The following is a 60,948-nucleotide window of genomic DNA, read 5'->3' as shown; positions in this document are numbered from 1 at the left end:
CCTGTCCTCCTGATGCACTGCAGCACCCAGCTGCCCATGTCATGGCTCTGCAGATGCCTCTGGTTCCCAGCATAAAGAGCTGCCTGCCATCTCCTGCCATCTCCTGCCATCCCCTGCCATCCCCTGCCCGTGGTGCTTTGGCACTGAGGGCAAGCCTGCATCCCAGCAGAGGGCTGCTCCGGAGGGCAGCGTGGTCTAGAGAGCAGAGTGCTGGCCTAAATCCAATCTTATAAACAAAGAAGAGAAAGCAGAAGTGTTTTGATCTCCTCTCCTGCATCACACAGCAGAGATTCGTTGAAGACATCTTGTCTGTAGTTTCTGGATGAGCCAGGATGCATCTTTCGGAAAGGCTCTTGGCTCTGATTTAACTATGTCAAGCGATGGAGAGGGCACCACGCCTTCAGCTGAGTTATTTCACAGTCTGATTATCTTTCCCTGAGGAAAAAAAACCAGGTCCTACTTCTCGTCCAAAATGTGGACTCTTGCTTTGACTCTTTTATCAGATTAAACAGCCTTCACATACAGAAGCCTTCCCCCCTGACATCCTCCTCTCAGCCCTCCCATTTTCTGGTGAAAAAGCTGGACCCTCTTTAGTCGCGCTCCATGGGCGGGTTCTCCAGACCTCGAGCCCTTTCCAAATTTCTGGGGGTATTTTTCGATGTCTGGGTAAGACACTGTGGGAATCAAAAGATCTGCATTGTGTTCCCTAGTTCCTCTGCAGTGTCACACTAGGAAATTTTTCCTTTTATTTCTCTTGGTTTCTGTGATTTACATCCTGGGAGCGGAGCTCCATGGGACAGGGCTCTTTCCTGGAGGAAGGACCGTGCAGGGCCTCACACTGGAGCCTGGAGCTCAAGATCAATAACAAGGTTCTTGATATTAATTAAGAAAGACTTCAAATGAAGAAGAAATTTAAACAAACTTCAGAGCTGATGCTTTTTTTGTTTACACAGGTGCAAGCCGTGACTCTCACCATGAAGGTCAATGAAGCTAGATGTGTATAACAGCAAAGGAAGGGGAGAAAAGAGATTTCCCTTGGGGACACACTGTTGCTGACTTAGAAAAGGTGCCATTTCAGAGCCTTATCTGGTACCACCGTGGAAAACAAGGGGAGGTTCTTCAGTTCTGAGGTCTAAGACACCCAAACCGAAGTCACCCTTGGTGGTCCCAGCAGCTTAAGGTGAAGTTGATCTTATCATTTAAAAGTTGTGTGTGGAAGAAACTCTCATTGCTTGTCTTCTGCTCCTCTCAAATCTATCTTAAGCCCTGCGAGCTCCAGCTGCACCTGGGACCTCACATGGTGCCTCCTGAGCTGCACTAACAACGTGCTGCCTTGTGTCACAGGGTTAATAGGCAGCTGCTCAGCTGGTTTTTGAAGGCACTTTGAACAGTGCACCCAGCAGAGAAATACAGCCACGTGTAACTCGAGTCGTCCTTCCCTCCCTTGAGTTTTGGTGAGAACCGATTCACAGGCAGGGCGCCCTGCTGCCATCCCTGCCAGGGGGAAGGTGATGCCCCTGGTAAGAAAAAAAGAAAGCCAGGGAGGATGTGTTCAAACCCTGTTGTACCACTGATGCTTTTGGCCTTATTGCACTGCTTTTGATAAAGTCAAGGAGAGCTTAATGCTTTTTAAAGGTCCTCAGCTTTTATGGGCTATAAAGCATTGACCTTAAAGGGAGGTGCTGAGGGAAGTATATTAAAGATAGGTGTGTGTGGGAGAGTCAGACATGCCAGCTTTCTCACAGCTGCTCTCTGGACTGCCTTTTTCTAAGCTCGCTTTAAACTCCTGTGTTGATTACCTTCCCAGAGAAGAGCTGCCTGAAGCTGCAGGGTACTGCTGAAGCCCCCTCTTAGGAGGCCCAGGGCAACCTTCCCGTGGATGTTTGCTGATGGCAACACACAGAAGCCTTTTTACAGTTTGTTCTCAGCTGTTTGTCCCCATTGAGCCCCAGCCTGGGGTCAGCACGCTGGAAACGTCCTGGTTTCTGCTGGATGCTGTGCTCTGTGATCCCGGGACTTGGAAAAGGCCCCGTGTCAGCTCATCGCCACAGAAAGCCCATCTCCTGCTCCAGTAATAACCAGTACCAGAGGACTCCAGAAGAAACCCTTTGCAATGAGTAATCAAGGGGGAAAATCCTCTTGTGGGGCCTCTGATAATTGCAGGCCTGTGGTAAGTGATTTCTATCCAAACATTCAACAATTATTAGGAGAAGAAGAGCTGCATTATGCTTCTCACCTCTGGAAAAGGGGGATGATGCCCTTCACCTGCATTGCCAGATACTAAGAGACTTAATAATATTTATGAGGTCCTGGGAAGACCGTGGTTTGGAGAGCATTCAAGGCGTGTGTGTGTGAGAGAAATGAGGAGTAACATGGACCTTGGGGAGGGGAAGGGCAGAGCAGCGTGGGGTGGGCACTGCCTGCAGCCCGCCCCGGCCAAGCCCCTGGTGCACCAGCGGGACCCTGGCAGGGTGCTGGGAGCAGATGCAAGGCAGGATGCCCTGCAGAGCAAGAGGATTGTCACCTTCCTCCTACTGCTTTAAATCAATTTGGATTCAAGCCCTACAGTGGATGTTGCTCCGAGCCCTCCTGGAGGGCTTGGGCTGGGGGGGCATCTTTGCCTGAGGGCTGGTGCTCGGGGGAGGGATGAGATCCCCCTGCACCCCCCAGGCACCCCTGGAAAGCGGAGGCAGCTGAGCAGCTCCTTGAGCTGGCGGGTGGCAGGCGGGAGGGGGTTAACCCCCCCCAAGCCCCCAGCCCTGCTCCCCGCCGTGCCGCCGCAGCATCTCCCCCCCGCCCCAGCCCCGCACCGCCGCTCCCGGGGCTGCTTTTCCCCTTCTCCCTTTGCCGTGTTTAGTTAAATTTCCCCCGCCTTAGTTGATGTCACATCCTGTTCCACAGCCATCCCCTGCTATAGCCAGCCCTACCGATTCCTCCTTTTTTTTTTTTTTTTTTAATCCCTGTCCTCTCCCCATCACCCCCCCCCTTTTCAAGGCAAACTTTTGGCAATAGCAGAGATAATCATTTCGTGCTCCGTTGAATTTCTCCTCGCAAATGTCTTTCGATCAAGGGAGCCATTAAAAAAAAAAAAAAAAAAAAAATTGCCAGAGAGCCAGCACCGAGAGCAGAGGAGAGAAACTGGGATCCCAATAAATATGCAAAGTGAAGGCTCTGCTAAGCAGATTTCTTGCATTGCTTCCTGGGGGTGCTGAGAGCCGCCCGGAGAACCATTCTGATTTTTTTTTTTTAATTGCATTTTGTTGTCTTTTTTTTTTTCTCCTTTTTTTTTTTTTTAATTAAAATAATACTAACACTAAAGGACCGAGGAGGCAGCGAGGCGCTCGGTGATCGGCACAGGGAGGCTCGCCCGGGAGGTGATCTGTATGCAAGGTGCCTAGAACTGGGTGCGAGACATGCAACCGGCAAGCAAGCTCCTGACCCTCTGCTTTCTCATCCTGATGGGCACAGAACTCACTCAAGTAGGTTTCTCTCTTGCTTTTCCCGGCCCCCCCCACCCCCCCCTTCTCTCCCTTTCTCCCCAACGCCATTTTCTACTAAACCTCGAGAGCACAAAAGAAAACTGGAGTAGGAAGCTGCCCCCCCCCCCAACACCCCCTCCCCGGGCACCCCGCTTTTGCTCAGCCCGCCGTGCAGGTGGACACCCCCCCGCCGGGCTGGGGAAGGGGGGGGGAGCAGGTTGGGGGGCTCAGGAGACCGGACCCCGGAGCCGGGGAAAGAAGGGGGCTGCCCTGGCGTGTCCCCACCCCACCCCGTGGGGGGCCCCACCTGCCTGCCCCACTTGCGGGGAAAGTTGCCGTGTGGGGCTGGGGGGTGGGGGGGGGTCGGGGGGGGGACAGGGGTCAGCGGGACCCCCACCACCGGGCTCGGGCTCTGCGAAGTTCGGGGCTGCCTGTCCCAGGTCCCCGCAGGGACCCGACGTGAGTGCGAGGTGGCGGTCCCTCCTTGTCACCCCCCCAAGCTACTCATGTGGGGGTAGCTTTGCTGATTTTAAGTGACATTTAAATATCCCTTGATGTTTCCATCTGTGACAGGCTTGTGGGAGAGAAGAGCATCTTATTTATCTCCCTCTCCCCCTCCGCCTTTTTTTTTTTACTGTATTTTAATGCTTGCCCTTCCTGTCCCGGCCCCTGGACTGAGTGAGTAGTGGGGCTGGGGGGAGGAAAGGAGGCACACGAAAGCCATCTCCTGCAAGTGGAAATAAAACTCCATTGGACTTCTTTAAGATAACTGGGGAGAGGCAGGCAGGGAAGGTTGTCTTTGGGGTTTTTTGTGGTTTTTTTTTCCTTTTTTTTCCCCAGTCACTGGGGAAAGGAAGAAAAGTAATTGCAAGAGGATGCTCTAGATTGCGGGGTTAATTGTGATGCTGCCTGGAAGCAAAAAAGAAAGAAAAAGAAGCTATAAATAGGAGGGGAATGGAGGCTTCTTAGTGTAGGAGCAATTAGCAGCTGGGCTCTCATCCTGGATGCTTTATGTAGATTACTTTTTCCCTTTCTCCTGCTGACAATGCTCTCTCCTGTCACTGCTCTATTGCTGAAGTTTCAGTAGCTGAAGCCTTTTGGCTTTGCACCCTCAGAGTATTTCTGCTGCCCCCAGGAAGAAATGGCTAAATTAAGAGCTGCCTTAATTGCATGGAGCTCTCCAGAGAAGGGATGAAAAGGTAGTAATTTGGCGGGGGGGGGGGGGGGGGGGGGGCGAAGCAAAGAAATCCAAGAGCTGTGTGGATGGGGAGGGGTGGGAAGGAACCAGAGCTGCAAGTGAGTGCCCAGGAGAAGCCCATTGTGTGTGAGGATGCTCGGGGAGTGCGCATGCGCCGCGCTGGACAAAGCAGCCAGCGACCGCCAGCATTGCTCGAGAATCAGCAAAAAGGGGCTCCTTGCCACGCACCCAGCCCGGCCAAGGGCACGGCCAGCCCGGGGCCACGGCAGCATCGCGGTGAAGCAGGGTGCTGGGGCTGCCGCTTGCCCCGCTGCCCCCCCAGCCTCCCCTCCTGCCCAGCCCCAGGGAGTGCGCTACGGCCTGGGGACCTGGGTGGTACCCCCCTCCCCGGGGATGTCACCATCCCTTCTCGGCCTTGTCAGCCCCCATCGCTCTGCATAGGTGGGTTTTCTCAAGGACACCGAGTTATCACCTCTTTGTGCCAAGGATGCCGCTGTGCTTGGCTACTTTTCCCTTTTCTTGTTTTCTGTTTTTTTTTTTTTGGTGAATGCAACACTCCAACTTTTCACCCAACTTTAAATCAAGGTGGGGATGGGGGATCAAACCTGCTCTGAACTGTGGGGCTGAGCGGTGCTGGCTGACTTGGGCAGAGTTACCTCCCAGCCCACCTCTGCCCGCTGGCGGGAGGTTGGAAGCCCCTGCTAAAGCCCTGGTTTTGCTGAGCTGCCTTTCCTGGGGCTGGTTTGTGGTTTGCAGTGTCTACCTGGGCTTTGCTGCCTGCAGGTAGCCGAGTCCTGCCAGGCCCCGCGCACCGGCCATGCAGAGCTCTCCCGCCAGCGTGCCTGCTGACTCGCTTGGCACTGCAGAGCCCTTTCAGAGTTTTAGCATCTCATTTCTGTAGCACAGCTGCTAGATGCAATCCCCAAATATGCCTTTCAGCCCAGGCACCGCCCAGCTCAGTGTCTTCCACGTTTAATTCAGTGCTGGATTTACATCCCCATCACATGTGCGGAGTCTCTCCCATCCCCTACAGAGATCCCATGCTGGGGGAGGAAGGATTGAGGCTCAGGGGAGAAAGGTTGCTGATTTAGGCAGCTTTCCCTGATGATGCAGAAGCTACTGCCGTCCCCTCCTCTCCCTCCCTGCAGTGACACTGGCAGGCCAGCGCACAAGAAAAGAAGAAATCTGGAGAGGGACGGCGGTAAAATGGGGCTGGAGGGGGTGAGCACATGGCTGTCCTTCCAGCTGGGTGCTGGGAAAGCTCTTCTCGTGGAGGTGTTGGTACTGCAGCATCCTCTGATGGTCCCCCCTGGGGTGGGAGGAAGGGTACCCGCGCCTGGCTGGGAGCACGCGGGTGATGCACAGGCTGCGGGCTGCACCCCCAGGTTTGCTAGGGGCTTTAAGATCTGCCGAAGGTGGATGGTAGTCTTACCTGTGTGAAACAAGGAGAGAGCTGCCCCTACATGCTCCCTGACATCCCAGTCCTTTGCAGAAGTCCGTGCCTGCCCCTCCGTCCCCCATGTGCCCCCGGGGGGGGCCGCAGGAGCTCTGGCCCCAGAGTCAGACCTGGATGAGGCTCCGGGATTTCTTTTAGCTGTCAAAGGTCTCCTAATTTGTTTTGCGCCTTGCCTTGACTCTCCAGAGGTCAGCAGTCAAAACCTGAAATGGCAAATATTTCGTCTAAGTCGAACAGGCTGGCTTCAGGGTGCGGTGGCCGGGTGCGGGTGCTGGGTGGCGGGGGCAGAGCTGCTGCTCTGGGCACCCTGGGGTGCAGCACCCTCGCTCTGGCTATGCACGCAGCTGTGGGCAGAGGGCTTCCCGGGCAAAGCCGCGGGGCTTTCTCTACTTGTCGTCTTCTCAGTGAGACCCAGGGCGGCTGTCCTGGTGGCCATGGAGGAGCAGAGCCAGCTTACGCTCTCTAAGGATCCGCTTGTCATGTGCGGAAAGATAGAGCTGCCAAAAGGGCAGAGGATTTGGGCTGCTGTAGCAAATCCAGGCAGAGGGGGTTCAGGATGCCATCTGCTCGTCTGTCTGTCTGTCCAACCCATCCCTTTGTCATGCCTCGTGCTTGCTGGCGAGCTGCTGGGATATTACCAGTGAAAACCTCTTTGCATTCCTCAAAGTTTCGCAGGCGCAGAGCCGGGCAGCCGGCGCGCTGACATCCGCTTACCCGGTAATCAGTGAAACCACGCAGGAAAAAATACCTTCCTGGAGCAGGCAGTTATTAAACATTTAGGGCTTCTGCAAGAAAACAAACAACCAAACAAACAATTTTGCCATTGATTTACCTAAAAGCACATCAGGTCCCTCTTGGGGCTATTTTCAGGGGAAAGGGGAGAGCTGCCAGGGACACACACTGCCCCCCCCAAGAGCTGCCCGTGCCCCTCTGCCCCAGCAGCACCCAGCCCACCCATGCTGGCTCCCCTCCACCCATGGGGGACTTCCCAGTGCCCAGTTTGGTGGCCGGGCTCTTCCCCCCCCTAGTCAGGGAGACACATGGAAACTAGTAGGATTAAGCTGCAAATCTGCAGCCTGTAACAGGCGGCAGCTGCCTCATCTCATAAACCAATTTGTGTCTCATTTCACTAACTTCAGCTTTAACAAATAAAAAAGAAAGGTAATTTTCAACCCTGGTTGCATTTATTATTCAAGTTATCGGTCCTTGTGATCAGTATTAGCATCACTGCTTAAAGTAATACAAAACTAATTACTATCTGAGTGAATTAGATAGATGAAGGCTGTAGACTGCATTGGCAGTGGAAGAAGCTAATTCTCGAGTTATGAGTGATAAGTGTTGGCTTTGCTCTCTGTGACGAAGCTACAAACAAAAGGGAACAAGGCAGGGACAGGGACACGCAAGGAGTGTCTCTCTGAGGTTTGTTGCCTGTGGGTGCCTTGGCCGGGCTCTTTGGGAGACCTGGGTGGGCACGGGGGATACCCGAGAGGTTCAGTCAGTCAAGCAGTCCCCCAGAAAGAGGAAGATGCACTTGGGGAAACTGAGGCACAGAGCCTGAGATGTGTCTTAGCACCAGCAAACCCTACTTGCCTCAAAATCCTGATTTTCCTTCTTTTGTAGACTATAGCCATTCCCTCCCGGAGCTGGGCCCTGCTCCCAGCCCCTGGGCCAGCTTTGTCCTGGCTTTCGGTTTTGGAAGCTTTCTCCCCATTCAGGACCCAGGTCCTGGCTCCCAGACTCTTATCCCACCCCAGCTGGGAGGCAGCATTCAAACCCAGCCAAAATGCAAAAGATCTCCTGGAAAGATAACAGCAGGGCAACAGCAAGAGTCCGCCCTCGGTCCAGGAGGGCGCAGCAGTGAGCGACCCTGGAGCAATGCTGTGTTTTCTAGCAAGCAACGTGCAGAACAAGTTTTCAGTGTAAAGGTGCTTTCTGACTGGAGGCGTGTGACTGACCCAGGGAAATATGCCCCCCCCAAAAAAATCATCATCCCTCCTAACCAAAACATCCGAGTAACAGGAACCCACTGACGTGCCCGTGAAATCTGTGCCGACTTTAATGGGCTCTGATCTAGCCCGGAGGCTCTGACATGTATTGGCACTCGCTGTTGGAGCATGAGTTTAATGTCAAGAGCAGCTTTAGCTAAACACAGATTTAGTGAAATGAAGACCTGAAAAGGGGATTATTTTGTTCCAGTGTAACATAAGAAGCATGTTCTTTCTGCTGCAGAGGGTTTTTACTCACCGTGCAGATAACAAAAGGAAAGGTTGCAGAGCGTTTTGTGTGCGGAAGGAGCAGACCCAGGGTCCGTAGCCGGCAGTTAATTTTCCAGAGCACGTTGGGCTGCCTGATCCTGAAACGTGGCCACGCCTGGAGCCGAGCTCAGCACCAGGCACAGGCAGTTTCACACAAAGTCCCACCAGGAGCTGGCAGTGATCTGCAGCACCCTGGTCACTGTTTCCAAAGTACTTCAGGGTCTTTAATTGCCATTTTCTTTCCTTCTTTCGCTCTCCTCGTCTGTCCATCCATACCCTCCTGTGACAGGAGGGGAAGAATTTGCTCTGCATTGGTACGGTGTCGAGACGATGGGGTCCAGCTCCAGGACTGAGGCTTGTGTGTGATGGTAGCACAGATAGTAGCAAAAAAACAGGTAGAAAAGCAAGGACGTTTGGAAGTTGGACCCAAAAAATCAGGGAAATCTGGTACCTTTTATTGCTGTGGCAGTTGTGGCATGCCGAGGGACAGATACCCCATGGCAAAAGCAACAGGAGATTGTCCCACGCTCCAAAGGTGATAGGGGTACAAAGTGTATGTTCCTTAGCAAGGATGAACTTGCCCGTGCTGCCTCGCGGGGTAGGTGGGGGAGCCTCTTCTGCCTGGCACCATCCACGGCCCTCCCGCTGCCCACAGGCTGGTGCGGAGGGATTTCGGATACCTCCTGCCACAAGCTCAGGCAATGGGGAGTGCGAGGAAGAGGGTGAAGGTTTACTGAGTTGAGAGAGGGATGAGAAACTTCGTCATTGACTCAGGAGCAGAGTCCCCTGTAGTCCCGTGGTGCCAGGCAGAAAGCAGAGAGGCACAGTGATGGCCCAGTACAGTGCTGGGGTGGGCTTGGAGCCCTGGCCTGAGCCTGCTGGGCTCTGCTGGTAGCTCCTCACCCTCAGCCTTAAACCCCACTCACTGCAGGGACCCCCACGCAGAGCTGCTCAGCATCCCAACAGCCTTCCGCTGCCAGGCATGCTGTGCTGTGCAGTGCCAGGGAGTGCAGCACCTCGCACTGGTTCTCGGGGTGCTCTCCCACCCAGGTGTGATGGAGCTGGTCTTTTCCACCGTGCAGCTTGCCCGGCTCCGTGCAGTCCGCGCTCCTTTGCCAGCACAGCGGCACCTGGCAGTGGGGGAGCAATAGGGACCCTGGCAGCCCGGCATCAGTCAGGACTCCAGGAGGGATGCCAGGAGTCAGTGGAAGCAGAGAGTCCTCCAAGAGGGTGATTCAGAGCCCCTCCATCAACTACAGGAGGGAGCTTTGGAGAAAAGTCACTTAGTCCAAATATCTAAGGAGGATCCTGAATTTACACAGGAAGATCCTTCCAGAAAGGACAAGCGCTTTCCTGCAGCCCTTGGCACGTCTCGTGGGTCTCCAGTGCAGAGAGGGGTCACAAAGAGCTGGAGCATGGGCTGTCCCACACACCACAGAGCAATCCCAGCGCAGGCCTGGGTGCCCTCCCAAATTACTGAGCCCTGCGCTCCTGAGCTGCCAGCCCTGAGAAGGTGCCCGGGGCACTGCCCTCTATTGAGCAACCAGCTCAGCTGGACATACCCTCCTCGCTGGAGATGTCAGGGGTTAGCTGAGATGCCTCCCACGTTTACTGAGCCAGCTTGGAGCACCAGCAAGATCTGAGGCTGTTAGAATATGGGTGTATGTATTTTAAAGCAGATCCCATCCTCTCACCATGCATTAAATAGGAGATCTCTGACTGTGGTCTGCAGACACCATCTCCACATGAGCTTGGGAGCAACAGAAACTTCAGCACCTCTTCTCTGAACCAGCCAGGAGAGGGAGACAATGACCGCCGTGTCCTGCACACACATGCATTGGCCTTTTTGCAGACCTTGACCCTTGTAGGGCTCTGTTAGGCAGGCAGTTGCGGTTTGCATTCCCACTTTCCCAGCAGTGGAATTTTCCACTAAGTAGCTATTTTGGAAGACCCTGTTCTTTGCTTTTGTCTGTCATTCCTCCTCTTTCTCTGCTCAGAATATACGAATGCAAATAGGATCTTTTGTTCCCTAACTGGTCATCTTTTCCTGCCGTTTACTCTCTGCTTACAGCAGGAGAGGCACCAAGAGGGCAGCGCTGCACCGCCTGCTCTTGTGGGGAGGGTGGGTGTAGCAAGCGCATCAGGACAAGAAAACTCGGTGACATCATGAGGGTTTTTTTTTCCACGGCAATGCCCTCTGCAGAAAAACCCAAAGTGATCACGAGAAACTCAACCAGTTCAGCAAAACTGGTGCTGAACAGATTTCTGCAGATGTTACAGTGGAAAGTTGCTCTTTTAAGGGCAGATCCTGCTTTGCTCCGGGAAGGCCCCTCAGCGAATGCTGTCAGGTCAACAAGAGTCGTCTGCGTCTCCTCCTCCTCGAGTTCACTAGCATTTCTTCTGGTTTGCGCTAGCACGAGCAAAGGCAACGTCAGGTCTCCCACACCAAGTTCATGTCCCCGCTGGTTTTTTGCTGTGTTTCATTTTGCTGCCATGCTGGGCTTCTAAAAGCAGGGAAATCATTAGGGTAGGGAAGATTTTTCCATGTTTGCTCATCACCTACTTCAGGCGCTGAGATGACAGAGGTCATTTTCCCGCTTGATGCCCACGACCTAGCACAGCACGAGGTGACCGGCGGCATCTCATTGCACAGCAGCGACCACCACCTCTTCCCTCTGAATAATCCTTCACTCCTAAGAAAGGGAAACCATGGCATTTCTGGAAGCCTCTTTTTTTAATCAGGTCTCTGCTTTGGACCAGCTGCTGTGGGCTCAGCTTGCGTGGCCGTGCCACGGGCAGCCTGATGGTGTTGGGGAAGGGCCGTGGCGCTCTGCCAGCACAGGTTATACCCTGTGGGCTCTGGGCCATCCTGCTCCCGGCGTAGGTCATTAATGCATTAAGTCACTGAACTTTCTGAAAATATGTGGAAGAACGGCCAATGTCTTGATGTCCCTACCTTAACTCCCTTTATCGTACCAGCAAAGACTGGCTGACTGCCCCAAAACCCACTGCTTTTGGCTATTTCATAAACACTGGAAGCAAGAGAAAGAGAGAAAATCATCTGGATTTCTCTTCCCCCGTTTATATTTCTGTTTCCCCCGTTAATACACACACATCCCCTCTTTCGGCTGACATGAAGGGTTTTGCTCCGGGGAAGCGGAGCAGCTCTGCTGGCCGCCGCTGCCAGAGCACAGCCTGCACAAGCCCTCTGTGCCAGCCGCTGGGAGAAGACGCCTGGTAACGGGCCCCCGCCTTCGCAGGGACTTGTGGCTGCTGCTCCTCGCTCTGTGCCTCACCGTCCCCGTTTGCAGAAGCTTTAATCGTTGCGGAACACTTGAAGGGCATATGAATGAAAACACCTGCGTGCACTGGTAGGAAACGAGTCTTTCTTTAGTCCAGGTGGAATCCAGAGCCAGGCAATGGAGCTCTTGTTATCCCACTGAATAGCACTTTAAATATAATAAAATATCTGTAGGTCTAATTCCCTTTGTATGTGTTTGGGGCAGACAAATACGAGGGATCAACTTTACTTATAAACTCAGTTTCAAAATGAACATTAAGATGATTTAAATGTAGCACTCAAGTGTTTTAAATGGTATGAAATCAGATAAGCAACCAGGGTCTCAGCTGCTACAGTGCTGACCACAGCATAAGCACCTGCCAGAGCAGAACAGGCTGAACTGGAACAGAGTGGGGAGCTGTGATTTATTCTAAAAGATGGACGCCATTGAGGCTTTTGCCTAATGAACCTGCTCCTGCAACCACAGCCTGAAACACCTCCTTGGTGCTGACCTCCTCAGGTACAACGCTGCACGACCTGACGGCACTTTTGCCAGGGAAAGGATGCCTGGGCTGGGTGAAGCCGATTTCAAGGCGTGGAAGTAATGTAGCTACTTTGGGACCCCTAAGCAGAACAGGGATTGAGAGGGCAGGAGTGTTTTCTTATCGATTTCAGCACCAGGTTGACCTGTTAGGCAGCTGACTTACCTGGCTCAGAGCTCGTCTGGCCTGAGCAGGGGGAGAGGGCAGGGGTGACATGGTCTGAGGGTGCTGGGAAGCGAGGGAAGGGAATGGCATTTCAGCTGCTGCAGCCTGTGACACACACTAGCTGCTGCCTCCCAGCCGCCAGCATCTGATTCTGCTGCCGAGTTGTTGGAGACCAGGATCCAACCTGGCGTCAGCGCTCGTACTCTAACTCATCTCTTTTCCTCCACCTGGTGGACTTGTGAAGTGTGCTTTCATTTCAGTGCTTTACAGAAACTCCCCAGTGCTCTCTGCTCTCCCAAGAGCTCCACTTGGCTGTCGCTGGTCCCCACTCCCATTGCCCAGACCAGCAGTGCTGGGGTGCACTGGGATGATCCCACGCCAAGGGCCACGGCCCCAGTTAGGAGCAAGGCCCTGTTAAGGTGGGACAGGCCAGCTTGGCAGCGACTGCATTTCAGGGCACAGCTCCCTGCTCCCCCCGCTGGGACCTGCTCCACACACCGGCCTGGATGCTGTAGGGCAAGGAAGTACTGGTGGGTCAGGGCCTTGGGGCACCCCTCAGCACCCTCTTAGCTGTAGCCCAGCCAGCTCCTGGGGAGGGGGCGGTGACCCCCACATCCCACGCAGCTCCGGAGGTGGCAGGTTTGGGGCTGGGGTGGTCAGACTCCAGTGGGAATGTGGTGGCTCTCGTGGGCTGGCCAGGCTGGGGGTGGTGGGGCCATGGGATGGTGCAGGGTCTCTTAAAGCAGGGCCATGGTGGCTGCTCCAACACGCTGAGGCTGGTGCTATACCAGAGGAGCGAGGGGCGTCACTTCTCTCCTCTGGAGAGGGCCAGAGGATTCATTTCATAATTTGCTTTGCACGGAGTGTTTAAACATTCACTTAGAGAAGGATGTGCAAGGAACTGCAAATCTCGGTTGGTCGGAGGCTTTGGTTCTGAAGTCACCAGGACAGTTCTGCAAACGCCTTCACGAAACCGGAGCTGTGAACAAGCTCCATCTCGCTGCGGACTGTTCGCCGGGCCCGTGCAGCCGGGCTGCACCGCTGTTCGCAGCGTTACAGCCCCCGGGCTTCCTCGGCAGGGTTGGCCTCAGAGCCACACCAGCTACAGAAAGCCAAGAATTTATTTCGAACTCGGGGGTGGGATGTTCTGGCAGTGTCGGACTCTGTCCCGGCTCTCCTGTCCGTGCAGCCCTGCCTGCTGGGAACGGGGCAAGAGCCGCGCTGGGGCCGGAACGGGGCAAAAGCAGGGCTGCTGGGGCGGTTTGGTTTAGCTCAAAGCGTATCGGATCCTTCGTGCCGATGGAGAGCTGCGGTTGCAGAGTGTGGTGGGGGGGAGCAAGCGGGGATGTGGGGGATGCTCTCTGATGGCTCACAGCCCGGGAAGACCACGGGCCTGGAGAGCACCAGGTGCCCCGCCTGGACCCCGCACCCGCTGCACGCACCGCAGCAGGGACCGCCGCTCCCCACTGCCCTCGCTGCCACCAGCAGCCCCCATTTTAGTCCCTCCGGCACGGCCCTTCTCCGCCGCGCCCGCTGCGGCTGTGCGCCCATCGCCCCCCCCCGCAACCCCCCGCAACCCCCCGCAGCGCCCCGCACCGCGCCCGGCGGCCGCCAGGGGGCACCGCGCCGCCGCGCCGCAGCGGGGGACCCCCGCCCCCCCACCCCCGCCCTCCCCTCCCTCCCCAAACCTTCCCCGCCTCCTCCCCAATTCTTTCCCGCTCTCCCCAAATCTCTCCCCGCCATCACTGATTTTTTCCCTCTCCCCAGATCTTTTTCCCTTTCCCCATTTTTCCCCCTTTCCCAAATCTTTTCCCCTCTCCCCAAACCTTCCTCTCCCTTCCCAAGCCTTTCCGCTTCTCCCCAAGTCTTTTCCCCCCTCCCCAATTCTTTCCCCCGAGCCCCAATTCTTTCCCCCCTCCCCAAATCTTTTCTCCCCTCCACTCCCCCTTCCCCAAACCCTCCCCACCCCCCAAAAAAAAAAATTTTCTTTCCCTCCCCCAAATCTCTCCTCCCCTCCGCTCCCCCTTCCCTTCTCCCCTCCCCAAACCCCTTCTCCCCTCCCCAAGCCCCTTCTCCCCTCCCCAAATCCCTTCTCCCCTCCCCAAACCCCTTCTCCCCTCCTTCTCCCTCTCTCCCCCCTGCCTCCCCCCCGCCCTCCGCAGTCGCTCCGGCTTGGCTGGGCGCTGCCGCCCCCCCGCCCCTCCCCTCCCTCCCGCCCCGGTCCCGTCCCCGTCCCGCCTCCTGCAGCCGCTCCGCTCCGGCGGGCGCAGGGAGGCAGCCCCGCTCCGGCTCCGGTACGGGCTCCGGCTCCGGCTGCGGCTCCGGTCACCGGCAGCACCGTCGCCAGCGCCGGGCAGGGCCGCGGCGGGGCGGCGGCGGATGATGGGCCGGCGGCGAGCGGCGGCGGCGGCCGGGCGGCTGGCGCAGCCCGTCCCCAGCGGCATGGAGCCCGGCGCCGGTGCAGAATGAAGGGTGCCTGGCGCCCCCCCCCGCAGACATGTCTGTGCCTTTACTCAAGATTGGAGTCGTCCTCAGCACCATGGCCATGATCACCAACTGGATGTCGCAGACGCTGCCCTCCCTCGTGGGGCTCAACACCACCAAACTCACGGCGGCCACGGGCGGCACCTTGGACCGCAGCACGGGAGTAAGTGCGGGGTGGGGGGGGACCGGCCGCCCGGAGCATCCCTGCCTCCCGTGCAGCCGCCCCGTCCCGCCTCACCCCGGGCTGCCTAAATCCCTCCTTGCCTGGTCACCCCCCCCGCCCCCTTCCCAATCCGTACCCCCGGGACCCGCCTGGCTCCCTCCCTGCCTCCCTCCCTCCCGCCGGCAGGCCCTGCGGGAGCCCCCCCCGGCTGCAGAGAGCAGCCCCCCCCCCTCGGGGAGAAGCAAGGCCGCCGCCCCTCGAGGTGGTTTTTTGAGGTGGGGGGGCATCGCTTGCAAAGTGCCCCCCGGGGCCGTGCAGGAGCGGGGTCGGTGCGGGGCCGAGGCGGGGGGGGGGGCTGGCGGGAGACGGGGGACCGGGACGGCGGTGCGGGGAGCGCCTTTCCATTCCTCCTCCTCCTACTGTCGGGTTTAGCCCTGGGCTGGGGGTGACCGAGTGGTCCGTGTCCCCCCCCATGCCTTCAACCAAAGGGTTGCAAAGTTTCCCTGGTCTCCGCTTTGCTGTCGCTGGGTGAAGCAGCGCGGGAGAGTCCCGCAAGATGCCGTTCGCTCCCCTGCCTTTAATCAGTTGTTACTGGGATGGAAAAGGCACTGGAGAAGTTGCGGTATATTGTGGTCGTGCCGTATGTTTCCTGTCCCCGTTTCGCTGGAGGGCTGGTACGGTGCCTGGTCTTGCCACTTCGGCAATGGTTGAGAAAAATCCTTCTGTCTGTCTCCCCTTAGCAGGGGAAAAATGGGCACCGTTCGCCTCCAGGCTGCACGCTTGTGCCTTCTGAAAGAGCTAACGTATTACAGCTCTGCTGTTTCAAGATGACTATTTCATGTGGTGGTTCTGCTGATTGTGAATGAAGCTGGGATTTTTTTTTTCCGTGTTACCAGGGCTCATGAGACCCGTTTATTATTTTTTTTTCTGATTGTTTTAGCTAAAGAATCAAATTGTTTATCTGTCCACCTCACCGTGCATGTCTGTCAACATGGGTATTCGCAAGGTTATTTGTAATCTATTGAAATAGTAGAAAGAACGTTGCCCTTCTGGTTGGCAAAACGGTGGTACCCTCAAAGCGATCGGAGGCTGAGTTGCGGTTAAATAATGTATTTTGCAAAGTACTGTGAGATCAAAGGAAAATTAAGACCAGAGAGGTTTGGAGAGCACAAGGGGCGCGAGGGGGGCTGGGGAGCTCGCTGTGTTTGTGGCTGGGCTCCCTTTCCGCCGTGTGTCCTGGAAGCTCAGGTGGAGGCACCGATCGTGTCCTCCAGACAGCGTCCCTTCTTTGCTGGCACGCTTCGCGGGGCACGGCGCCGGGCTTTCGCCGCCCGGGACCCGCAGAACATCTGCAGGGAAATGGTTGCCTGGTGAACCTCCCCGTCCCCAGGAGAGTCCGGCAGGGGAAGGGCGAGACATAACTCCTGGTGTCCGTTTGCTCGGGAGAGCTGATTTTCATGCTGCCGGATCCCGGAGAGCTCTGCAGAGGCACATGGATCACTGCTCAGCCCTCAGCCAGGGCACCGTATCCTCACCAGTGGCTCGGGCACATCCCTCTCACCGTGTCAAGGAGAAGCCAAGTGCTCTGTAACGACAGCCGGGCAGCGGGTTCCCCACCCCGAAGCGCTCGGTGCCTTACAGCACGCTGCAACCCTCGCTGCTTTGTGGCTCTCCCCGTGTCCACGCTTTCCCACTTGCATTGCCTTCTTGCTTCAGCTCTTGTCTGCCTTTTCAGACCTTTCTTTTATTTGTCCCCAATCCATAATTTTGCATTACAAGTGAATTTTGCCAGCTGGGACCTCGGAGGAGCCTCCCTCCGCTTCCAGCAAAGCTCGGTATCTGCCCCATCCCTCGTGCTTCCTCCGCTCAGCCCCCTTCGCCTCCCACACCCCTGCCAGGCCTCCCCTCGTTTGGTTAACCAGTCTTTCCCTGTGTTAATTAGGTGTTGCCTACCAACCCAGAGGAAAGCTGGCAGGTCTACAGCTCTGCCCAGGATAGCGAGGGACGTTGTATATGCACAGTGGTGGCACCTCAACAGACGATGTGCTCGCGTGATGCCAGGACAAAGCAGCTGAGACAACTATTAGAAAAGGTAATGGTTGACCCCTTCTGGGCAAGGTGGTTTGGTTTGGCGTGACGTTGGGGGTAAAAATCCGAGTGAGCCGGGCTAAGCCTTGGTTTCGAGGGAAGACGGACCCCTTGGGCCAGCCCTCCCGTGCCGTAGCTGTCCCATGCGTGTCGTGGGGAATAATCGGCCGCAGTTGGGAGTTTAAATCTCTACGTGTTTCTGAGGCGTGGAGGAAAAGGGACCGCGGCCTAAGGTCAGGTTGAAACTGCTGAGATCAAAGCAACAATATTGAACCACGTTGCTTAAAAAAAAAAAAAAAGTAATTTACTCATTTTTTTCATTATGTTAACACAAGCAGTTTCAAAGGATAAGCCTCAACAACATGGGAGAAGATAGAATTAAAGACCCAAAGCCCATGCATTCCTAGCCAAGCTGATATTAAAAAGGTCGAATCAAACAGTACAAGCTGTCGACATCAAATAGCACAGAAATGACAGTTAGTGGGTTTCTTTCTAATGTGGACATCCACTTGATTAGTTTTTAATAGTCTGCTGTCCAAAGAGATCAAAGCATCTCATTAGGGAAACATTCCCCATAACAAGAAATTTTCCAGATAATAGATTTCATTGAAGAAATGCTGTTTCATGTGAAACGGTGCCCTTCTCCTTAAAATACAAGTGGACTCCTGTGCTGGATGTGTAATTATCCCTCATAACCCAGTGCTATGTTGGCATGTGTTGTGCATGACAAAACCATTTTTACCCCGCTGCTTTCGGGAAGTTGATGTATTAGTCACTCATAACAATATTAAACCTACACTTAACTGATTTTCCTATGTGATAAGGACAATAAAGTGAGGCAGGAAACATTTAGCCCTAAAACACTTCTTCGGTATGTCAGAGGCTTCTAAAAATAATCCCACTCAAGCTTTTATTTCTCTAAGCAATAACGGCAATCGGTCCAACAGCACTTTTGTCTAAGGGGCAGCAGCATTATATTAGCAGCTGACACAGGCATCCGAGAGCCATCGTGTTCCCAGAACTGCTCCTACGCATTAAAGAAGCAGGATTTGACCCAATGCCCTCTGCTAATAGACAGGCGAGTTGGGCATGCGAGACCTGGGATAACACCAGCTCCCGTGCGGAGGGTGTAAGCGCTCAGTGATTTTTTTTTTCCCCCCTTATGCAGCTCTCTGGCTGCCAACGAATAAAGTGAGGGAGGAGCAGTATTTCGAGACATGTGTTCTGAGGATATGTTACCTGCCCGCTAATCTGTCTGCATCTCACTCCTACGCTAACCTATATGAAAACCCCAAAATAAAGACTAGGCTCTTAGTGCCAGACATCTGATCTTGACGAAGGCTGAAATGATAATCCCTATAGGAAAACGCAACTGCAGAGAAGAGCTTCCAGCTTCCCAGGAAGGATTTCAAACCTGAAAACTCCTTCCCTCCTCTGACATTTTAACTCTAGTTTTGTGATGGGAAAACTCGCGTCCCCTGATTTCTCTCTGCCAGCAGATGAAGAAGCGTAATGTGTCAAAGGTAATTGTGGTTGGATTTTCAAAGGAGGACACCTGGCAGTCCCCTACGGAAATAATAAGGCACTGCTTTTACAGGCAAGAAATAAGCTCTGTGTGTGTGTGTGTGTGTGTGTGTGTGTGTGTGTGTACACAACCCAGTTAGAGCATCTTCAGTGGAAATCTCCACACAGAGGCTTCAGCAGCTGAACGCACTTCGAGGTTCAAAGCTGCCAAGACCCCACCTACCCTCAACACGTGGGCACAGGCATATGCATAGAAATCGCCGTTCGTGCTGCTTGCAAGTGAATCCTGGGCACCCCGTCAGTTTAAAGAGCAGGTGTTAAGTGAGGTAAGGTGAGCCAGGTCTGCTCGCCACCGCACAAACTGTTCGGCCCGTGTTTTGACACCGAGGTGTCTGAGCTCATCTTTGGCTAGAGCACGCGGAGTCCTTCCAGCCTTATGTGTCAGGTGCCGAGTCCACATCTTGGACTGCATCCAAACCAAGACATCACCTAAATCCTCTTCATAAACAGATTATGTTTTATCTTCAAACAGATTTTTTTTTTCTTTTTTGGCCCTGTTATCTGGGAGGACTTCCTCCTCTCATGGTTAAACCACTTTTGGTTTCCTGCCAATTCTTATTCTTTGCCAGCACTGATTTCCAGATTAAATGGTTCTTTTTGTTCCTTTGAGATTCGCGCGGAGTTGTATGCATAGGGAGGACAATGACATCTCAGCCTTTACTTTGCCTCCTACAGACCTTATAAGATGAACTTTTCATGTCCTAGTCCATCAGCTGAGCCCATCGCTCTGCTAATTCTTCCTATAGACCATGAAAGTCTCTCTCAGGATGCCTCATGCTATTGCTCCACCAGTTTGTCCAGCTACCCAAAGCTAACGATTCATCCCAATTCAACCCCCAAAGATGGGCTTAGAACAGCCCTTTTGATCTGGCATGAAAGGCTGATCCACAGGGAAGCTTGAGCAGGGTTTAAACCATTGCTTTGACCGTATCAGTCTCACTAGGGTCATCAAGTCAATATTAACTCAGTTACCCTCGTTTAATTCCGAAACAAGTCAGTGTCAAGCAACAACAAGAACAGCACTGGAAGTTCTGTTTGTATCAGTTTTCTATTTCAGATGCTAAAATTAACTCTTTTTCCCCAAGACAATCACATGTATCCCTCTCCCATTAGCTTGATGGAAAATGATGTTTCGTGGTGAGAGGGCGTGCTCTGCCAACGAAGGCAAAACGCATTTTGGCTGGTGTTTGAGGATAGCAGTTAATGGATGAAGCTGAGGGAGTCTGAGAAACAGTGTCCTTCGGTCTCAGTTCATTAGAGCACTTATGTACATGCTTAAGTTTAAGCTATGAACAGTTTCACTGAAGTCTAATCATGTGCCAAAGTACTTTGCTGGATCAAGGGCTTAATATGCTAATGAAGGAAAACAAGTAGCTCTTCAGCCAAGGAAGCATGCATCCCCGTCAGGGATCAGGAATGATGGAGACTGACTTTTTACACATCTGGCCAATGTGGGCCACAAATAGCAGGAGTCTGGACTTGTAATACACATCCCTGAAAAAGCACAGCAGCTAATTTTAGGTGTCTCAGTTTAGAGACAAGTGAGGAGGCTATTTCCTCTGCAGTCAGGGGAGGCGCAGACTCCTCCAGAGGTGATTCAGAGCACAAGCCTGAGCGAGATGCTCTGATTCATTTCCTAGCGGAGCCTGCCTCTCCCTTCCTGCCATCCAAGAGGCAGCATAAGGAGCCCCCCGTAGCCTCGCTCAGCCCCTGCAAGGTCACACACCAACGTGCCATGACAGAAATGCACTTTTCTGATTACTTGTAGCTTGGCCTTTAACTGGGGCTAGGCATTAGTGGAATAAATGAGATCAATCTTCTACGGTTGCTACAAGTCATTCCTATTCCAACCCATTGGAACAATTCTGCTATACAGCTCGACTTGATTAGCAGGATAAAAATATCTGCAGACCAGTCATGCTTGTCTAAGACTTCCCTTCTCCTGCCTCGGGATAGAGAGAGGTCTTCAAACTCCTCCACACCCCGCCCAGGTAAATTAGCACCCAGCCGTGCCTGCTGAGAGCTCACGTACCCTGGGGGAGGCACGGCTGAATGGGAGCCACGTGGGCTTGGGCTGAGCTCATGTTTGGCCTTTTCCTCATCAAACCAAGAGGGTCTTGTTCTGCTCCTCCATGCTTCTCACGCCTCCCCGAGCAGGTCCTTGGTGGTGTTCAGGATGGGGGCTGGTTCATCTCTGGGTGATGTGTTGGGACTCGGAGACTGAAAATAGCTTCCCCTTTGCTGAGGAAGACTACTAGACCCCCGAAGCCATTGTACTGGCTGTACAAAATGTTTCCTCACTGTTGGCCTTTGAAATGTAGGTTGTCCATACATTTTTAATAGTTCCCTGTAATAGTTTCCTTGTCATCGTGCATGAGCAATGGGCGTTTTGACCCCTTCAGAGACGCAGACGCCAAAGCTGGCATTTGACCTATGCTGGTTTCGGCAAGTAGTCTCCGAGGCCTGGCTGCGTGCGGGTGTCCCGCTGTCCCCTCGCTCTGTCACTTGAGGTAAGTCGCAGCAGCCCAGTGTGATTTGCTGGAGGCAATGTTGCTCTTGCACCGTTCTTCCCCTGTCTCAGCCTGTCTGTGCCTGGCTTTGGCGAGGACGGAGACGGGAGCAGATGTGGCAGCATGGGCTCTGGGAAGCGTCTCGGAGCGGATCCGCAGAGGCGGTGCTGGCTCACATTTGGGTTTTGCTCAGACCCCCACAGATGCAGAGACTTGCACCAGGATGCCTTTAGTTAGGGCCGTGACGCAGCAGCGTGCTTGGGTGCCTGATTCATTTCGAACACAGGCGTCATCCCTAATGCCGGCAGTCGCATTTCTGTGGCCAACGCAGCGGTGGCAGGAGCGCCAGCCGTGGGCTGAGCCCTGTAACATACAAACTGTGGTACAAACACAACCCTCCCTGGTGCAAAGACCTTAAATTAGGCTCATCGCTTAATGCTAAATAGGTGCTTAGGTGCCTGTGTAAGTCATGAGCTTCATTTACTCTCTCCTAGACTGAAAAATGAGAGAAGAGAATACCTTAATAAATCAGATAGCAGCCAACCTTCAGAATCAGGTCAGCCTAGCTATCATTTCCCTCCCCTTCTTACTCCTTCAGCTCTTTTTCTCACGATGAGCCCAGCCAACCTTCTTGCATCATTCCTTCGGCAGGGCCGGGTGGGCGCTGCGCGGGGAGCCGCGGGGATGCCGCGTCGCTCGGCTAGAAACGATGCCGACGCGGCACAACTGCCCAAGTGGGCAGGCACCGGTGGGGCCAGCCGGAGCGGGAGCTCCCGTGGTGCTTCCCAGCTTCAGGATGCCCTCACCTGCAGCTGGATTTGTTGTGGCAGGTGCCGTATAAAGAGTAGGGCTGTTTGGATAATGAAGTTTTTACTAGTTGGGAGTAAAGTTTGCACTTAGGCAATCAGTAAGTGTCACTTGTATAGATGAAGAAATGATAATGTGCACCTCAGCAGAAGCGTATCTCATAGCCAGATGGGCTTCTGCTCAGCTGAGAGCCTCTCCTCGCGCGACGGCGGGTGCTGTCCGGCCTCTCAAAGAGGCCGTCATGAGTGATGCATTTTAGCCTTGACTACAACCCTTATTTGCATCTGCGATTGTTAAATTCTTCTCTGCAGTGCAGCAGAATAAATGTTTATGAAACCAATTTGCTCTATTTTAGAGCATGGGGGTCATAATACTGTGAGATGCTGTTGATTAACTAGTAAATAATGCATAGGCTGATTACCCTTAAGCTTTCTTGGCTGTGTAGGAAAAGGTCAGCGTTTGGCATTGGGATGCAAACGGGGCTGCCTTGCTGCTGGGGAAGCGACACCTTCTTAATGAACCCCTTCTCATTTGACAGGTGCAAAACATGTCCCAGTCGATAGAGGTGTTGGACAGGCGGACTCAAAGAGACCTACAGTACGTTGAGAAGATGGAAAACCAGATGAGGGGACTGGAATCAAAATTTAAACAAGTGGAAGAAAGCCACAAGCAGCACCTGGCAAGGCAGTTTAAGGTATGTCTGCTTTCCAAACCGCTAACGAAGCTGTGGCCAGGGATTTAGTGTAGGGGACTGCGGCCCCGGTCCCCATCGGCTCACGTAGCCCTTGGTCCGGTTGTACGCGGCACTGGCGGCCGCCCACTCCTGCCCAAAGCACGGCCAGTTCCAGGCTGCGGCATCGCATCCTCAGCTGCAGTACATTTTTGTATAGGTTAAAAGCATAAATCTCTGCGTTTCTGTACCTGCAAACCACCTGGGTGCCTCAAACAGGGCAGCACAGGATTGCTCCGTGAGAGAAGGTCTGCAGGGAGACCCCGGGGCAGCCAGGGTCAGGGCGAGGTGGGTTCCCCTCCATGGCCGGGCAGCCCTTCCCCGTGCTGTGCCCGGGATCCAGTTTTCTTGGGAAGAGCCTGGAGCTGGGGCTCCATTTCCATTTCTGGAGCACGTGGCAGACCGCAATGGGCTGTCACCACGTCGCTTCCCTCCTTGGGGTGGTCGTAGCAACAGGGCAATCAATCAAACAAACCAACACACACCCCCCCCTCAGAAAGACCCCAGAAGTACGACCACTGCAGCGGTCCTCTGGCTGGCAAACCGTGCATCTCAAGGGTGTGCAAATGTCCAATTCTGATGAATTCTGTGTGTTTTGTCCTGGTGTCGTTCAAACGAGAAGGTATCAGCCTTTTAAATGAGGCTGTCGTTGCGAGCAATGGTCGAACTTTTAAATGCAATTGCCAAAAAGAGGCTGTCAGCGATATTTGGAATGTTAAATGTTAGTAATGTTGTGGATTAATAGGTACAAAAAAACAAGTTCAGAAGATTTCTAGTGAAATTTGGGGCCATTTGGGGACCGATCATCCACCCAGCTGATTCCCATCCTCATTTCCATGCAGCTGCCCAGCTGGCCGCTGTTTTAAAGCAGAATTTTTTAAATTGATAAATGCTGAAATACCAAGATTACCTCATAAAAAGCCTGGAAGAAGGTTCTTAAAACTTATCACCGACTCCACCTCTCTCACTCCCTATCTCCAGTTACTGCAGGACCCTAAACTTAGCTCCGCAGTCTGGATATAAGGACCAGCTTTCTGATTTAAGCCTGAGACTCTTCCCCCACTCCATTCTGATGAGTTTAATCCTCCCCATTGCCTGCCAGCGAGCTTGCACCGGGAAGTGCAAGTGAATAAGAAAATAAATACATTCCCCACATGCAAACTGCAGGAGGGAAAGCCTCTTGACTTAAATAGGAGGGGATGGGAAGGAAAGAAATGAGGCTGAGAACCCATTCCGGATCCCGTTCACCCCCGAGCTGCTTCAGCAGGCAGCCGGGTGTCACAGCCCTGAGCGCTGTGAACTTGGCCACCGTGCAAGAGTTTAGGCAGCACCAGGTATACTGTGTATACTAACATGCTTCATTAACGGGTAGGTGCATGCATATTTATGTCTACTCGTTAGCTGCTGGAGCAGAGCATCTTTAACAAAATGCTGCATACTGTGCCTTTAAAGGAGGCCTTCATTTAATTTAAAACAAGAAAACCACAAGTCTTCGTTTCTGCAAAATAAATTTGATAACGACTTTGATTTTTATGTTCTTTATAGCATGCCTAAGAACAGCACGGAATTTTTGTCTAATTTGCTGCCAAAGCACCATTTTAAGTAACAGCCACAGCATTTTGTTTCTGCTAATGCCAGCATTAAAATGTGAGTGGTTTGGAGCTCTTGTGTTTTTTTTTTTTTCTCTTTAGTTCCGTAAGAGTATTTGTCTATGAATGGCTATCTATATAAGGCAGGTTAGTGAGCTAGATCCTCAACAGTATTTCATTTTCTTGCTTACAGGGCTAACTTAAAAGCAAGTTTTTTCAATGCTGCAGTGACTGAAGAAGCAGTTCACTCCCATGTAACCATGAAAAGAGGGCCACAGAGCATTTTGCACCATGCATTTATTTTTTTGATTATTTTCCAAATTAGCACCATATCTCACTAAGGAACCTTGAACCACACAACCAAGATCTTCCTTTGCATGCAATTGTAGATGCATTTCATGAATAGTTTGAAACCCTTGTCAATGCATATATATATTATTTTATTTTATTTTTTGGAAAGAAAAAAAAAAAAAGAACTCTTTGTGTATGTGATCTGAAGCATGTAACCCTAAGATGTTGCATTCTAAAAATGACAAATAAAGGCCTTTCCCAAATATTTTGGTGTTCTGCAGCCTGTTTAATATGTTCTTTCCAATACATCATTTGGACCAAAGTAATAATTAAATATTTTTAATGATAATAATTGTGGGATATGAACATTGCACTCACGTAGGAAGCAACCAGGTCAAGGCAGAGTGTTGCAGATTTTTGCACGCATAGCACTGAACCGAGCTTATTTTAACCTTGCAGGCAATAAAAGCGAAAATGGAGGAACTTAGGCCTTTGATACCAGTGTTGGAAGAGTACAAAGCCGATGCAAAATTGGTATTGCAGTTTAAAGAGGAGGTCCAGAATCTGACGTCAGTTCTAAACGAACTCCAGGAAGAGATTGGCGCCTATGACTACGAAGAGCTTCAGAACAGAGTGTCAAATCTTGAAGAAAGGCTTCGTGCATGCATGCAAAAATTAGGTAGGCTCAGAACAACATGGTGGCACTGGCTAAACACCATCGATGTTAAACCACGCACCCCATCTGGAGGCAGAGATGCTAGACTGGACATCTCCTTGTGCCTGGCCTGGCTGTGGGAGATGAGCTCGCACAGCCAGCTTTGATCCTGTAAATATTTATGCTATAAGTAACGTTAATCTTGGGAGTAGTCCTGCTGAGGATTACTCGCACGAGCAATGTTGCTCATGGCATAAGTGCTTCAGGATCAGGCCCTTACCCAGGCATGTGACTTTTTGCAGCGTTTGCATAAGCGGACGGTGAAATGCGGTAAACGCGCGGCCTCTTGCAAGTAACGCTTATGCAAAGCAAACACATGCGCCCATTTTGCTTACGCATCGGTGTCCGATCTTGTTTTGCTAACTGGACCTGGCACACCAGCAAAGGTCTCCGCGCTTTCAGCAGCGCGTGTGCGCGCGCGCGCAGGCTGCGACTCGGTTTCCCTTTTTCCTTTCCTTTTGCACCTTGCGAGTCCCTGTTGAGAAGAGCATGATGTAGCCGGTGCGGGTTCGTGTGTTGGTGCGGACTCTGCCACGTGCAGGATATCAATCCCTCCCGTTCCCTGAGGGAGCAGGGAGCCCCTTCCATCAGGCCGAGTAACCGGCAATGCCAAAACTCGAGAGATTCATCTGTAATCTCATTCAGAGAGTATTAATTGACCGAAGCCTTTGGGTCTGTTGTGGGGAGACACAGCTGCAGCTAAACCCAACGTCTGACCCCGAACAGAGGGTGGAGAAGGGGGGGAAGGAGGGCACTGCCGTCCACCGCTGCGAGGAACCTCCCCACCGTTTGTTGCCCTAGCTCTGACTTGATTTAATTTCTACTTACATTATTGACTTTCTTGTTAAGCAATTTAGATAATCTAAACACATTAACTGCTCTGCAGTCTATTTTGGTAGCACATATGAAATTACACTCTCAGGTAACTTCATGGAAGATCAGATCTCTTCTCAACACTTTATATCCGTGGCAAGGTAATGCTTTGTTTCTCTCTTGTCTCTGCTGCTGGGATTGCTTTTGCTTGTTTCTAGATGCCTCCACACTTCTGTAAGCAGCCGTCTCGCCTGTATTTCCCCCTGCATTTCCATCCTGTCCTCTGCTGCCTTGTACGTCCCTTATACCTACCTCTCCCTCAGAATCTTGGCGAGGAAAGCAAATTGCCACGTAAGCCTGGATGCTCAGAGGTGCCTGAGCTACAAGCGTGCCGTGAGTCGTGCACTGAGTCGTGCACTGAGTCGTGCACTGAGATACCCCCGGGAGCTGCCCAGGTGTGATCCCCCCGGCTGAGCGAGAGGGCACAGCCTGAGTCCAATTTATTAACGAGCACTGATGTGCCCGGGTTTGGTCGGGGGGCGGAACAGGCTGAGGTGAGCCCTGCCGTCGCTTTCCGCACGGTGTCCGCGGTCCCTCCCCTCACCCCGTGATGGGTGTGATGAGGGGAGATGGTGCCCCCGGACAGATCCACTTGCTGCACCTCTAGCCTTCAGCCCATCTCCTGAAGATGAGGAGGAGCAGCAGGTGATGAGGAGAGGGAACCAGCAGCAGGACCGGGGATCTGAGTCTGGGCCGTAGAAGTACTTCCCCGGGGACAGTTCTTTAAACAAAACCATCCTGGACCGGACAGCCCCTCCCCAGCCGGCCTTGGTGGAGCTGCCTCCACCAGAGCCAGGGACGCTGCGATGATCCTCCCACAGACCCTGGGCAGACTTTAAGAAGTAGCTCCCAAACCATTCAGGACTCCAAAAAAATAGAGTTTGCTTCTGCTCTGGGCCGTATCCTGAGCCATTACATCCCCATCGATCCCAGTCCTCCAGCTGGGTCGGCCACCCAAGCCGTAGCCCAGGTAAGACTGAGGCAGCTAGGATGGCGAGCTCTTGCAGGCAATGTTTTCTAGGAACTTTTGGGGGTTTTTGGAATCATTTTTGAGGCTTTATTTGGGATTTTTGGCTGTGCCCCTTCTTCCACCTCTCGCTCTCTCTGACTGTGGGGTCAGGGCAGTTTTTCTGCCTCGGGGTGTTGCAGCACCCCTGGGTGCTCATGGAGAGGGACACTGAGTCTCGCAAGAGTTCGCCCCAGAGGGTTTGCTGCCTGCCTGGGAGGATGATTTATTTGGTCACTTAAGAGCAAACAGCACGGATTGGATTTCCAATATTGTTTATCGCTCCAGAGTGTAAACCAGTGAAAATGGTAGTTAATTGAGTTAAATTCGGATAACAACCTTACAGACACTTTGGTGCCGCACAGTGAGGCCCCGTTTGCTGAGGAGTGCTGTTTGCCGCAAATTATCTCCTCAGAGGGATTCGCCAACCTTTCAAGTAGCAGATTTTAGCTGAGATTTGCTCCTGCATGGGCCAGCAATGGCGCTCACCTGGTGTGCGTTCGCCTGCTAGAGCTCAAGGTACAGCTTAGAGTGCCCAGCGCAGGATCGGGGAGCTGCTGCAACGTGCAAGGGACAAGGGAATGGGGGGGATGTGCCGTGTTCCCGTCTGGCTCGCCTCTCGCCATCCTCCGGGAAGCACTGATGCTTGATAGCGCAGCGGCATTTTCCTTAGGCGAGGTCCGGTTTTGCATTTTGGGTTTCCTAGGCATTACTGATGGATCAATAGTGAAAACACTTCCTGACCCTGGCATGTGTGTGAAGGAAAAAAAAGAAAAAAATCAATAATGGCACGTTCAATCTGTTACTCTGTTTACGCTCTTAAAGATCATTATTCATAAAGGGACTTTAACATTTCCATTCATGTTCCTAAGGGGAGCCTTGGAGGAGTGGAGAGGTTGTCACTCCTTGATTCAAGGGGGAATTTAACTCAGCTGTGCTCCGCAGGCTCGTGTTTGCTTGATAGCACGAGCTTCCCCCGACTTTTGCAAAAAATCCTACGATCCTAGCGCGGAGAGGGGACAGAGCCCTGCCAGCCTGTCCCAGGTATTTTTGGGAAGGGGGAGCTCCCAGCTGGGCAACGGCGGTGAGGGCAGGGCACGACCCAGCCGCCACCGCCCTGTCCCTGCTGCAGAGCGCTGGGACTGGGATGTGGGGGGATCAGACCCTGGCTTTGTGGGGAGCCCAGGCTGGGAAGGCGCTCGGCTGTAGCAGCAGCAGCCCAAGCAGAACCGCAGAGTCCGGGAGACGGGGCTGGTGTCGGCACAGTGGCTGCGTCGGTGGATAAATTGCTGCTGAGCTGCTAAACATCGCTCGTGGGCTGGATCTTAGGAGAAATATGGAGCGGGGGTGTTAGTATCATGGGAGGATGGTAGCGCTGCTTGTAACCAGCTGGAGGAAAGCGTGTTTCTCCTGCTGGAAAATTCCTCGTGTGGCTGGAGGAAGGGGCTGCGTGTGTGGACGTGGTGTTTCGTTGCTGCTCTGCTGAGCTGCAGGAGGGCAGGTCGGAGGCGGTTGGCAGGGTCAGCCTGGAGGGTCACTCCGGGAGAGGCCGATCTGTGCTGTTTTCCAGGAACAGGGATATGCAGACCCCCATGGGCCATAGGGACCTTGGTCATGCTGGGGAAACTGGAGTGAAAACAGATCCTCTATGCATGACCCACAAGCTGCTGTTCACAGGCTTCTCCGGTGTCCTGGGCTCAAGGATGAGCACCAGGTCATGCTTTCCTGTTGTACATTCATCCTGGGTGACTTGAAACCCCTGTAAGCATCCCGTGCTCCTGCCATCCCAATGGGAGAGCAGGTTTGCTGCAAAAAGCCCAGCACCCATGGGTGCTGGGCTGCCTGGGGCAGGAGGACTTTGCTGGGCAAATAGGAGCTTTAGGACAACTGCAGCCAGGGCTTAAAAACTCCCCTGTGAGAGTCAGTAGAGTCTGACAGAGGGAAGACTTGGACGCTGGGTGTCTTGGGCTCCCGCCCCAGCTCCGCTCCCACCGCAGCGCCCCACGCTCAGCTCCTCACCCGCAGAGGAGGGCACTGCTGAGGCTGGCGGGTGCTGCTGGCGGGTGCTTCGAGCCTGCGCAGGCTGCTGCCTTGTGCCGGAGCATAGGGAGCCACGAGAATCCCGTCGTGTGGCCTACTGCTCTGATTCAAGCTGCAACACGTCCAAGGCAAGCAGTAGAAGACAGAGCTCCCTCTGCCCCCAGTAATCTTCCTGCTTTTAGTGATTGCTGGCTCCACAGAAGGGGGAAAATAGGCTGATGGCATTCGGAGTGTGGTGTGCATCTCAGCAGGAATGGACGGGTGAGTGAGGATCACGGAGGCTGTACTCATCCACCCCTGGGTGGCAAGCCCATGAGAGCTGCAGGAATGTGGCTGACAAGGGCCCTTAAAGCATTTGGTTCCAGGATCCGCTTGAAATCTTCCCCCTAGCATCTGGCTGCCTATGATAGATTTACACCAAGAAAGAAAACACCTTGCCCTGTGTAAAAGCAACCCTTTTGCTTTGCTGAAGAGCTGTTGTGAATGTGCCTCCAGCTAAACGTGTATGAGATGTAGCCTCACTACTTGCAAACCACGCTAGTTTATCCTTATCTGCTGCTGCTGCTTTTTTTTTTTAACTTTTTTTTTTTTTAATCAATGAGCTTTTATACAACCTTTATCTCCAGGGAAATGGAAGGAAAGAGATAAAGTGACAGCAATGTAGCCTGCGATAATGGAAGGCAGCGTTGAGCAGATCTGTGATTAGAGGAAGGCTGGTCCTCTGCAAGGGGAATTTGCAAGATGTTAAATATTTATTATTTTAACCCGTTGCATCCCTTCGTCAATACCTTGCTCTCCTCCTGCCTGAGAGGTCCTGAATGCCTCAGACAGGCAGGGGGACAAATGCCCATAGTGAGGCCAGGAGAGCTCTCTGCTTTCTGGTGGGATCTCTCTTTATCTGCCTGCTGCCTGACGGCTGTGGGAAGACTGATGGTCCCCCTGGCCGTGTCATGCCGATGCATATCAAGAATATCTTCATCTATTTTATGCCGCGGGCTAGAGTGACCTCTTTGCCCCTGGCTCAGAGCTGAGGTAGGTGGATGTGTCCCATGGCTATAATCAGGAATATAAAGGGGCAGATGAGAACAGGCTAAGGAGAGGCAGCTAAGAGGTATTGCAGAGTGCTTGTACTGGAAGCATTTGTCAGGTTGGATGGGGCTTTGAGGAACCTGATCTAGTTGAAGATGTCCCTGCTTATTGCAGGGGGGTTGGACTAGATAATCTTTAATGGTCCCTTCTAACCCAAACCATTCCATGATTTTATGATTCTACTTGGTAATTTTGAGCAGAAGGACCTTGTCCTGAGCTGGCAGAGCTCCACACGTGTTTCAGCAGCACCTCCATGGGCTGCCACCTGCAGCCTCGGCCCCGGGTACCCCCAGCTGAGCAGCGGAGCCGTTCGTGCTGCAGTGCAGCTGCAGCTCAGCCTGCAAACCCAGCACCCGGAGCCGCCGCTCCACCCCAGCACCACCACCTTCCCCTTCCCCGGCCTGCCAGAGGCTTTCACATCAAAAAGAAGTCAGGGAACACCTTCTGGACTTCAGGTTGTGGCTGTCCCCCTGGTGCCGCTGACCTGAGCTTGCCTTGCTCAGGAGATGCTGCTGCAGGTCCACTGAATGTGTCTGGGTTTTAAATGAGTGCTCCTGTAGGGACAGACCATCCAACACCAGCCCCCAGACCCTCCCGCGACACCTTCGTCTCTTCCCCGGTCGTTCCCCGGTGCACATATGCTAAAATGCTGGCATTGCAGGAGACCAGAATGGCAGCTTTGATGAAATTTGGGGATGTCGTTGGAAGTCACTCCAGCACGTGGCTGCACTTTCGATGCTGAGGCTGTAGGATTGCAGGCATCTATTCTTGGGGTTCCCCGGAGGGATGCAGGGTTCAGTGTCAGGGGACAGAACCACGGAAAGGAAACAAGCTGCTGGTGCAGTTGAGTTGGGAGGGGGGAGATTTGCCACCGCTTCACCTCATGTTTAGGGCTTAAAAACACAGCCAGGCACTTAGCTGGGCTTGCGAATGTGCTGACAAGCCCGCTGAATTCAATGGCAATGAATTTAAGTGTGGAGCACCTAAATATGCTCAAATCCTGGCTCGTAGCACTGCTCAGGTGCACGTTCCTGTTGAATGATGCCGAGTCTGGGCAGGATTCCTGGGGCAGCTCCCCAGGGGCCCTCGGGACACCCCACCTCCTGCCTTCCTTCCATCCTGCTGTGTTTGGGTTCCTCTCCCAGAGATGGGAGGAGGCTGGTGAGTTCATTACTGTCTCCTAACTGTGCAGGCATGATATGGAACAGAGAAGGTGGCGGGTAGAAGCCGGTAAATGGTCTTTGCAAGGAAGAGATTCATATTGAGTATAATTTCCCACCTTTTTTTTTTTTCTCCTTTGCATAACCTGTAACAAATGCATGTCTCCAGTAGGGCTGGAATAGACACATCTGTCTTTTTATCTTGGCTTCACCCACTCTATTATAGCAGAAGTGAGCAGAACTATTCTGCTAATTTCTCCACCTGGCTGCTCGACCCTGGCTAACGCTTATCATTTTCTATTCCACGACATTAGCAGCACGGCTAGTTCAAGAAAGCTTGTTTCCTTGGGGGCAGTGTGATAAGGACAACCGCTGTTAAGAGGCATGAAACAAACAAAAGCATCTGACACTTGTTCTTGGCCTAATTACCTCTAATTAAATAAAAACAGAGCTGCCCATCAACAGGGGAGAGCAGTGGGCAGAGCGGTGCGGGTGGTGGCCGGTGCTGGTGCCCCTCATCGGGGCTTCGGGGCTGGCTGGCGAAGACCCGCCGCCAAACGATGTGATCTGATGTGGTGCTCACCAGCCTTGCACTCTTTTGCAGCTTGTGGCAAGCTGACGGGAATAAGTGACCCAATCACAATTAAAACCTCGGGGTCCAGGTTCGGATCGTGGATGACGGATCCTCTCGCTCCGGAGGGAGAGAACAAGGTAAGACGGCGACAGCTTCACCCCTGTGTTCCCACCTCCACCGATGTAGCTGAGGTCATTGAAAACTCATTACATCTAAGCACCGAAGCCCAGGCTGTGCCCTGTGACACCTGTGGAAGGTCAGAATTAATCTCACGGGGCTCTGCTGGCCTCTGCAGTGGGAGGGGGCTGAGGATCCCGCAGGGAGGGAGGATGAGGAGGGGGCTGAGCAGCCCTGCGCAGCGGTCCCTTCCCAGGGCAGGTGACACTCACTGCAGTGATGAGCGTGCATGGTCTTGGAAGTGCCACCACGAGGTCTGTGCCCCCTGCGGGAGGGAAAAATCAAATATTGGGTTTCTCGTCTGGGTTTGGCAGCCAGCAGGGAGCCGGGGCCAAGCAGAGGGACCTGTGGTCCTGGTCCCTGCGGCTCTTCTCCTGCCAGCACCTCCGATAATGCCATCTGACTGCATTTGTCCTCCGTCCTCCACCTTCACTGTTGTGAGGAATTAACTGACTGCAGCCAGAGAGAGCTTTGTTTTGCTTTGTTTTAGGGTTTTTGTTTTGGGGTTTTTTTTTTACATTCAGACCATTCAATTTTGATCCCAAGGCGGTAGGAGGCCAATAACTGGCTGAAAATCAATCCAGGCTTCCCATGACTGATGGAATGGAAAATATCTCCAGTGTTTGCTGTGGCTTTGCAGGCAGCAAAACAAAACAAAAACCACAGAGCTCGGCTGCGTGGTAATTCCCTCCTGCGTGCAGCATCCTTCATCAAAGGATGAAGGCACCAGCAAGGGCTGTATCGGGGCAGCTATTTTGAGAGCTCTGCCCTGTGATCGCCTTTCTGTAGTTAAGAGGGGGCGAGGGGTGCTCTGGAGAAGCCACCCCCGGGGGTGGCTCCATTTGCCCGGGGATGTGCAGCAATGAAGCAACAGTGACTTGAGATGTCGGGCTCTTTCCCTCCAACTGGTTGGCACTGGTTCCCCAATACCACACCTCCATATTTTACAGTCATTAAGCAAAATTTCACCTATGGCCCCAATAAGATCCTAATTACGAAGTGAGACGGGAAGACTACCCACATCACATCTTGTTTTGCTCAGGAGAGGGGACAGACTTGTCCCCGTTGGCCTGTGTTTGCTGTATCCCTCTGCACTAACGTGATTTTTACATTTGGGAAGGAAGAGCCAGGCCTGTTGCAGCTGGAGCTGGTTGATCAAATGCTAAAGATCTTTCCAGGTCTTCAGAGAGTTTTGTCTCAAAACAGTATTTTTTAAATATTTTTTTTTATCCATGCCTTTTTCTGCGGTGTGTTTTTGTCGTGAGAGTAGACAAGCAGTTTCCTCTGGACTGTAGCTCAAGCTTCACAAGCGTGTATATGTATATAATATATAAATCTACTGTGAATTTTATTAGAAACACACAATTAAGTGAACTTCTTTGGCTGCCCGGCAGAGTGGGAAACTGGGGATGGGGAGAGGTGGGCAGTTTATCATACCCTTCTTATGTCGCCAAGCCCCAGGAGGTGTTTGGTGGTTCGTATGGTCATTTGTTTGTGTGAAATCATTGAACACAACTGGGGGAAATTGCGAGTCCCGCAGGAGCAGCCCGGTGGTGAGGCAGCAGATGGATGCTGAGCGCAGGGATTGATGTGTATTGGCAGGAGAAGGTTGCTCAAAGCCAGCCGGTGCGATGAGACGTTGCTGTCCATCAATCCCTGCTTCCCCAAAGCATGAAATGCTGTCGGGTCCTGCCACCTTCCAGCCCCAGCACGATGACATGGGGTTCTGCTCTTCTGGGCTTCACTTTGTCTCTCTAAAAACCGAGCACAATGCATTGGCATGTGTAATTTTTTAATACCAAATAACGAAATGGGAGCAGCGGAGAAGCAATGAGTTTTCTGGGTTTGGTTTTGTTTTGCTTTATAATTTCCCAAGCTGGTTTAGTTGAACGCAGGCATTTCATTAAGCGAGGAACGCTCTCCAGTGCCACGTCTGACAGCAGAAGCTCTCCCAGGCTGCAGGCACTTCTCTGCCGTGGGCTCAGGGACGTGCATGGTTTCTCTCTGGTGCTCCTGCAGCTCTCCTCGAGCCCACGGTGGAGGTGTGAAGATCAGAGGCATTTGCCACCCGTACATTCCCTGCCTCTGCAGCGTTTCCAGGGAGGTAACGATGAAGGGCTGAAGTTCCCTGTAAAGTTTTTGCAGACCCCACTTGGCCTTTCAAATACAGCAGCCAAAGGAAGTTTACATGCACAGACCGTGTGTAAATGTTTGTCTGCTCCTCTAAGGGACCCTGGAGACAGCGTATCGCAGAGGCGACACCGTCAGATTTTGCAAGGGGTTTGCAAAAGACGCTTGCACTGCAACATTACCCAAACCTGTATCCTTAAAGGCTTCCCTCTTGCTGCTTAATTTACTTTTTCTCCTTCCCGCACAGTTCCTACAGAAAGCAGCTATCTTATTTTTAGGCAGCAACTGCATACAGAATGTCACTTACTGGCTGGATATTTCTTCTTGATATTAACTGCACAGCTTTGTCATTTGCCTCGGAATTGGTTTCATATGACAAAAGCTTTTTTTTTAAGGAGTCTAGACAGTGTCCCTAGTGAGCTGGCACTTAAATGATGATCTAAAATCTCTCCCCCCTCTACCGATAGCAAGATTTTGATGCCTTTGTCTCCTATATTTTAGCGGCCTTGGTTTCAGCGTTTGATGCAGAAGTGTATGATTTTTAAACCAATATGGACTTTGCCTAAATATCCTTGACAATGAGCGATTGCATCCATCGCTTCTGCATGCCAAATTGATGGAGTTCTGCACAGCAGCTGGTATCATTTACTGAGTGCTACCACGATGGGGCTTACGGGAAGCAAATGCAGTATCAACATAAAGTGCTGGGTCATAATATGCTGGGTTTAGCCAGAGAAAAGATGTTAATTGCCCTCTGGAAGGACGGTGTCCGTCACACACCAATCTTGGCTGATTTCGGGTTCCAAAAATTGTGTTTATTTCTGGGCGTAGGTGGCAGGCGTTGGACACGTCGTTTCCCAGCGGGTTGGATTCCTTGCTCCAGATTTCGCTCTCAGCTCAGTTTCTAGGGTGATGTGCAGAGGGCTCAGCCGGGTCTCTGCTGTTTTCTAACCCCACGTGTTTCTGTTGCTCGGCCAGGTCTGGTACATGGACAGCTACCACAACAACCGCTTCGTCCGTGAATATAAATCCATGGCAGATTTCATGAATACTGACAATTTTACCTCTCACCGTCTCCCTCACCCGTGGTCGGGCACCGGTCAAGTGGTCTACAACGGCTCCATCTATTTCAATAAATACCAAAGCCACATAATTATCAGGTTTGACTTGAAAACAGAGACCATTCTCAAGACTCGCAGCCTGGATTATGCCGGCTACAACAACATGTACCACTACGCCTGGGGTGGCCACTCGGACATTGACCTCATGGTGGACGAGAACGGGCTGTGGGCTGTCTACGCCACCAACCAGAACGCGGGCAACATCGTCATCAGCAAGTTGGACCCCAACACCCTGCAGAGCCTCCAGACCTGGAACACCAGCTACCCGAAACGCAGCGCCGGGGAGGCCTTCATCATCTGTGGCACGCTCTACGTCACCAACGGCTACTCGGGAGGCACCAAGGTGCACTACGCCTACCAGACCAATGCCTCCACCTACGAGTACATCGACATCCCCTTCCAAAACAAGTACTCGCACATTTCCATGTTGGACTACAACCCCAAGGATCGGGCCCTCTATGCCTGGAACAATGGGCACCAAATACTTTACAATGTCACCCTCTTCCACGTCATCAGGTCTGACGAGTTGTAGTCCATCCTTGTTTAGAAACTGATTTGGGGGCGGGGGGGGAAAGGAAAAAAAGGGAGAAAATAATTTAAAAAAAAATGCTAATATCAAGAAACACACTTTAAATAAGTAAATATATAAACAGCTGCCAAAATTAAGACCAACATCATGGAGGATTATTCAGCATAAACCTGACAGATCAGCATTACCTCTACATTTCTAGAAGTCTGGCCCTGTGTTATAGACTCACGAATAACCATGTACTTGCAGCTGGAACTGCACTTAAAGAACCACTTGAGTTTTGGGTTTTGTTTTGTTTCTGTTCCGATAGCAAACCTAGAGTACCTACTAAAGAAGTAAGGCAATGACTGTTGAAAGTTTTTCCCTGGGAGGCTCGCTCTCTTCTGTGTGTGGGTTGCATGGACATTTTCCCAACGTCACGGTCAGCTGTGATGGATGTGTGATTTGTATTTCGAAGCAGAAAAAGCTGACCCGTGAGGAGCTTTCGCTGTCTGAACAAGACCTATCACAGGTTAGTTTTCTTCGCCTTCCATTGCAGCTACTGTCTCTCAACTGTGTTCTTGTCACTTAGATTAACTGTGCTGAGACCTGAAGTAGCTCATGGATCTGTGTCTTAGTAACTATTAAACACGATGGTTTAAGTATGTATTATGAACAAGTTGTTGTACCCATATTGTTTGAACTTATGTATTCAGCAAATATATTGTATAATGTATGTCTGTTATTTACCAGAGGTGGCAAAACTTTGTATGTCCAGTTTATGCAATGAATGTTGTAAATGCAATGACGTAGTTTGGATTAATAAATGATGGTTTTGTTTCTAAAAAGAAAAAAAAAGATCAGTGTTCACCCTTATACACAGATAACCAATTTCATGTTGATAATTACAGGAATATTCTCTTACTGTTATACTATCTACATAGCATTATGGTGGTTGGAAATTGCTTCTGTGGAAATTCTGTGGCATCAGATTCCCACGGGAAGCCCTGTTTATGGAAGTGTGAAGGTAATTAATTTTTTTTAAGAGGAAAACTTTGTACTATCCACAGTTACCTAAGGAACAATAAAAATATTAGGAGACTTCCCTGCTTTGTTTATTGTCTTCTCTGTACAAGTGACCGAGTGTAGGGGAGGGGTAACAGGAATTATTGTGGGGTTTTGGGGGCAATGGTGGAGTAACCGTCCTGACTTTCCTTACAGCTTGAATCAAGCAGTGCCCGACGGGTGGCTGCAGCTGGGAGCTGGAGGAGCCGGAGGCTTTGGCTCTCTGCTCTGCAGGGCTCGCGCAGCGGGCTTGCCACCCCGTCTGCATTTGGAGCAGATGCTACTTCAGGGAGGTCAAACCCTGCCTCTGCTCCTATGGCCACTCCAGGGGAAGCGAAGGCGGCTGCAGGGAGGCTGTGCTGCTGCCTGCTAATGCGGGCAGGGGCTCCGGCTGCCCGCAGTGCTGCGCTCAGCCTCCTCTCCATCCTGGGGCTGATGGCAGAGTGGGGTCAGGAGGTGACAGCGTTTGATATCAGTGCTCCAACAGGAGAAAATTGTGCCGTCTGTTGCGTTCAATAGAGTTGGAGACACAGCGCTTCAGACCGCTGCGTGCGATTGGATCATTTGCCTTCTCAGATGCCTAGAGTGCCTCTCATCCTGAACTTGCTATAGTCTTACGCTAGTAAAAATCTCCTTCCATTTAACGCAGCTAGCGCTGCGATGCTGCTTATAACGAGCAACTGTTACTGCCGGGGCCTGAGCACTCCACACAATCATTCCTCATTTTTTGCCAAAGCAGGGGTCTCGCAGCGCTGCAGGATGCCGCAGCACACGCCTTGAAACGATCCGAGGCACTTTTCCAGCTGAACGCTCCTAAAGCTCTCGATACTTTGAAGCTTAAGATGCTGGATGCTAACATGCTCCACTCAACCACCTTTAATAAATCCTGCAAGTCCCCGCTCTCCCCTTATTTCCACCATAGGCTTTCCCTGTGGCAGGGCTCGTTTTACTGGGAACCCAGCACCACCAGCAGCTTCATTCTGCCACCGCTGTCTGGTGTGAGATGCAGGGTCCCATCTTTCCCCTCTGCCCCAAGGAGAGCAGCAGTCAGTAGTTCCCATGCCACAGCCGGCCCCAGGGGAAGGGACAGGACTCGTTCTGCCTTTGCTGCCCGCCCAAGGAGCCTGCTGAGCTGGATCTGCTGGGCAGCAGTGATGCCTGGAACCTCTTCAAAGGGCTTGCTCTGGTGTTGTTAGACTGGTGTAGCCTCCTTTCCAATCAGAGAAGCAGGTGACCATGTTTAGCACCACCAGGCATGGCGATTTCGCAGCCAAGTGGTGTGTGAACAGCTATATTCACTGATGAGGTTCAGCCTTCGAACTCGGCAGACAGATGCATTAGGGCTCTTGGAAGGATCACGGATCACTGAGGGCGGGAAATTGGATATAAGCAATTGGCGACGGCTGCAAATTGCACGTACGGATTTCAACCTCTTGGCCTTAGCAGAAGGTCCCTGCCGGGCTCTTCAGCAGGAGGAGAGGGGAAAGAAAAAAATGGTGTAATGTGGTTTCCCAGAGCTGGATTGAACCACAAGCAATGAATGATCCCCCACGTGTAGATGTTTGAGCCGGTTACACGGGTTTGAGACGCTGCCCTGTGTCAGCACTACTCCTCTTACCGAAACGCTGGCTGTATCCAGAACTGGGACAGCTCTCTGAGGACTCGTTTCTGTGCTACGCACCATATTTCCAGAGCTCTGGACTGCCAGGTTTGTGGAGATCTTCAATATTTAGCAGTGGTTTTCCCTCCAAGAAGCTAAAATAGGGGGCTAGAGACCCATGGTGTAATTGGCAGCAGTATTGATCTTCAATGCATGAGAGAAATCTATTAAGCCAAAAAGCTGAAAGGCACCTGCAGTCATTTCTCTAATTAATGTATTTCTTCCGTGCAAACTCATTTAAGGGAGGCACGCTGTTTTTATAAGATTTAGAGCTGGGTCCAGCGACTGCTGCAATCAATGGGATGGATGCCAACGCCTACAACAGGGGCTGGGCTTTTGCAGCCAACTGAACCCGCTCGCTGCACGGCTCCTCAAGCGCATCGGGGTGATGCTCTCGCACAGTCTTGCCGTGGTTTTGAATCACGGCTGCTGTCAGCTGTACTACACGCTGAACTGCTTTTCGGTGCAGATCACTGTCCCAGCAGCTGGGCTTTGCCTACTCTGTTTCCTACCCGCCTGCGCAGCACGGAGCCGTGCTAGTCGCCCTAAGCACCGCCCGGTTCTTCTCTAAGACTGTAGGTGTTCACAGAGGTTGTCCCAGCCAATCTGTCCAGTTTCGGGGAGGTGTTTCAGGTAGACCAGAGCGTGGCAGGGCATCACCCAAATCTGCCAGCAACCCAGCCAGGCACGCTGCCACGCCAAAGCACCTCCATGTGCCAAATTACCCAAAGTCAGCTTTGTCATTAGGCAAGATTTGAGGACAAAAGAACACGTTTGCTTCAAAACATTGATTTGCAAAAAATAAATTGAATTACAGAAAGGCAAAATAACGCTGTTTGCTTTAGGGCACAGCTACATTTAGATTCTAATTTTCCTAGTGCAATTCATTTAAGACAAGACTCAACAGCACAAAGTGTCCTTGAACACAACAAAGACAGAGAATTTTTCTGTAACATGTACCCAAAGTTAATGAGATGAGAAAAGTGCTTTAAGGGGTGTACCTTTGTCCTATTTGCCTGTAGTGCAATATTCTATAAATGGATGCCATATGGTCATATACTTAATGGTATGTATTACTTTTCAAGTGGATGAGCCATTCAAAGACAAGTACATCCCAGAGGATTGTATTCTATAGCCTGTGACTTAATTATTTGGTACATGAGGTTTCCTGGTCCAAATTTAGTCATGGGAGCCAGCGAGTTACTTCAGAGAAACATCTGACCATACTTTTGTATGTGTGTTTCTGCGTTGTTAATATTTTACAAGGGATTAATTCAAAAGCACTACACTAGATATTTGTGAGGGTTTCAGTGCGATGCAGAGCCCAGGTTCCGCTCCCAGCCCCATCAGCCATGCTGAGTCCCCGCTTCATAGCTGAGCAATAAGTGGACAGATTTCATTTTGCATGTCACAACGTTCCTGTCCTTCATCCTTTGAGTCAGGTGAACCAACGCTCTCCCGCCGAGTCACACCTGCCTCGGGATGAATGGCGTGTCTGATGGGGTTTGCTCTCATTTTTGCAGTTCAGAAAGCCATGGTCCTTTTCTACCCTTTGCTCTGAGACGCCCCCCTTCCCCGGAGCCCTCGTGCCCACCCCAGAGGACGCAGCTTTTGGGCAGGGTAGGACACGAACGCAGGCACACGCCTCCCGACAGCCCGGCTGCGTGTCTGGCCAGCTCAGAGCACAGGCAGAGCAGCTCCCTGCACCTCGTCCCCGTGACACTTCTGTCGCTCTCCAGGCCACGTCTAGCAACGTGTGTTCCTGGTTTTGTGTGCAGGGGAGAGCCCGGCTTTCGGGGCTGACATACGGGAATGAAGCTCGTCCTTCCCCCACCAGTGGCAAAGCCCACGGGGAGCAGCGTGGGCTGTGAAATATGCAGCTTAGAGCTGCGATAGCGCTTACACAGACTGTCCCGCTGAATTAAATGAAGCTCACTCAGCACCTGGCCTAAAACCCAGGCAGAAATACTGACTGTTGCTTAGCATCATCACAACACTGAGAGCTAAAAATTTTCCTTTCTTCCTTTGCTGTTACTCCTCTGACCTTCATTAGTTCTGCAAGCACTGAATGCAGAGCCCACATGGAGTCGGTTATCATAAAAAAATGTATCCTGGCCCCTTAATTAGCTCCTCATTATCTGCGAGCTCCATATTGAAGCATTAAGATGTTGCAAAGCAATTTGTTGAGTTTCCAATTAAAACTTTTTAGAACTGTTGAGCCTTTTAATACTTTGTGTTTACAAATTGCCTTGGACCTACAGCAATACACACATTTTCTTCACTGGGGAAATATAGCTGAGGAGCTGATAGTTATTAATATAAAATCCCTGGTTTTAATAAAGTCATAAACCATGTCAATGAAGCTGCTCTTTTTATACCTGATACAATAGAGATGACTCTCTCTGAATGAATGCAGAAGAGTAAGAATCATTAAAAGGGCAATTATAGGCTGATTTCCTCATAACTCCACTTTTACAGCACTGTAAAAACAAATGTACACATCCCTCTTTATATTAATTTACCCTGGATGTGTTCCTACCAGATGACGGTAGGTGCCGAGACCCTCCGTTTCTGCAGGGGGGGAAAAAGGCTCAGCATCTCCCAACAGCACATTGCAGGATCAGATCCATCATAAATAAATAAAAGCCAGATGGGCATGGATTATATTCACTGTCTTGCACAAGCTGTTAGCTGGAGGAGTGCAGCTATGAGATACGAACACAGAAATAAAATGGGTCTCTCCTATGAAGCACAGCATTGCACAGACTTCGCCTGGGTTCCTTGGCTAAGTCTATGGCCTGATCTGCTGCGGTGGCCACAGAAATGGGGAGGTGGGCGGCTGATCGACCAGCTCAGAGCCGAGCTCTTCCTACAGTCTGTAGAGCCAACGTGAAGCAAGGGGAGCAGCAGTGGCTCTGCTGACCCGGAGAGGAATTAAGTGATTGGATTAAAACCTCTTAAAAACGGGTCCCAAGCCATTTGGAAGGGATGGTCATCTTCATGTCACAGCCAGCGAGCGCAAAGGAGGGATGCAGCTTGCTTGCAGCAGAACAGGCACCAGCCCACAGAGCTTTAACTGATCCCAAACAGCTTCTTCCTCTTGTAAAATAGTCCCTGGGTCCGCCGGCTGAATAAGTTCATGGCCATTAAGAGTCTGTTGTATAATCATCATAGGAGGACACATATCACTGAGGAGAGCCAAGGGAAGCGGCTTTGGTGTGCGGCAGAGCTGCAAGGAGGGATCTGCGCAAGCCATGACAAACAGCACCGTGCCAGAGCGACGCGCGCTGGGCTTTTGTTCTCAGCCTGTGCCGAGGACTTGCGATAATATGGTACTTATGTTCTTTGGGATGTTGTAAAGCCGTGAGCTGATCTGTACTGAACATGTCATTTGTATTCCCACGCTGTTTTTTAAGCAAATCTGTCAAATAAAACCAAAAAAAGAACCAAAAGAGGAATGCAAAGGAGTGATTACATACGGAATTCACCGCACAGGCAGCCATGGCCACTCTGGACACCAGCGGCTTCGTGGCTTTGCTGTCCTCCAAGAGGGGGTAGGAATGACCCTGAGAAACAGCTTTGGTCTGGGACAGAGCGCAGCATCCCAGGCCACCGGCTGACACCCAGACAGGGCTCAGGGCCACCTCCAGGCACTGTGTTACTGCATTTGTCCGTAGGCCCCTCCTGGCCCTCAGCATCCTCCGAGCTTTGGGGCTGCTTTGCGGTGAATCATCTCCCCCTCGACAGAGGAGGGCTGAGCTCTTTCTCGCCTTCCCCCTGGCTTTTTCATCTGGCTTTTAAAGACCTCATCGCTTTCAGGATCATCTTTTCATGCCCTTCTGTACATACTTTCCCATTTTTGCACTGTCTGAGCACCAGGCTACCAAAAAAAGAGGTGTCTATAGGCAGATCAGCACCTGCAGCAGCAGTGTGGGTCCTTCCTCAAACACGCAGAGCGAGCCCCCAGCAACACAGGCAAGGGACCTTGGGGAAAGGAAACATACATCTGCCATCTGTGGCAATTTAGCATTTACCAGTCATATTGCACTAGGGCACTGTCACTTTGAATGAATGTTAAAGCGCTTCCTCTCCGTGGCCTGAGCAGTCTCCTTTCCCCATCAAATTGGCCATGGCGTGCCATAATAAAATAGACATACTGTGGCTGCAAAGGGTCACTCAGAGGGGCTGACATTAACTCAGGGAGGTCCGTTTTTGAAGGAGGCATTCAATTAAAGTTTTATTGCAATTCTGCAATGTGAAGCCGCAAGGGTGAGTCTCAATAGCTGTGCTGGGATTTTAAATTAGCAGCTGAGCACGAATTTGCCGGTGATCCTGGCCGTGAGCACCGGGCAGTCAGCTGTGCTCAGCCGCAGGAGCGAGGTCCAGGGAAAACACACTGGTGGCACCACGTACTTGGCTTCGCTTTCCATGACTAGCGGGATGAGCAAGCACAGGTGTGCAGTCACCTGGGAGCAGACATGGTGGAAAGGTGGAAGGACACATCTGGCTTTCTGGAGTGTCTCGGAGGGACCATCCGGGGGACACGGGGTGGCTCTGGGAGCTGGGGGTCAGCCAGCACTTTGAGAAACGAGACTCGGGTGAGTTCTGCAATCCTGGAGGAGTTTGTATGAAGAAAATGCGTTAGGTTAGGCCCACTGTCTTAGAGCACAAATATTTATGCTCTCAAGCAAGATCTCCTCCTGCAAACACCGCTCGAGAGCTGGCAGCCTTCAGCTGCTAATGCACAGGCTGCACGGCCCATGGAAGAGCTTAGACAGGAGTGGGAAATGTTTCCAAACTTTCACATTTCTTCTTTGTTCTCATTTCCCCTGAAACAGCAGGAAGAACGAGCCCAAATCACTAATGCAGCTGTGGCCAGAGGCATTTGGGACTTGTGAACGGAGCACAACAGGGCTGCAATCCTCTGCCACAGCTGCGGTGGCAGCAGTGATGATGATGATGATGATACCAGGCCAGGTCTGAGAGTGTCTCCTTGCTGGACACCGGGGTTGGGCGCTGGTTTTCCTCTGTGGATTTTAGGTTCAAAAGCCTGCTCGTCCCTGGGAAGGAAAGAAGCCTCTGGAAATGCAGGGCTTTCTGCAGGAGATCCCGAGTTTCTGCCGAGCATCCCAAAGTACGTAACATGTCAGCGACACACGCACCGCTCAAGTGCAGGTGCTTGGAGCGCAGCCGTTGCTGCAGTAAAGACCGAGGGTAAGCGGTTGTAAATGAACAGGGCTCTGTGCCCAGATTTTAGCCATAACACTTTCTCTCAAAACCTCAATAAACCGGCGTTTTGCACAGGAAAAACTGACAGACTTTTAATTACCAGCCGTCGTTACTGTGTTATCATAATGAGAGTGAATAGAAGCAGCTCTGCGACTGCCAGATGGTCACGCTCCCGCTCGCTACGGCAGCGAGGAACGCGGCGCTGCCCGTCCCCGGCTGGGAGCCAGGGCGAGGAACCCCAGCCCCGCTGCCCTGGGCACGCACAAAGCTGGGATAAAGAGCTGTAAAATGTTCCAGCCTCCGGCATAAAAATAGCCTCTGCAGTTAAAGCAGATGGGATAAAACCTGCAGAAGGGCCATCAGCCCTCATGCACCAGGGCGCATGATGGTTGTCAGCTAAGGGTCAGGAAGAAATTTGTCCTAGGGGTGATGCTATCTAATGGACTGTGCTAGGAGTTGTAATGCTCTCTGCTGAAAGCGTGCAGCGCTAGCTGCTGCTGCTGGAAACAGGCTACCAGACCTGACGGTCCACAGTGTTGCTGTGATACTTTTTGCATTTTAAATATTAAATGCAGTATTAATATTGTAATTCCCATCTGTTAAATCGCAATTGTAAGTACTCTGTTACGTCAAACACCTGCCCCGACCCTTGCAGGAGCCCTCGGGCGCTGCAGAAAGTGCCTGCTCACTGCAGGAGCCCAGGCAGCCTGGTGGGTTTGGCTCGGTTTGGTTTCAGCCCAGTTGCAGCTGGAACTCCATGAGGGCATAAAACTGGTGGCAGCCCATTAATTCCCTGGATGGGATTGGAAGCGCAGGGTAAGGACACCCCATGGGACCATGCAGCCGGGCCACCTATGCTCGGGGAGCACACCCAAGGGTGTCCTTCAGCGAGGAATGACAGCTGCCTGTAGGCAGAGGGGAAGAAAAAGTACAAAACCAGGGAACTTGGATCACTTTATCCCATAGCAACAAGCCCCTTCAACAGGAGGAGCTTCTTCACAGCAGAGCCCTAAAAAAGGAGCTTTTAAAATAAACATTGGCATATCTCACACCTCCCTCTTCCCTGAAGGATACTCTCTGGAAGCACATGTGGACAAACTAGGGAAGGGAAGAGAAGGAAAATAGCGTTGAAGGGGAAGATTAGAGGTGCTCTAATTAAGTGCTGAAATTAATCCTCTGTTGTCTTTCACTACCTAATATGTTTAATCATTATGGCTTCTCTGTTGTTCACTGATGAATCCAGCAGCCTCTTTCAGAGCATCTGGTCATATTATTCCCTTGCTTAATGATAGCATAAAAAAACCCCAAGCGTTTTCTGTGGAGCTTTTGCCCTACATACCGAATGCCACCTTGCAGGCAGGTAACGAAGAGGCCCTGTAACCGGGCACTGCAGCCATGCTCAGCCCCTGCCCCTGCGTGCCGAGGCTGTGCACAGGCTGAGGGGCTGTGCATGGCCCCGTCTCGCAGCCCTCGCTGCACCCGGAGCACCCCCAGCCCAGGGAAGGAGATGCTGCTGTCGGAAGGGAAAATCCTGCCAGGGCTGAGAGGCACCAGAGGCGTTATGGCAGCCTGCCATTAGCGTGCTTATAAGTGTGGGAATTCATCACTGGAGCAGATAGAAGGCCTCTCTGTGAGCGCCCTTCTAGCTTCAAGGTGGATGGCTGGTTTCAGAGCTTTTTCCTTGCTTTCTGTGTGTTGCCTTGCTATGTGGCAGGATAAAAAAGAAAAAAATCCCATTTTTGTTCTGCAAACTGGAATAAGATGCTAGAGCCTTTACAAGCCTGTGCTGCCCTTGCTCAGGGCCTCCTGGGGTGGATGCTCTGAGCAGTGGAGGTCTCTTCTGTGGGTAAGCAATCTCCCTTCGCTCTGGCCACGCAGCCCCAGCAGGCAGAGCTGGGAGGGTGCACGGGCTGTACCAGCCCGGTCTCTGCAATGCCTGCCGGCAGCAAAGCCCCGTTTGCCTCCAGCAGCGGGATGCTCAGGGGCCGTGATGGAGAGCCAGCTTGCAGCTCGGGGGGTGGGCTGAGCTGCAGCCTCCACCTCAGGCTCACACCCCCATCAGAGCGCGCTGCCCGGCTGCTCCAGACGAGCACATGCTCGGGCTCCATGCGGTACAGCGCGTTCCACTCGGAAACCCCCCCGTTTCCTGTGGGCATGCAGATAGCATCACACACTGCCACGCCGTCGCCTCCAGAGACACTGCAGACCCAAGCAGAGCCACGTATCTGTGTCTTGGTCTTTGAGGAAAGGCCAGGACGGCGTTATTTTGGAGTTAGCGTCACAGGTGCATTTGCTCCCCTTCCTCTTTCCCCTCTTTCTGTTTTTATCTTTGCATCGGAGCAGACCAAAACACCAACATGTCACTGTCACCGCAGCGCAACTGAGGATGTGGCACGATTAGAGATCAGGGCAATAATGAGACGGTTTATCTTCCCTACACATACAGCACTGGATGAGCCACTGGGAAATAAAAAAAGCTTCAGTAAATCATATTGTCTTTGCTGTGGAAGTAATAACGCCAGCAGCCCCAGGTAGAGGGGGAAGTTTGCTCTGACGTCAGCTCCCAATGCATCGTGGCGGCGAGCAAGGCGAGTCCCCACCAAATCCTCCCGACCGCCTCCGGGCAGGGTGGGAGCTGCTCCCGCCAGGGCAGCAGGGCTCAGTGCCTGGGCTGGGGGTGCCGGAGACATCCAGAGCCACGCAAAGGCCTGGGAAGCCCCGCTCGGGTTGAATTCACTCCTGGGCTGGGGTGTGGACTGTTCTCTCATTGCTTTAGGAGATTTTTGCCCTGCAGAGCCATTTAACTCTTTGCAATGGGATTGTTTGCTTGAGGAGGGCTGGTTCGTAAGGGAAATTCAGCAGGCAGCATGTGCAATGCAAGGTTGGCCAGGTTTCTCTTCTTTGCTTTTCCTTGCTAAATCACAATTTTTCACTGAAAATACAAATGCAGAGAGACTTTGTCCAAGCCCTAAACCCAGCTGCATTTGGAGGAGCGAAGTCTGGCAGCAAGCTGGGCGTGACAGGAGACAGGAGCACACTACAACTCCCATGAAGCGCTGAGCAATGCAGGCACCTGGCAGCTGGGTGGTTTGTCACCTCCATCCTCGGGCAGGGCACCGCGTCCCACCAGACACTGCTGGGGGGGTGGCACAGCTCTCCCTGCCCCTCTAACAGACCCATCTCTGCAGGACAGACCTCCAGCCGAAGGCTGAGGGTTGGACACCCCGTCTTCTCTTGCATAATCACTGGGCTGAAGAAAAGCGACTCATAACGACTCCCACTCACATGTCCAACCCCCTGCAAATGGCTTCTTGCCCTGGTGGAACAGAATATTGTGAGACTGCCATAAATAGGCAGCAATCAAATAATGCTGCAACCCACTCCCATCTGCTAGTGAAAAATCCTGCCCAAGTGAAAGCAAGGGAGAGCTGGGAAGAATCGCTGTATCCTGCACCATAGCCTGGGCTCCAGCACCTGCTTCAGGCTTCGCACCCATGGCGCTGCTGGCATAGAAATTGGGTGGGCAGCACCTCTCCTGAGCCAGGAGGGATTTGCTGGTTGCAAATGAACGTGCTGGAGTGCAGACATCTGGCTGACAAAGTCATGCGTTTTCTTTATGATACGATGTTGGCAATGTTACATGAAAACATTGATGAAAAATGAAGCCAGATACTGGGGGAAATGTGTAAAACTTTGTAATTCAGGCTTGCATCACTTTGAACATGACCGTGTGGGCTTAGCTTATAAAACAGCAAGACACCAGTTCTTCTGCTGGAAAAAAATCAGTTCAGCAAAAATCAGCGTAGAAGTCAGGGCCCCTTTGCAGCAACCGTGCTGACACGTGCTGGGCGGCTCTGCCCGTGCTCCGGGATGCAGCTGCTCTGGGTGGGTGATGGGCCACCCTTGGCGTCCTGCTTGGGGCAAATCGGGCCATCCACCCATGCCCTGAAGCAGATCAGCAATTCTCAGGCCCAAATGTCCCCTGGCTCCATCTCATCCTGGTCCTTAGGGTGGCTTTGCAGGCTGTGACCTGCCCGGCTGGGCCGAGCTGAGATTGACCAGCTCCTACATTTGTAGGTGCTTATCTGGGTTTGTTAATGGGGTATTGGATAAATGACTTCACCTCTGCAAAGAGCAGATTCTCTGCAGCGGTCTCAGAGGATGTGTTGTTTGTGCTGAAAGGTGAGAGCAATCCCCCAGCTCCCAGGGCTCCCAGGGGTCCCGGAGCTGGGGCAGCATGTGGGGCGGGGGGACGCCTCTCTCTTCGGGGATACTCAGCAAAGGCAGGAATAAAAATGAAAAAGATGCTAATCACAAGAAGCCTTTTCATCTGCTTTTTCTAGCTCTCCTGCCTGACAAGTTGTAGCAACATAAGCTCCAGTTGGTCTATAGTGAGTGCCTCACATGAGAGGGGAGGGAGAGGGACCAGCTCCACTCGTGCCCCCTCCCCTTCTCCCCGAGCGAGCCCACCATCCCTGGGGCCACGTCACAGCTTGGGTTTCTTCAACCTGAGACACAACTCATAGCGTGGGGATGCCCTTGCTTTAAATCACTGGTGGTAGCGCCCTCGAAGGCACAAAGAGAAAATGCACTGGAGGCTTTGGGCTGGGGGGTCTGGGGCAAAGGCAGCCCCCCTTCCCCTGCTATGGCTTTTTGGAGGGATGGGGCTGCTGGCAGCCAGTCCTGAGCAGAGACCTTGCACGCATACAGAGAGTGCTGATTCATCTCGATGCCACTTGAGACAAAAGAACATCTAATTAAGTCACCGGCATATAAATAAATGTACAAGGTATAACCTCAGGAGCACAGAACAGCACTGGAAAATCTCAGAATTGCACAATATGCTTTTCCTCCTCTCTGGCAGGGCGGGAGCTCACCTCTGGGACCACCCCTTTGTTTAGTAAAATATCAAAGAATGGGATAGTTATTTTTTTTTTCTGTTGCAGTATTAGTTTTTACATTACAAGTAGGTAATTTTCTCTTTCCTTGCAGTTCAGCTATGTCTCAGGTACACCAAGTCTTTGATAATCCTCCAATTCTAACTCAGAGCGAGGCCCAGTTTCCAGCTCGATCAAAGGGTACGTGGAGTCCGGGTCCCTTTTCGGAAGAGAGTGAAAAACAAAACCCAGCAAGTCCAACAAAAACAGTAAACAAGTAATTGCCAGTGCTCTTTAATTGCCAGCACCCTCCAGCACTAATGGCAAAGCTGAGGTGCTGCAGTCTGAGGCACCAGTCTCTATGTTTTAATTAAGCCTCATTAAGTGGACTTTGCATTTTGCTCAGGAAGCAGCCAGGTCCTGGCTTAGCCCTGCAGCGGGAGTGAGCGGTGTGCTAACAAGAGCCCAGACCTGGGGTTGGGAATTACTCAGCTTTTCTTTTGAAACGCCCTGGCTTTGGGAGGGGGCTGCGGGGGCTCCCCTGCCCTCTCCCCCAGCCTCTTCCCAGGCTTTGCAAACCACTGGTAGTTGCTCAATGGTTTTTTTTTCCCAGCCTGAGCAGGTGGCCAAGGCTGGGTCAAGTCTCCATGGCCGTTGGATGTGCACGAGCATCACCTCTTCCCTTCGGGAGTCCCTCACCATAAAACTGTATGATTATTTTTATGGCCCTTTTCCTCTTTGAGCTTTTGTCCCAAAAGAGGCCTTTGTTGCATTTGCATAAAAGCTGTGGCACGACAAATCCAGCTGATTTGTTTTGATGGCATAACAAGATTTATAAATTACCACCTTGGCCAGGAGCTCTGGGTGTTTGTGAGAAAAGAGATCCCTTGGCGTCTCCCCTCCGCACGCAGTGCTCATTCGGGCTTTTACGGTGCCACCTCTGTCCCGAGGCTAACACGAGCCAACGGTAAAATGAAGGGGAGAGTCCTCGCCCATCCCTGCCCTCCCGCGGGGGGACCAGGCTGCTCCCGTCCCGCTGCCCCGCAGAAGCTGGTCTCTGGCGTGCGTGGCCGTGCCCGGGAGGCGGTGGCTGTCCCTCGCCGGAGGCAGCAAGCTGATGCAGCCAGCTCCCGGCGTGGCCTTTCCTGCCAAGAACTATATTCTTGAGACATCAAAGCACTAATCATCTCCAGCAGTTTGACTGATTAAAAAAGAGAAAATCCGAGAGTTCTTGCATTGAACCTGAGCAATAATAATGTATCCCTCTGACTGCTTCAAACAGGGGGCTGGGAGATTATAATTACACTCGTAATCTATGCACATACCCCACTGCTTTCCATTGCTTGACACTCCGGAGGTGATGCTGCTCCAGCCCACGTCACTGTCCCAGTCTCAGAGGCATCTGCCTAATTGCACCAGCAGTATTTTATTTTTTTTTTTAATGTGCTTTCCTACATTGCCTACATCTGATAAGGTCAAAACCACCTTGAGGACAGCTGCTTGGCTGTCTGTTTTGGCTTTTCCTCTTCTGGATGCAGAGAGGACACAGCTGCTCTGACCTTTTATGTAAACCTAGTTAAAGGTGATCAAGAAACACACACATATTTCCCAAAGCAGTTCGAAGGAAGTGCTTGGGATGTATTTTATTTGTCATACCAACTCTCTCAAAGAATCTCTCACAGGGTGGCAGGGCTCTTGACTGCTTTTCGCAGAATATTAAGATAAGTAGAGAAAGGCTAACTCCAGGAAGAACATCCCTGTCTAAAACTGGAACTGGAATTTTATGGAAAATGGAGAGAAACAGCAACCAGCCCGCTCTGTGATCTTCAGCAAGGCTGTTTTTCCTTCTCCTTGTTTTTTTGAAAAGTGGGACCAACACTGCTGAAGATACTAAAAATTAAGCCAGATTTTCTAACGGGCGAGGTCTGAGTTCAGAGTGACTACATCGGTGTGACACAGTGACGACTCCCATAGGCTTGGCCGCGTTACGGGCGTGAGACTGGGAGCTACAAAATGCTGCCGGGTGCCCTGTGAGGTCCCTGCTCAGCCCCGAGCCCGGCTGCTGGTGCCAGCCGCGGCCACCTCCGCCAGCGCGACGGGCACGAACGCTGGTCTATGAGGGAGGAACCAGATTTGGGAATCGGTGACTGCAGAAAGCTACGCTGACCCATTTTCCTCTGGATGATGGATACAGGGACTGGTAAAAGCTCCATAGCAACTGGATGTGCACAGTTTAATTATGAAATCCCCATGGTGCTCCCTTGCAAAGATAAATGGATCCAGGATATTTTCTCCTCTTGCAGCCATTAAAAACTCTCTATATTTAGAAGGTCCTGTTCCACTTTGCGGCAGGCCAGGCAGCAGCGCAGCTTGAGGAAGAGCAACGCTTTGGATGAGCACGTCTAGGACAAAGCATGGCATGTCCTTCCAGGAAAGTCTGTAAGCCTGAGGAGCCTGGTTGTCATCACGTGGCACTTAGGGCCATCTCCTCCTCCCCGGCAAAGCCAGCGGTAGGCTCTTTCGATCACGGTGGTGGCATTTCACAGCCATTTCGCTCTGGTACAAATAATAATACCGTGTATAAAGGAGAACCCAATAACCCCATCCCAGGTGTTAATCCCAAATGGGGAGGCAGATCCAGCAGCGGTGTTGGATCACTGTGTATCACCCATGAAAGATTTGAGAAAGACAAGGTGAACTGTATTATTGAGACTATTTTTTAACGTTCAGGTTCTTTCCTGGTTGGTTTTTGTTTAAAGCTCTCCACAACAGCTCAGGTCAGCTCTTATTACATTCCAGCTGTCCCTCCTGTCCCCTGGCACAGAGTATTGAGTCACAGACAGCGAGAACTTTTAGGTGGCATGATAAATAAAATAGATGCTATTATTAAAACACTGTCCTGTTTTCTGCTGCCATGGTATCTCTCGTCTTGTCTGGCTTATTGCTGATGTCTTCTGTCAGCCCAGCTTGCCTCTCTTGCGTATATGATTTATGGTCCAGGGGGACAGCAGAAACATGTGAAAATTGCAAATAAGGGTGCTGGGAGGAGCACAGGCAAGAAGGCAAGAAGTGACTATGATGAAGATGTGCAAATGGGTCCTTCTCCCACTACCTACTGACAGGGGATGGTGTTCGGGACAGTGTGCTCAGGCAGCCGAGCAGCTTGGCTCCAGGGCTCCGGTTTATAACATCCGAGCTGAGGGAAGTAAAGCCTGGAGCAGAGAGAGTGATCCCTGTCACTTTCCAAGGTGAGCTTTCCAAGCTACGTGTGAATGCCTCTAGCATGGGGTGGCATCTGGTCCTAAAGGTCCAGGCAACAGCCACCAATGTCCAGGTCCAGCAAGAGCAAGAAACCCAGCAGCCAGATCCTCAGCTGCTGTGAATTAGTCTTGATCCTTCTGCTTCAAGGAGTTTGTCCTCTTTCTGTTTCTCTGCAGCCCAATGCGGCTTGCATGCAGGCAGGAGAAGCAGCCGCGCAGCAGAGGAACCACAGGCTGCTGCGTGCTGTAGGAAGCTGTCCTTGCTGGTAGCGATTGCAGCTCGGCAGGATGCTATTTTCATTACCGTGTCTGAGGCTCGTGATAATTGAAAGCTGTTCCACTCGGTCCTGCAGCCTCCCTAAACTCCAGGCACCTCTCACGCATCCCTCCTCCTGCCAACCCAAAACCCGGGAGGAATGTTGAAGTGTCAAACCAACAGCCCCTCATTTTTGGTGCATTTCATTGCACCCTCCATGAGAGCAGGGCTGGGGAAGGGGGCTCGTGTCTCGGGTGTGTGGGACGCTGCCTGCCTGCCCCCGCTGCAGAGCAAGCCCAGGCGCGTGAGTGCCTGCGTGCTGGGGAGGCAGAGCGTATCCAAAAGGTTCCCTGTAATCCTCCCCAAAAGTCAGGAAGAAGGTGAGAAATGGGGATTTGGGTTAGTTTGAAATGAAAATTAAACCCGTGAGTCGTTTCATTTCCTTGCACTGAACGTCACAGGAATTCCAAAGGCTGTTCTGAGGCAGATGCTGCTCCTTTAATCTGGTGTTTTGGCCAGTTACACACGCATGTACTAGTCCTGCTTGGATTACACTTTCGCATCAAGGATTACAGTTCAAATCCAGCAGTGCTTTTAATGCCTGGAACCAGGCAAAGAAGCTGACGTTAATATATTTCAGGAGTGAAAACACAGCTGGAGGGTTAGTCATTATAAAGTATGATGTAGGATTATAACGCAAGTTGGAGAAATCAGACATACCGCTACATTTCCAGCTGTGTATTTTTCTTGGGCCATGTCACCCACTCATTGATCAGTTCTGGATTCTAGACAATTATTCCAGGGAAAATTTGATGAGTGGAGCTGTTCTGGAATACCGATGCAGGCTCTCTGCTTGCCCAGGGGCTCAGCACACCGCCCGCACGGGCTCTGCACGCCCTGCCACACAGGGAATCCCAGTTAGTGGCCTTGTGATCTACCGGTTTGCGAACCAGTGGAAACTTCAGTACAGAAGTCACCCACCGCAGATATAGCCATAAACACCGATATCCAAAAGTTGTCAAGAGGAACCAGGGAACTGGGTTGCTTTGGGTGCCGGGTGCTCTCTTTACAGCAGTTTAACATCCAGCTGAAGAGACAAAGGTGTTGTTTAGAAAGGTACATGTGTAAATGTGTATACGAATCAGATTCGTATACGTTAGATGAGATGATTCAGGTGCCCAAAGCATCCCTATGAATGTGAATTGCCATAGTTGCACAGACAATATTTCTTCCTGTTGGCAGCGCTCAAGATGTGGGTAGATGGTTGCAGGAGATTGAGTTATGGGGACTTAATGAATTGCCATTTATCAGCAGCCACTATGCAGAATCTTAAAACTGTTAGGGTCAAAATAAACAGAAGAAAACAATTCCTTTCTTTGTCCAGTCATCTCAGGGAGGTCTGGGTGATCAAGCAATTCCCCAGCTCCTTCTGCCTGCTACACTGCAAATCCGACAAGGCAGGTAATTGCTCCTGTCAGATAAACAGAGGGGCGAATCTGTAGGAAGGTAAGTGCTGCCTCCAGCAGCGAATGCCCGTTGGGAAGCACATCTACTGCAACTGCTCTGCAGCCAAGGAAGCCATCGCCACGAGCAAGGAGGTGCACCCAGTGCCGAAACCACCGTGCTGCAAGACCTGGGGAGAGAAGGGCATTCTCCTGGCTGTGGTCTCACACCGTCTTTTCTGGCTAAGGAAGGGTTAAATCTGTGCTGGCAAGGCTTGCCCCTCCACCCTCGACCTTTCGGAGAGGGTGCTAATTGAACAGGCTGAATGGCCAGGGGATTAGCAAGTGAAACAGGTGAAAATGAAATTGGTGAGAAAGAAGGCTAATTGGCTTCCACCTGCCCAAAGCCACCAGGCACCCTTGGACTGGGAGCCTTTGACCAGAGGGCTGGAGCTGGGCCTGGGACCAAGCCGAGGACAGTAGTTGCTGTTTGTCAGCCAGATGGAGGAATCCTGCATCTGAGTGAGTACTGGGCATCCGAGCTGTCTGTATGACCTCAATCCCATTGCTTTCCTTTCCTTCCTCAGCTCCCTCGAAGCAGCCCGAGGGTCTGCGTGTGCCCCGCAGGAGCCTGGGCAGCCACTGCCGCAGGAACACGGGAGGCCCGTGTCGGAAGGGCACAGCCTCACCCGTATCCACTCTCCAGAGCCTGGGTTCGGTGTTTGCTTGTGGAGGGCGCTGCAGGGAAGAAACTGGACCTCTTTGAAGTTGCCCCTGTCATCCATCGTTCTGTCTGCTTTCGCTCACTGGTGATGATGAGGTAAAGCAGGGGTAAATGTTACCTCCTCAGTGGAAGAGTGGGCTGGTTTCTCTCCAGTTCGGGTGGGCATCAGTCCCTGGCACGGCTAGAGGATGAACCCACCACGTGCTGAGCAGCGAGGAAGGGTTGTACCTCTGTGCAGTGCCGGGCTTCAACCCACAAGTGACAGCCTGAGTTAAACACAACCCAGCTTCCCTTGGCAGCATTAAACTAGGCATGGCTATTAAACCCACTCTTACTCTTAATGTGGCTAAGTATACATATTTTAACTCTTGCTCGGGACATAGTATTAGTCATTAGCCGTAGTGGATTGCTTTCTCTAAGCGTTTTGGAGAAAAGGTTGCTATTTTTCCAGTCATTCTCTAAGGCACTCGCAAGCAGCTTGGAGTTTACTTGCAAGTGAGGTTGCACATCCTCCCTGGACCATTAGTCTCTTCTGATGGTCCGTGGGATGTCGCAAGAATCGGCTGTATGTTTGCACATAGTAATATTTGGCAAAGCTTCAGTAGTCTCCATTGCTGGGGCCAGGCACCCTGCTGGCAGAGATCAACTGTGCTCAACGGAACCCTCTGAGAGGGCAGCCCTTTTACTTCATCTCTACTTGCAAGTAAAAAGGGCTCAGAACGGCTTTACCGTTGGAGAGTGAAATGAGTTCAGTTGAGGACTCTGTCTTGAGTCATCTTGGCTGGAAATCACTGCGGGTGAACTTTCCATTTCGGTAGATTTAGGAAAGCAGAAATGAAACTGCTTGGGGATTTTAGATGGTGGCAGAGGTTAATAAAATATTGAAGAGGCACGTCATCCGTAACTCCCGGATGGATGGGGGGAACAGAAATACCACCTGGGCAGCTTACCTGCATGCCAAGAGCAGGAGAGACTGCTGTCCTGTTTGGATGGACACCCATCCTACAGCACAGGAGATGTTCTCGGGAAAAGTGTGCTTTTGATGGCCAGGATGACAGAGGATAACAGGGCAGATGGCAGAATGTGCTAGGGATTTGCATTTCTTTTTTTTCTGGTATTAGTGACTGCCACACTCAATAACGTGCAGGTGAGGGCAGCCCTAGGACACCCCGCAGTCGCTGTGTATCACACAGCCTGCCATGGAGCAGGACTGTGTTCTCTTGCTGTAACTTTATTTAAATAGATTGTTGTTACACATATTCAATTAAAGCAAAGAGCCAAAGGGAACTGTTTCCCTATAGATTTGATGTTGGTGTAGGACAAAAGAAGAAATTGTAATGAGGCTTTACATTTTGGGATGCTGTAATCCTGCATGCCAGGACTGCTCAGTGCTGTGCTGTGTAACTGATGTCTTCCTGCTCAGATAGACCTTTCCCAGGGGAGACTCCATCACAGCACAGGGCACATGACACTGAGAACGGTATTGGGTCCATCTAGTGGAATAATTAGGCCCAAGCAATCGGAGAAGCTGTATATAATTAAGTCATTAATTGCAATCTCAGCCTTGGCAGTCTGGTGATGAGATGCTTCTTCCCATTCTTGCCAAAGAAAGAACTAAAAGCTGAGTCTAGTGCTAGCAAAACGCGAGGCACTCTCAGTTTCCACATATGAGGTGGAGAATCCCTGGGAGAATTGGGCTCCTTGTTCCTGCTCAGCTTTAGCTATAGACAGAGTTAAAAGAACAGCCCTATTTGCAACACAAAGACAGATCTCTTTCAGTTTGTGTGTTTGCTTGATGCGGCCTGTGGCTAAGAGATCCCGCTACAGCCAAAGGAGCCCTGCAGATCCTCCTTGAGAAGGCAACTATAAATAGGCTGCTTTGATGTATAAAGATGCTAAATGGATTACAAAGGAAGGAAAACAACAGACATGCCGTTGGAAGCGTTTACAGCTTAGAGTTCCTAAATGCAGCAGCAGCAAAGCTGCAGGCTGTGGGAGTGGGCGCCCGGTGGGGACCCTGCCAGCGGTGGGGAGCAGAGGCCCTCCCGCCCTCGCCCACCTCTGCTGGGCTGGGGCTGAAGGTGGGGCAGAGGGAAGATCAGCGCTGACATGAGAATTAGGTAAGGAAACTTGTTTCTGGGTTGAAGGCTTTTCCACATGAACAATAAAGCAAGGCTTTAGCAAAATAATTACGTTTTCAAGTGCAATGATTTTTAAAAAATTTTTTATAAGATGGCTTCTATGTAGAAAGCAAAGTGCTTCTCCTGAAGTTCTCCTTTGTGTTATGCACGTGCAGATTTTGCTGTGCAACAGAATCAAATCCAGGAGCCGCAAGGGCTTGGGAGAGCCCAGCCGTCCCAGGAGAGATGAGAGCTGCTCTCCCAGCCCGTGCTGGTCCTCCTGTTGATTCCGGTGAGAGCCCCAGCAGCACCTCTTCCAGCTCAGGTGCAATGAAATGATTTCACATGGCAGGTTTCTGCCGGAAGGAGGTCAGTAGAAGTCTTTTTGCCAAGTTATAACCCAAAATTGCAAATCATATTTTATTTTTTTGTTTTTGTCCCCATGTTTCCAGCTTGCCAGTTAAGACAATTGCCTTCTGCTCTGCTGGGACTCATGCACCGTCCCAGTCTTTCTCAGTCTAGAGTTAATCTGGGACTAGAAGCAAGTCTAGCCTGAACTGATCAGTTTGGTGTCTGTTTTCTTGCATTCTCCCTGAGAAAGTCAGTTCAAATGCCATGATGTGTGCCGGCAGCCTCCTAGGATTTGGGGAACGCGGAGGTGAGATGCATGGCTCAACGCCTTGCCGAGTTGGTGTTGGCAGCTGCCAAAGCTGGGACCTTCCATCCTGCAAACATCTGGGGGCAGCGAGGGACTACAAGGCTATAAACCAAGGCCAAATCCTGGGTACAGTCCTCTCCTTCCCCCCGAAAAGCCCCGTGCTGAACACTTCTGTGTCAAGCATGTCTTTTCTCTGCCTCCCTCGCAAGCAAGTGTATGTAACGCGTCCCATCTTTGATACAATATGAGCTTTTTTGTTCTTCTTCCCAAACCCTTTTTGCTTTCCTGCCGAGCCTGCCGCAGGTGAAAGGATGTATCTTCTCTGCTTGCCTGGGAAAACAGGCCTGCCAGGCTGTGGAGTCCAGGTGTTCTCGTTTCACCTCTGAAATAATGCATTTTCTTTCCTGTAGAAGTGGCCACGTGTCTCCTAAATAGCTTTTTAGATTTTTTTTAACCTTTTCAAACTCCTCACTATTGGGGCCTGATCTGTTATTTCCAGATCGGGTTGGCATTTTAACGGGAAAATAGCCTTTCCATAAAAATCGTAATTTTCAGCAGCAAAAATGGATTTAATGAATAAAAGAATGGATTTTTCCATCGGGGCAATGGGAACAACAGCTCCCCGGTGCCTACTGGGATGGCTGCTGTCTGCTTTGCTTTCTGCCTGCAGAAGAACCAGCCAGGTGGGCAACTTGCAGCTGAAAACTGGCTCCCTCAAAAGAGATTTAATTTTTCTTGAATGATTTTCTGTAAAATATTCCACCTTTTTATTTTCTGTTCCAATTCAGAGCGAACAAATACAAATAAATCAACTCCAATTATTTCCCCCTCTGTATTTCCCCCAGGGCTGTACTGCGACTCTGTGCAGATAAATAAATTAGGTTAAACAATGGTAAATTGTCCTGAGCTGCCTTTTATTATGAGAAAGTTGCGTTGGCAACTAGATAATTTGCTGATGTTATTTTACGTGATCTTAGTTCCTGCATCTATTCATGAGATTATTCCAAATGTTATACTGGTGCATTTAAATTAAGCATGAAAGTGTTTTAGGGCTTTTTGCAATGATTGCTTATTTATTTTATTATCAATAATAAATTTAAACCAAAGCTAGGAGTCCCCACTTTCAAGGACAGTAAAATGCAGAGGAGAAGCTGGTGGCACATAAACCAGCAGCTCTTTAGAAGCAGAGCTGGGCCTGTGGAAAGGCTAAAAAGAAACTGAGCCGAGACTTCTGGGTTTATCTGCCAATTAATTCTGGTTTGAAGCAAATTGTTATCTTCTCCAGGCTTCACATCCATTAGTAACGAAAGGAGACGGATGATCTTTCTTGATGTTGTAATGTCCTACATGGTGGAAGTACTTAAAAGCTTTTGGTGGGACCGGTAGAAAATTTGACCCTGTGGTTATTTTTAATGACAAAATTTTCTTTTTCTGTAGGAAGCAACGTCAACAGCCACTGCTCCCTTTCCTCTGATATTTTTATAGTCTTTAAATAATTACATTTATGTTGGGGTATTTTTTTTGTGTAATTAATTGGTTTTATTTTCCATCCAGGGAAGGAGTATGGACAAACCACACCTTCTACTTCAGCTCTACATGTTTTAGAACTGTAAAATATTTCCTTCCCCAAATAAGCCAGCATCCTTGCAGGGTGTCTGCCCTCCTCCCTGGAGGTGGAGCAGTGTTCAGGTGGCCATGGGGAAGGGTTTCCAGCCTTTTCAGCCCTCCTACTTCAGCCTAGAAATGCTTTGTTTGCATCACATTTTCCTCACGTGACAACTGAGCAGCTGGAAAGTGTCCATAAAGATGCCCACTGGGGAAGACGTGGCTGTGTGAGGTAGGCTGGGGAAAGCAGGGTCCCCTGGGTGGCTGGGGTCTGGCTCGTGTGGTGGGTGGGTGATTGACTTGCTTGATGAGCAGGTCTTGAGCTCATACTCTGTCTTCCTGGCCTGCCCAACTCCCCAGCTCTCTGCCCACCCATCACTGTGCTACCTAATTGAGAAATTGATTAATTGACCAGGGAGATAACAGCCGTTCTTCCTCTATGTCTTAATTAAACTTACGCTCCCTCTCTGGTCCCGGCACAGAGTTTCCAACACCATGAATCTTAGAGCTGCATTAGAGTGGTGATTGCTTCAAAGGAAAGGATGTTCTAGTTTCCTCCATAAGATGGAATTAATGTAATGAGAGAAAAATCAATGCACAGAATTAATTCCCATATGGATGGCGCTGACGCGTGTCAGTGATTTCACACCTTGTGAGCTGTGTGCAGCTGGGCGAGAGGTTTCCCAGACACCCAATAAAAGACCCTCAAGTTTCCGAGCAGGAGGTGAGGCCAGTCCTTCTGACAGCCATTTCATTTGAGCAGGGCAATGTTGACACAGACCTTATTCCCCTACAAGATGTTGGCCCTCTATATCTTCCCTTCCTACGTGCTAGCTGGGCTTCCAGGCGTCTGCAGCTCGGGCAGGATGTGCAATGAAACACCTAATATATTATGCCAAGTAAAGGGCTTTGCAGCGTGGTAGTTAATGTTCTCTTTTTTCACGTGTGTGGTTGATAGATCCTCTGCCGGTTTGTTTTTCAATTACTAGGTACAGTTTTAGTGACAGGGACGCTGTTTCTAGCATTTTGTAGTAAATCCTTATTATAATAATTATTTAAAATTAGAGCATGAATGGAAATGCTCCTGACAGTGAGGGATTATTAGTGCTGATTAAAGCCAACGGTAATACAGGCAACTATTAATAGACTGTTCCCTGCACATTTTTCTTCCAACCTCTCTCTCCTGGCTTTGCATACCTCATTCTCTTTGTTGTGCTACTTTCCAGATGTTTAATAGTAATGTCAGGACCCTCGCAACCCCAGCTGTGGGATTATTCAGGAACAGAAGTCATCAGTCTTTCCAAACTGGCCTGTATGTCTCCTGCAAGCTACTGGGCTATACTGGTCCTCTGGTAGGGTCCCATCAGCCGCAGAAGGTGATCTCTGAAGAGCCACGGGGCAGTTTCACTGCGCTGGCCGTAGCAGCAGCAATCGCTGCCCTGGGCTCGTTGCATTTGTGGGTCAACAGTGATCTGGACTGGAGCGATGCAGTGCTCCCCTTCAGGGTGCTTTGGGGTTTTTTGCAAGACTTCCCTGAGACCCCACAGACCCGTCACACACGCTTGTCCCATGCAACCGCTACCTCCCGCTGTGGCCAGACTTGAAAATGCAGTTGCTGAATTAGTAGGTCTGAACACATATTTGGGCTTGTGACTTGCTGATTTGTTTGCCTTTTTAATCTAACTCCTGGGTTTGCTTTCTCTGACTTGAACTAGCAGCACGTCTTAAGTTGTGCTACATATTGTGGATTGATCTGATCTTGTGACACCTTTTCTGTGTGCAATCAGTGTTATATTCTCAGGGCAGGAAGGCAGACTCCTTTATTTCATTAAAAGAAAGGCTATAGCCCTGTCAGAGAAGAAAGTAGAGCTCTAGTCCTCTGGAAGCAGGGGGAAGTATGTAATATGGTCACTGCCATAACTGGCTCCTAAATAAAGACCAGGGGACCAAATCATCTTGGTTCAACATAGAAGAACGTGTCTGAAAACGTGCTTGGTGCCCTGCAGTGCCACAGGATCAAAAGGTGTGTGCGGGCAGG

At 51.5% G+C, this 60,948-nt stretch overlaps 1 protein-coding gene across 2 annotated transcripts; it reads left to right on the top strand.

Annotated features, from left to right (window-relative positions):
- The first annotated feature begins 2,954 nt into the window (after positions 1-2,954).
- OLFM1 (olfactomedin 1) lies at positions 2,955-37,119 on the top strand. 2 transcript variants are annotated; one of them, XM_064468605.1, is made up of 6 exons: positions 2,955-3,479; positions 16,965-17,114; positions 22,550-22,705; positions 25,081-25,300; positions 32,109-32,215; positions 35,364-37,119. In XM_064468605.1, exons 1-6 carry the CDS (start codon positions 3,414-3,416, stop codon positions 36,036-36,038), a joined length of 1,374 nt encoding a protein of 457 aa, XP_064324675.1. In that variant the 5' UTR covers positions 2,955-3,413; the 3' UTR covers positions 36,039-37,119. The 2 variants fall into 2 exon arrangements, with proteins under 2 accessions (XP_064324675.1, XP_064324673.1); XM_064468603.1 differs by lacking the exon at positions 2,955-3,479 and adding an exon at positions 14,081-15,022.
- Positions 37,120-60,948: the final 23,829 nt, after the last annotated feature.

Source organism: Phalacrocorax carbo, chromosome 18 (genome assembly GCF_963921805.1).
Source record: "Phalacrocorax carbo chromosome 18, bPhaCar2.1, whole genome shotgun sequence".
Taxonomy (NCBI): Eukaryota; Metazoa; Chordata; class Aves; order Suliformes; family Phalacrocoracidae; genus Phalacrocorax; species Phalacrocorax carbo.
This window is presented reverse-complemented; position numbering and strand designations above follow the sequence as displayed.

What these genes read in the sequence shown, in the direction of transcription:
- OLFM1 (XM_064468603.1), top strand. Translation starts at nt 14,873, where the DNA reads ATGTCTGTGCCTTTACTCAAGATTGGAGTCGTCCTCAGCACCATGGCC. An exon ending in TGAGACAACTATTAGAAAAG is followed by an intron (nt 17,115 to 22,549) that starts GTAATGGTTGAC and finishes CTCATTTGACAG; the next exon opens with GTGCAAAACATGTCCCAGTC. An exon ending in CTCCGGAGGGAGAGAACAAG is followed by an intron (nt 32,216 to 35,363) that starts GTAAGACGGCGA and finishes TTGCTCGGCCAG; the next exon opens with GTCTGGTACATGGACAGCTA.